General features: G+C 40.3%; 1 protein-coding gene across 3 annotated transcripts; it reads right to left on the reverse strand.

Annotated features, from left to right (window-relative positions):
- Positions 1-20,205: 20,205 nt before the first annotated feature.
- UPP2 (uridine phosphorylase 2) lies at positions 20,206-53,248 on the reverse strand. 3 transcript variants are annotated; one of them, XR_014300684.1, is made up of 3 exons: positions 51,781-52,034; positions 32,278-32,424; positions 20,206-20,424 (listed from the first exon to the last, which is right to left on the reverse strand). XR_014300684.1 is itself a non-coding variant. In XM_082691414.1 (3 exons), exons 1-3 carry the CDS (start codon positions 53,172-53,174, stop codon positions 20,291-20,293), a joined length of 294 nt encoding a protein of 97 aa, XP_082547540.1. In that variant the 5' UTR covers positions 53,175-53,248; the 3' UTR covers positions 20,206-20,290. The 3 variants fall into 3 exon arrangements, 2 of the variants coding, with proteins under 2 accessions (XP_082547540.1, XP_082547539.1); XM_082691414.1 differs by lacking the exon at positions 51,781-52,034 and adding an exon at positions 53,162-53,248; XM_082691413.1 differs by lacking the exon at positions 51,781-52,034 and adding an exon at positions 50,953-51,110.
- Positions 53,249-72,089: the final 18,841 nt, after the last annotated feature.

Raw genomic sequence — 72,089 nt, forward strand, 5'->3', positions numbered from 1 at the left:
TCAGCCTAGGTCATGATCTTGAGGTCCTTGAATTGAGCCCCAGGTTGGGCTCCCTGCTCAGTGGGGAGTATGTTTCTCCCTCTCCCTCTGTTCCTTCTAACCCCTCCCCCACCCATGCGTTCTCTTTCTTTCTCTCTCAAATAAACAAAATCTTAAAAAAAACAAAAACAAAAACAAAACCTTAAGCATTTATTTCTCACTATTTAAAAAAAATTGATTATTTAATCAGAATAGCAAGTTGGTGTTTTTGGAAGTTGCCATTATTACTGTTAGGAAGACTTCCTCCCCCACTTCATGCTCTTTTCCTCTCCATTGCAACTCCCTGCCATTTCCTAGGCGGGCTGCAGTTACTGGAATAACGTAAAAAAAGAGACGGTCCAGTCTGACCAGTGGAATATTTGGCTTCATGAGTATTCCAACATGATGGGAATAAATAATGTAGCAAACCCAGCTCATTAGAATAAACCTTCACTGAAAAGTCAATTGGCAAAATCCCTTATCTCTATCCACAATTTATTACAATGCCCTCCCAGTTCAGCCTTTTGCATCATCACATCTCCTAGTAAGAAGAGGAAAAGCAATCCTTAACAAGACTCAGGGCTGTGAGCAATGGCAACTCTCTTGAGAATGTCTCCCACGGTCACAGTGTCCCTTCATGTGCCCTCAATTTACTTGACACAAAACTTCAGATCACAAGCCATGAAAGCCCTACTTTCTTTTTTTTTTTTTTCTTTTTTTTAAAAAGATTTTATTTATTTGACAGACAGAGATCACAAGTAGGCAGAGAGGCAGGCAGAGATAGAGAGGAGGAAGCAGGCTCCCTGCTGAGCAGAGAGCCCGATGCGGGACTCGATCCCAGGACCCTGAGATCATGACCTGAGCCGAAGGCAGCGGCTTAACCCACTGAGCCACCCAGGTTCCCAAGCCCTACTTTCATGTCAGAGCACATCCCCTCTCTGTGGCAAGACATGGTGTGGTAATGTCTCTCTAGTGTTCCTTCCTAATCTGTAGGGATGTTTATTCTGCCTCTTAATCTGTTTTTTTTTTTTTTCATGTTAACACAAAGATCTGATTCTTTTCTTTGTTCATTTATATTTAAAATTTGTTTTCCGGGCGCCTGGGTGGCTCAGTGGGTTAAGCCACTGCCTTCGGCTCAGGTCATGATCTCAGGGTCCTGGGATCAAGTCCCGCATCGGGCTCTCTGCTCGGCGGGGAGCCTGCTTCCTCCTCTCTCTCTGCCTGCCTCTCCGTCTACTTGTGATCTCTCTCTGTCAAATAAATAAATAAAATCTTAAAAAAAAAATTTTAAAATTTGTTTTCCTTAACTTCTAGAAATAACTGTAGCTCCAGATATCCTTCTAACTTAACAGCTCTATAAGTTCTCTCCTTTGTTCTATTTGTGTCGCTTACTTTCTGGAGCTATGTCTTCCCCTACTTTTAACTGGACCTGCTAATTCCTTGGACTTTGCCGCTCCTGTGGTGCTCAATTTGCATTCTCCTTGCAACATTTCCCATAGTGATGGAACTTTGTCCTAGAAGTAAGTTTTGACTACTTAGTGTAGGACTTCATGGTTGCCCTTTCAGAGTTCACTGCAAGCTCTTTATGCTCATTCATTATTAGAGTATAAAACCCCTGCCAGTCTTCTGAAGTTTCCAGTGAGTACTTCTTGGCTCTTTGGGGTTCACCAGTCTGTCTGATGTCCCTTGCTTCCCTCTGTCCTGAGCAGGTGTTGGTACAAGTCAGTGGTTACTCCTTACCCACTCATATTTTGTAGCATAAGGGAATTCCTTCTCACCTTCTGTTGAAAGACTACTGTTTGGCTTTCTTGTGCTATTTTTTGTTTCTTTTTATAGGCTGCTTTGAGGAGATTAACAAATTATGCCACTTCTGCTGTCATCTTCCCAGAATCCCCCCAAACTGAATTCTTGATCCCAGTGACTTTTCTTGCACTAAACAAGCCCACCCCATCTCAGTAATGGCACCGCCATCCACCACAGATGCAAATGTGAAATCTGAGTGTCACTTGTGCTGCCCCCTCTTCCTCACTTGTAATATCTAATCTGTCAAGACCTCCTAACTTTCTGGCGGCTATAATGGAGCCATTCTTTCAATGGAAAATGTGTGCCATGCCTTGTGGCTACCCAGCTACACCATTCCTACATTTGGGAATTGTCTCCCATTATGTACCCATCTCCCAGAGTAGAAGCTAGCTACTCCATTTTCCCGGTTCTCATGGTATACAGTCAATGGCAATCCAGTGCACCTATTTGAGATTTCATTATGAGAGAGCTATGTGAGATCCCAAGAATCCATTTTCTGGCAAGGCTAGCTATGGAAGCTTTCAAGCTTTGGGGGGTAAAAGTTGCATCACTGGTAGTATCTAGCAGTCCGGGTAGGTGATGCCCGTAGAGGTGTGTGGGACTACCAGAGCAGCCATGGGTCTCCATGAAGCAGTTTCCTGGTAAGCGCTGAGCATCTTCTCAGTAGGATAACCTCAAACAGAGACTTTCTGGTCTTGCAGAAATACCTAGCACTCTTTAATAAATTGCTTTTCTATGTAAGCTAGCTGAAGTCGGTTTGCTACTGCGGTGGCAGGAATACACTGATCTTTCTTCTGTTCCTGTTATGCACCAAGCACACAGCCCAATGCTATCCACTGATGATGTGTCTTTGTAATCCGTCCTCTCAATTAACATCTCCCCTCTCTTCAGAAAGCAGGGAGAAGAAAACAGTTCAGCCTCTGTGTGTGTGTGTGTGTGTGTGTGTGTGTGTGTGACCTTAATTGCTGAGTACTGTTTTTCACAGAAGTGATTTTCACTCTAAGGATGGGCCAACTAGAAAATACTTTCTCCCTCCTCAAAGAGTTCAGCCCATTTCCCCATATCCAGAGTCCCATATGGCATTTAAAAAAAAAACACAAAGAGGCTGAAGCTTCCTATATCTGGCATATATTTGCTTATTTTTTTATGTAACCCGTATTTCCTTGGTTTTTCTTTTACCCTCATTTAAAACAGCTCTATCATCTCCTTAGTTGTGCTAGATTTTAAGTCCAGGACACAGAGGTAAAGTATAAAGTCATTTAGAAGGTAAAATACATTTTTAAGGACACTTGGGGAAATTAGAAACTTTTTAAGATCATGACTGTTTGGCTGCAGAATCTAAAATACAGAATTTTTCAGATCTCAGTCAAATCCCAGGAATGATGAAGTTTGACCTAAGGAGAGAAAAAGATCTGAGAATTCTGTTTCTGACATCTGATCAATTTGTTTTGAGAAAATGGTACATGCTTCCTGATGCATTTGATGAAGAGCACTTGCTAGATTACTGCTGAGAACCAGAGCCGTCCTGGGGGGAAAGTTCTCAGGAACTTAGACACTAAGCATTGAGGAAGAGTGAATATTGCACTTCGAGGCTCAGCGTGGGACTGGATTATAATAATAGAACCCACAAGCAGTATGCCCTCATGGGATGAAGTCTCGATCCTGAGAGAGGAATGTGGCATCAAATCTGTCCTGTTTTTGTCATGTTTTTAAAATCTCCAGAAAGACGTTTTCCAACCATAGCATTTCCTCTTTTTACACAAACGAGTGCCCGTGTTTCCTTTTCTATCTTCAATAGCATTTGAGTCTACATTTTCCACTGCTTCGCCTGATTCAGGTTTGTATTTAAGTATATGTTTTAATGTCACTGTAGGACTTACTAATTTACCAAGTGCCTTTTTTCCTCCTCGGAGAATGTATTATTTTGTATGTGGGAATATAAGTGTGCGGAAAGAGTAGTTGCATTATCTCCTTCTGTTTTGCACATTTTCCCAGACATGTCAGTATTACTTAGCACCACATATGCTTAAAGTTCCTAATATTTATAAATAATTTCAAAAACAATTTGCTTACATTGCTTTAGACATTTTATAAATATTGTATTAATCTGAAATGCTTACCTTCACAGTATATTTAAAACAAATGCTGCAAAAATTGTCCTGTTACTTTGAAATATTACAAACTAACTTGATTTGGGAAGATTATTAAAAGTAGTATTTATTTTTAAACTTACCAAATGAAATAAAGCGTTCCTTGAAAGCAAAAATAATTGACTTGCTAAAGGAAATCCAGCATAATGCAACATGAATTTGTGTCCATGTGGATTAGGGCTCTGCTATCTGGAAAGAAAAGATCTAGATAAAATAAAAAGAATATTTTTTCATCCATATTATTATATCAGTATAACATAGTTGTTTAAAACTGGCTTAAAGGACCAGCAGAAGCCTTGGAGCTTTTTTGTTTTTATGTTTCTAGACAACTTTCTTTTTTTCTCCATTTTCTCAATCCAAATCTATAGTTTAAACCAATTCAACAAGTATTTACTGATCTCATGGCATAAGATAAAATCTCTGCAACCATTAAAAATAATGAATGAGAATTGTGGTTGTGGCAGCACGGCTCTAAATAATCTGAAAACCATTGACTGATACACTATTTTTTTTAAAAAAGATTTATTTTTTTATTTTAGAGAGAGTGCATGTGAATGGGGAGAGGGGCAGAGGGAGAGAGAGAATCCTCAAGCAGACTCACTGATGAGCCCGGAGCCCACATGGGCTCAGACTGGGGCTCCATCCCAGGACCCCAATATCATGACCTGAGCCAAGACCAAGAGTCCAATGCTTAACCAAATGAGTTACCCAGGCCCCCTTGGGTATACTTTAAAAAAGTGATTGCGTGGTATGTGAATTATATATCAATAAAACTTTTTTTTGTTGTTCTGAGAGAGAGAGTGCACAAGTGGGAGAAAAGAGAGGAGACAGAGAGAGAAAATCTTGAGCAGGCTTCTCGCCTAGTACAGATCCGAATGATACAGGCTTGACTGCATGATCCTGAGATCATGACCTGAGCTGAAATCAAGAGTCGGATGCTTAACTGACTGAACCACCCAGGTGTCCCTTGATAAAACTGCCTTTTTTTTTTTTTTTTTTTTAATTTGAGAGAGAGAGAGAAGGAGAGCCTGGGTGGGGAGGAGGGGCAGAGGGAGAGGGACAAGCAGATTCCATGCTGAGCAGGGAGCCCAAGGCGGGGCTTGGTCCCAGGACCCTGAGATCATGACCTGAGCCAATGTCAGATTCTTAACCAACTGAACCACCCAGGTGCCCCTCCTCAATAAAACTGTTCCCCCCCCCCCTTAGAAAAAGAACAAGGAGAGTTACATGGCTTTATATGAAAAGAAAACCAAGATATATAGTATAGATGAGAGGTGGGGGCAACAAGAGAAAAACACCTATAGAATGATATTATTTTTGTAAAAAGAATTACTAACTTCAGAAAGATAGATAAGAAACCTTCAACCATTACTTTTGGACAGCTGGAATGGGAAGTTTGTGTGGAGTGGCAACCAGGAAGTCTTACTTTTCCCTTTATACTCTTCTATGCTGTGTTCGAGTTTGCCATGAATTTGTATTATTTTCACAACTTTATCCCTTTATTTTTATAATTTCAAAGGTGAATATTTTATTTGGTGCCACGTATCAGATGCTGAGCAATCTAATAATACCAGAACCCACATACACTGCCCAGTGATGGGACTGCCCTGCAGAGGTTTGTGGTGGAGAGGAGTCAGTAAATGATGATTGACTCAGTGACAAAAAGGACTGATGGATGGACAAGTGAATTGTAAGAGTTTTGTCATTTTATGGAGTAACCAACTAACAATTATCTTTTGCTGCTCTGAATAAGTATAAATATATAGAGTAGAAAGACACCGTTTAAAATAAATCCCTTCTTAAGTTGCCTGGGTGGCTTAGTTGGTTAAGCATCTGGCTCTTGATTTCAGCTCAGGGTCATGACCTCAGGGTTGGAGGGTTGGGCACAAATCAGTCTCCACGTTCAGTGTGGAGTCTGCTTAAGATTCATTCACTGCGCTCTCCTGCTGCCCCAACCCCTCTAAGATAAATAAATAAATCTTTTTAAAAAATAAGTAAAATGCATCTGTCCTTTTCCCAAAACATGCTCAGCGTATGACTGTGGAGATAGAACATTTCATGTATTTAAGAAAAAATACAAGTAAAAGGCGGTAGGTATGAGAGGACAACATAACAAGGCATTCTTGTCCTTCTTGCTGCCCTCATGGCTTGTGTTGTAACTCCTTAGCTTCTTAGGCCATCAGAACAGCTTGTGTCTTCTCCATTTCTTCCTATCTTATGCAGAGTGATGAGAAAGGACTAGGCAGTCAGGAAACTGAGAGGATAGACCAATATGAATGGGTGCAAAGGTTTGCACCAAGGGGTGAAGGGTTATGGTAAACACTGTGTGGCACAAAGGTAAGTCTGAAGTTAAAACATGAAATTGGGATAGCATTGCAGAGGACCTCTGTGGTTCACCATGACTCAAACTGCCCTCCTGGAGAAATGGGAAATCCCCTAATCTCCCTAATCCCCTAATCCCCTAATCTCAGGTATATATAAGGGCAGCTATATAAGTTAAAGTGCAGACACAGGAAAATAGATAGTAGAATATTATACAGCAAGATTATTGGGACCCAGAGCTCAAACATTGGGCATAGATGATTGTCTTAAGCGACATGGCTTGCTGAGTGGCTTTACAAGGTAGCAGAAGTTTTCTTCTGGGTGATAATGGGATCCTTCCAGTAGGAAAGAATGAATTTCTGGGTGCCCTTTTGTTCATATCTGGCAGATTTTCTTCCATCCCTGCAAGCTGCTGACCATTGTTACCTCTATGGCCTGTTCCTATGATAAAAAAAAAAAAAAAAAAAAAAAAAAAGGGATGCATCATTCAGATGTTTCCTTTGTGCACCTGTTAGGCTTGATAAAGCTGGAAAATAGTAGTTCCTGGCATGCGAGTTTCACTTCTGTCATTCTCCAACCTAACCCCTCTTCTCAGGCACAAGCACGTGGACCCTTGAGTAAAAGCCTAAGGTGTTCAAACTTTATCATGTAGACAGTACTACATAGTTAAGGTTTCCTGGGCATAGAAACAAAGACAGTGTTTCTGGAAGGCTAACATGAGAGTTGGTACAAGTTGGGTGAAAGTGGGGAGAACACTGGGGCTGGGGGGAGCCCTTTGCAATTACTTAGAATAAATCAGGTGTGAGGTGAAGTGAAAGTGGGGGAGAGTGGAGTCTGATCCTTATCAAATGATGGAGAAAAAAGAATTCTAAATTCCTTCCTTCCTTCCGTTCCCTTTTACAAAATTCTTTTAGACCATACCCAGTGAACCATGCCTCCTAGTAGCCCTTCCTTCCACACTGAATCTGGATGACCTTGTGACTTCTTTACCCAGTATTGTGGGCAGAAGTGAGGCTGTGCCAGCTCTGGACCTGAGGGTTAGGAAAGTCCTGGAAGCTTCTGCTTTTGTCTTCTTGGAAGAAACTTAACCATGGGAGAAGTCTGACCCCCCTGCTGGGAGATAGCCCCCACAGAGAGCCCAAATTCCTTCCAATAGTGAAGCATTTATGAAAATGTGAATCCTTCAGGAGGCTACTAATTTGAGCCATTGTTTCCAAGGTCTATTCTTAGAACTTTCTATTCAAGCACCAAATGATTTCCCAACTAGTGACAATTAAGTTTCACTTCCTTTTTATATTATCATTAGTTTTGCCATAACCATCAGCTTTTATTTTTACCTGCTACTCTTCTCCACATTTCTGGAAATGCCTACATATCATACAAACTTGTCGTGGGTGCAGCTTGTCATCTTAGCCAGTCCTGTGACTCCACCCACAGTGCTAGACTCTGAAGACCATCTTCTGCCATCTCATATTTGGCCTCACATAGACAGTTGCTGTTCTCTCTCTAAGCTTGGCTCCAAAATGAAAACAGGGAATTTCCTTAATTCCACACACTAATAGCTTTGATCAGCCTGTGGCAATTCATAAGATTTATTGAAGGCTTAAAGACTTAAAGGGGATTATGACCAGAGAAGTAAAGGACTAATATTTGAGATGTGATCCCTGGCCAACTCTTCCACAGGAGTCTGTCCCATTCTCCTTGGTGTGGCTTGCCAGGATGTAGTAGTGCCATGATGTCGTAGTGGCCTGCATCCAGGGGAGAACCCAAGTATCTCTTCTGCCTGCAGCCGGGCTCCAACTCTGTCAGGCCCCAAGGTATAAAATTATTCCCTTGAGACTACTTAGTTTTCCACAGTGAATGAAAAAAATGCACAGAAACAATGGAGAGAAAATGCTGGCATCACCTCCTTTGGAATACAGCTAGCTGATGGAGAGAAAGTGCCTGCAGAAATGGACCTTGGAGCTGGTGGGCTGCTTGTGTGGTGGGCATAAGAGCAGCACTGAATCTTAGCGATCCTGCCAGTTTCAGAGTAACTCCCATCTGGAGCAGGGTCATGAAGTTTCCTTATATATACCCTTTGCAAACAGTTAGGTATTCCCTCAACTCATCCTTTTACAGAGAGACACTCATTTCAATAGTCTGACTCTCTTGAAGGAGTCTCTATAATCTTCCTCATGGTGCACAGACTGAACTGATCACACTTTAGTTTTCTATTTTTAATGTGACCTGGTACTGTTTTTTAATCCCCCAAATTGATTTCTCAGTTATGTTTACCAGTGTCTTTGCTTACCATTACTTCTTGGATTCTGTACATTCTTCTGAGTTTTCCCCCCCCGCTGAACTAGATTCTTCAATTAGCTGTTCTTTCAGCAGGAATCTAAGTGTAGGATTTTTACTTTGTCCTCGTGCCTGAATAATATCCTATCTGGGTATAAAACTCCACATTTATGATATTTTTCCTCAGGACTCTGGAGTTATTATCTTCTAGATAATCTAGAATCTTTTAGAATTTATGGCTGCTCTTGAGATATGTGCTATTAATCTAATTGTTCATTTATAGTGAATCTGGCTCATTTTTTGCTTGCTTTTGATATTTTCTCTTAATTTTCTTACTTTCACTACAAAATTTCCATGTGTGATTTAACTTTACTTATACTGCACTTCTTTAATACTTATGTCTTTCACCAATTCTGGAAATTTCTGCCACTACGTTTTTAAATATTGTCTCTTTATTGTTCTTCCTGTTCTCTTCCTGCTTCTGTTAGAAATATGTTGGATCTTTTCATTTTATTTTCTATATTTCTTATTCTTGCTTTTATATTTCCCATCACTTTTTCTTTCTGGGCTATATTTTCAGATTTTTTTCAGTTTTATTTTACACTTATTCTTTCTTCAGTTGTGCTTAATCTGCTATTTAATTCATTTACTGAGTTTCTGTCAAAATTACAAGTTTTTTTCATGTTTGTAATTTTCAAATCTTGAAAGGTTTTGAAATTTGGCATTTCATTTGAAAATAAACTTTGCTCTTTGGTCTGGTGTAGTGATTAAGACCCTATATTCTGGTAAATGGATTGAAAGTGTACCATTACCACCCCCACTCCCTGCAAAATCCTGTATTAAAATCCTACCCCCAGTGTTGGTATTAGCATAAGGGGCTTCGGGGAGGTGATGAGGTCATGGAAGAAGAGCCCATAGGCATGCAATAAGTACCCTTGTAAAAGAGGCTCCAGGCAGTTCCCTTGTCCCTTCCACCATGTGAGGTTGCACTAAGAAGACTGCAATCCATGAACCGGGAAACCAACCTCAGCAGACATTGAATCCTGTCAGCACCTAGATCTTGGTCTTCCCAGCCTCCTGAACTGAATTGGAAGAACCAATTTCTGTTGTTTATAAACCCCCCAGTCTATGCTATTTTGTTATAGCAGCCTAAATGAACTAAGACATTTGTATAAATAATGCCTTGTACAAATTTCAACTCTGCCACTTTTTTTTTTTTGTGACCTAGAGGAAGTTGTTTAGCCTTTCTGTCCCAGTTTTCTCTTCTTTAAAATGGGAAAATACTAATACCTCATAATACAATGTTGCTGTGAGAATTAAATGAGCTAGTATATTTTAAAAAGATTTTATTTATTTATTTGAGAGGAAGAGAGAGAGAGACAGTGTGCAAGTGAGAGCTCAAGAACCGGGAGGGGAGAAGCAGGCTCCCCATTGAGCAGGGAGCCTAAAGCAGGGCTCTGGACTCTGGGATCATGACCTGAGCTGAAGACAGCCGCTTAACCAACTGAACAAGCCAGGTGCGCCCAAATGAGTTAATATTTGCAAAATATTTGCAAAATGAGTTAATATTCACAAAGCATTTAGAAAAGGGCCTAGCAAGTGGCCAGTACTGTACTATTATCATCAGCAGCACCAACATTATTCACAGTAGCTTATCTTTTTGCATTTCTCATTCCTGTGTTTTAATTACTCCTGTTACAGTTTTAATAATTTTAAAGATCTTTTCTTTAGTAGTCACTTTCTAAGTTCCATTCTAGTAACTCCCATTATCGGGTCTAATCTTTTTGTATCTTGTGTCCATTGCCTATACCTCACACAAAAATAGTTACTTGCTTATTCTTTGACTTCTTATCATGGGCTCATCTGCAGCAAGCTTGTCACACCCTTGCCACATAGGTGGGTCTGTGTTCCCCAGTGCGGGTTTTGTATTTACTCATGCTAAGGGGTATCTCTGTTTCTTAACCAAATTTCTGTTTATATTTTAAGTGAAGTTTCATGGAATATACCATAAGTTTAAATTCCAAGTCTGAATGAGTATCAAGCATGGAGTTTGGATTTCTTAGGGAAATACATGTTTATTGGATTTGAGGGTCTTAGGTTTTTGAGGTCTTAGTTCCAACACCTTGCCTCCCCCAAAATGAGGCCTCATGTCTAAATAAGTTTAAACCCAAGCCTCCAGGTTATCAGGTATCTATTCAGGTCACCACTCTGACTTTAAATTTTCTTTTTTAAAGCATATTTTAATTCCCTTCCAAAACTGTTTCATACAGCTTTTGTAGATGTTTCCAGTGCTTTGGAGATATGTTAGCTCTCTGTCTTACAGAACCCCAGTAGACTTCTTCCTTCACATAACATGATTTTACAACTGCCTTCCTTTCTTGCTAGTCTTCCTGACCTCTCAGTATTTCCTTTCATTTTTTTCTTATCAGATTCTCCCACTTCACATCAGTTTCTTTCCTTCTTTGGTAGCTTATTTTGATCCTACAGAGTCCCATATGTGCTATGTCAACCCGCAAAGATAAATAGCCCTATTAATTGGTCTTTTCCTTTCATTGAGACACCAAGACATTTATACCAAGAGCCATGCATATTGGGTTGATCCAGGAAATTTTCACTTTAAAATCAGACTTTAATCCTGTAGAAATATTCCCAGGTATCACTCAACGTCTCTCTATTGAGTATTTTAGATTTAATCATTCTTTATGATAGCTATTGATGTGTTTGTCATATTTTTTTCACTGCATTCGTGACTATGATGAACTGTGCTTTGAAAAATAGCCTTGGTTGGCTACACTGTCTTGAGGAAGAGTACCCAGACAGGCTAATGCAAAGATTCAGACCTCCTTGGCAGATATATTCCTACATTGAAGATAGGAACATTGGGCCAAGCAATCTTTCTACTGGTAGCCATTACTATGCGCATCTCCTTTGCTCTGACTCCTAACTCCCTATGTAACCTCTTAGAGACCACGACTCCTTCTGCAGAACAGAGACCTGTGTAGAAAGGACAGCCTGTAGGCATGATCCTATCAGATCACATAGTGTTAATTTTCTCCCTAAAACCTAGTAAATTAGAATTTGGCATCATTAAAAACCACAATATAGACCTCACTGAGCCCTTGCTTTTAAAAAACTGTAGAAAATATGCATGCCATAACATTTACCATTGTAACTTTTCTTGAGTATCTAATTTGGTCGCATTACATACATTCACATTATTGTGCAGCCATCACCATTGTCCATCTCCAGAACTTTATCATCATTCTCAAACGGAAACTGTACTTATTAAACAATAACCCCTTTGTCTTCTTTCCCTCAGCTCCTGGTAACAACTCATCTACTTTCTTTCTCTATTAATTTGACTACTCTAGGTATCTCAGATAAGAAGAATTATGCAGTATTTCTCTTTTTGTATCTGTCTTATTCCACTTAGCATGACGTTTTCAAGGTTTATCCATGTTATCCTATATGTCAGAATTTCACTGACCCTTTTTTTTTCAATATATTGAATTTTATACACTTTTGCTCGAATTCTCCTTTGCCTTTTAGCAAAAGAAATACTTGGGAAACACATCATCTTCACGTGAAAGGGAATTTCTATTCTGAAATATGTAAGCTGCTTAACTTATTAGGTGAAAATGTGAGGGCACTGACCTTCACAAGTAGGGGAGCTGACTAGTCTAACAAGAAAATGATGTCTTTGGCCGCCACAGCTTGTCTTTAATCCATCTCTGCCCTCCCCGCAACCTTGGGATATTGTGGAAGGTCGCGGTCAAGTCTTGGTCATCCACACCTGGACAAAGTTTCTTGTTACTGGTACTTATCTCTACCTTACTTCCCCTCCTCCCACTCACCTCTAACAGACTCCTCATTGGTTCTGCTCTGTGCCTTTCAGCCACTTCCCTTTGCCTATCAAGACCCCATCTCCTTAACCTGATTTGTAGGGTCCCACAGAATAGAACCCCATTTTATCTTTCCAGATTCAGCCAAACAGGACATGACTAGAATAGTGATGTCCTATTTTCCTTCTTTGTCTTTTTGTTTTCAATGAAAATGCCTTCCCCCAAGTGTCTTTCAAAATTACAGCCCTTAAATAAAGCTTGTCTCAAATATACACCTTGTCTAAGAAATCCTAGCTTCAAATCCTAGCTTCATATGATCATTCTCTCTGTGGACTCCCCCAAATGTTTTTATTTCTACCTTTCTTTTGGAGTCTATCAGATTATCTTTTAAATTATGACACATTTGTCTTAGTGCCTCAAACTTAACAAGCTACACATTGTTGAAGGAAGTTACTGTGTCTTGCTTTCCCACAACACCTATTACTCTGACTTACATGAAGTAGGTTCTTCTACCATTTGCTTGTTGACTTAGTGCAGATCTGTGGTATTGCAATCTTAAATCAATCATTGAACCAGCTGTATAACAGGAGATATCTTTTGAGTCACTGTGGAAGAAAGAGGAAGGCAGGACAATGAAGTGTGGGAAATGTATCTGAGTAGTGGATTGGTTTCCATTGCTGAGTATTTACCCAGAATAAGTAGAACATTGATAACATTTTGTTTGCCTCTTAGTTTTTGTTTGTTGCAATGTTGTGAGGACATGTAAATGCAAAGGACCTTAAACTCAGATGAAAAATAATGTGATATGAAAATGAAAAGAAGAACCTAGATCTTAAATAATTCATTCTTCTTATTCTAATAGGGCATGGAGCAAAATCACTTTACTCCAATGATTTCTGTAACTCCAAATGTCCAGTGTTTCATGATGATAATGATTAAGCTGCTGTAGAGAGAAACAGCTTTTCTAAGAAATTTTAGAAATTTAGAAAAAATAAACACAATCTTAAATTACTGCCTTTTGTAGCTAATTCTTGATTAATCATCTATAAAATATAATATTGGTTCTAGGTCCTTTGCTTGATGATTTTTAAATTACTTAATATTTACAATATTTAAATCAAGTTTAAAGTTTCAGGGGAAAGAAGTGGTTTAATGATGGGTTTTGTTCTCTTGTGAAAATTGTCATGCTCAGTGTTTAGAAAAACAAATTATAGATACCAATTTTGAATTGAGTGATACCTATTTGGGGGGAGTAAAAAAGCAAATTAGAAATGGGGAAACAGTTCAGGATTTAATAATGAAGCAGGTTGCAAATTACAAGTCTTTCAGTTATTCATTTTAGGAGACACTGGATGGCAGAGCCACTGGCTATTGTTTTAGGATTCTTTGAAGACAGAAATCCTGAAGGACTGAGGAAAGAAAAATTATAGAGTTCATTTATTTTTTAAAAGGGACAAAGAGAGGGGCACCTGGGTGGCTCAGTGGGTTAAGCCTCTGCCTCCGGCTCAGGTCATGATCCCAGGGTTCTGGGATCAAGACCAGCATCAGGCCCTCTGCTCAGCAGAGAGCCTGCTTCCTCCTCTCTCTCTGCCTGCCTCTCTGCCTGCTTGTGATCTGTCTGTCAAATAAATAAATAAAATCTTTTTAAAAAAGGGACAAAGAGAGACCCCAATAACTAAATATTAATTTACTTAGCTTTAATTCCGAAATGAAGATTATAGATCAAATCCTCAAAAAACCTACTTGTGGTATTGACTTCTCCAGGCGCCCAGGATCCTGTAGAGGAACAGTGTGGCTTTATGAAACTCAGTATGTGTCAGACAATTTTAATTTCCTTCCATGACAGGATGACGGGACATGTAGCTTGGAGGCAAGCAACAGAGGCCATTTATCTGTCTTTTACTCAAGCTTTCAATTCTTTCAACCACGTGATGCCCAGCAGTCCTCTAGGAAAATAAGTCAAGCACCATGTTTCTCAAGCTTCAAGCCCTGGAGAATTCCATGAGAACTTTTATGTGTAAAAATAAACATTCTTGTATTAGAAGATTATCTTTTTGAAAGTATTCTACCAGTTAAAAGAAAAATACTAACTTCTGTTTTGCAGTAAAAAAATTGTAATCGAGGGCGCCTGGGTGGCTCAGTGGGTTAGGCTGCTGCCTTCGGCTCAGGTCATGATCTCAGGGTCCTGGAATCGAGTCCCGCATCGGGCTCTCTGCTCAGCAGGGAGCCTGTTTCCCTTCCTCTCTCTCTGCCTGCCTCTCTGCTTACTTGTGATCTCTCTCTGTCAAATGAATAAATAAAATCTTTAAAAAAAAATGTAATCGAAAGATCTTCACATGGAATGGAGTTTCTTAAGTCAGTGCTTTTCAAAACGGTTTTGGGTCCCCAGATGTAATTTGGAGGCTGTATTACCAGGTCACAGCAGGAATCAGATGGTACAATTAAACTGAGGTACTGAGAGAGTTACTGAAAAGACTGTTTACAAAGGGGGAGGGGTCAGGATGGAGCAAACAACAAAGCATGGTGCAGCTGGGAACAGCTGTTACCAGCCCTGATCTGAGGGGGTAGGGAGAGAAATTACCAGAACCTGGAGAGGACAGCAATATGGCAAGGCCCACCAGTAGGAAGTCTGGACATTGGTAGGTAGGGGACACAAGTTATCCTGAGGCCTGAGGCTGGTGTCTGGACCCATGAAGTTTTATGCAGATTTGGGGATATATGTGTGACTGTGTCTCTTCCTGCAGAGCGGGCCCATAGATTTTATCAACAGTCTCCAAAATGAGTCCCAAATGTTAAGAGCGATATTTTTAAGTGATGGAAATAAAAATTCAAACTGACTTTGTTATATTCCTGAGCTTTATGGTTTATAGCACTTCTTAAGGATCTACAAGGTACAAAGCACAAAATAACATTCTACCAATAGATACAAATAAGCCAGGAGAAGTTTTTTGGTGTATTTTGGACCAAAGATTCAGTTTGACTAAGCAACTGTTAAGTGTGTCAGTTACTTAGTTTGTTGGTGCTTAGAAGTGAAATGTGGGACTAAAGAGCTGGTCATGGTTGTTCATGAGTTTACACAGCAAATTACACTGAATAATATACACATATTACTCTGAAAGGTTGGTTAAGAATATAATTTGGGCAAAATTAAGTTGACAGGCAGTTAGCTATATATTAACTTTTATCTGTCTATCTATCCTAATTATGGTGGCTTTGTTTGTTGGTTTTGTTTATTTTTGTATGTATATCATTATATACTACTACACACACACACACACTAGCACTGTGCTTGGTACATTGCAAGAGTGAATGAGTTATACATGTAAATTCATTACGTATATACATACATATATATATTATTATATACATACAAACTATATGTCTTAATCAGCTCAAGCTGACTAAATATTAAGTGGCTTAAGCAACAGAAAATTTCTTTCTCCCAATTCTGGAGGCTAGAGGTCCCAGATCAAAATTCTACCCTATTCCATATCTAGTGAGAAGATAGCCAGACAGAGTGAGCTCTTTGATGTCCCTTCTTATAAGTACCCTAATCCCATCCAGTCAGGGCCTTACCCCATGATCTCCTTTACCTTAATAATTTCTTACAGATCCCATCTCCAGATATAGCCACACTGGGATCAGAAGTTCAACATATACATTTTGGAGGGGATAAAAAATTCCTTTTTAAAAAAGATTTATTCTGCAGTAAGGACACTTAAAATTTACCAGAAGAGTAAACCTTAAGTATACAATATAGCATTGAGTATAATCACCATGCTGTGATCTCAGAATGTATTCCTCTTGTAACTAAAAGCTTGTAACCTTTAACCAATTTCACCAGCAACTCCCTAGTTCCTTGACCCCCAGATACTAGTAATTGCTATTCTATTCTGTGTCCAGGAGTTTGACTTTTTTTTTTCCATTTAACTATTTCACATGTAAGTATTACTATGCAGTATTGGTCTTTCTTTGGTTTATTTTACTTAGCATAATGCCCTTCAATTTCATCCCTGCTGTCACAAGTGGCAGGATTTCCTCCTTTTTATGACTGAATAATAGTCTATTGTATGCATATGCCACATTCTCTTTATTCATTCATTGATCAACACTTAGTGTCTTTTCCCTATCTTGACTATTGTAACTATGTGAGGTAGTGGGTGGTGTCAGTTCACTTGATTGTGGTAATCATTTCACGATGTATATGTACATCAAATTATCACATTGTACGCTTTAAATATATACAATTTTATTTGTCAATTATATCTCAGTTAAATATATATGTGAGTGTGTATATATACACACAATGAGAAATAAGAGTCAAGTGAAAGAGCTTGATCTTTATATAACTACTCCAGGGGACACTCCATCTAAAGACTTGTAGAAGGTGGGGTGCCTGGGTGGCTCAGTGGGTTGGGCCTCTGCCTTCAGCTGAGGTCATGATCTCAGGATCCTGGGATCAAGCTCTGCATCAGGCTCTCTGCTCGGCGGGGAGCCTGCTTCCCCCTCTCTCTCTGCCTGCCTCTCTGCCTACTTGTGATCTCTGTCAAATAAATAAAATCTTAAAAAAAATAAAGACTTGTAGAAGTCCACTTAGAGGAATACCCTGCCCTATTCACAGGCTACCCATTCTAATTCATTGGCTTTTGACCCTGGCAGCAAATCACCAGGGGAGGTTTTTTAAAATAGGGCTTCCCTGTCCCATTCCCAGAGATTCTTATTTAGTTGGCCTGAGGAAGGGCTCCAAATGGTGCTTCTTAAAGGCTTCCCTGGTGATCGTAATCTTCCCTAGTGTTGAGAATCACTTGGAGTAGATGCGTTGACCACCACTCACCCCACCTCCCACACCTGGGCCATCTGCTCCAGGGCCCACGCTTCTCACTGCACTACACTGTGACCTCTTAGAATCAGGACTAGTTGTTCTTCTCCTAATTATTAGTTCACATTTTATCTTAGAGACATTGTAAAATTTTCTCTTTATGAAGCAATGCTAGCCAGACCAAAGCCAATTTATGGCCTGCCATCTGCCAATGACTAGACTGTATGGAACGTGTCTATGCATCTCAGTATCAGCTCCAGGCTCTGTGCCAGTGAAGCCCCTTCCCTTCACGGTTCCCTTTCCTTCCTCATTTATTCTAATTTATACTATCTGGATGTGCTTTTATTATTCTTATAAACTGTTTCTAATTATTTTAGGGAAGAAGGAGGGATATGTATTTATAATGAATGAACGAACAAAGGAACAAACATATCAAAAAATGCACAGAAACCCCTATACATAGAATAACCAGAAGAGAGTTTTTGCAAGCCTATCTGTTTCTTGAAGAGTGTTCAAGGAAGGCAAGATGAAATGAGTGAGTGGAGAAGATGAAATTAGCAGTAAAGTGAAAGGCAGGCACAGGTGAGCAGACAGAAAATACCTACAGGGAGCTACTCCATGGCAGTCTTAGGGTAGAAGGGAGACACGGGCCCTTCAAATGAGGGCAAGCTGGGCAGTCATAAGCCAAGTTCATGAAAAAGGATGAATGTTCTCAACACAATATCGGACTGAAAACAAATTGGTATCTCCTAGGGTAACCCTAGTTCGAAAGGAACAAGAAGAGAAGTCATGATGGGGTGAGGGGGAATTAAGCGTAGAGACCTTCCTGAAGGTGGGTAATATCTGGGTTTGGTTGTGAAGCGGGGAAAGCCATATGCTCTAGGAGAAATCCAGGTTCTAGACATTGCCACAACTCTACACTAATGTACAGAGGCTCTTCCTCATCCAAAAAGTAAGATGGGAAGGGCAGTCGGGGGAGCCATGCTGACAAGGGACTGACTAAAGGAAGGATGAGTCTTGCAAAGATTTGGGGCATTTTGTGAGAGTTTATACAGGAAATGCTAACAAGAGGATTCATTCTTCATTTAATAAATATTTATTGAGCACTTAGTATGTGACAGGCTCTGTTTTAGGTTCTTCGGTTACATCAGTAAATAAAACAGGTACAGACTTTGCCCTCGCAAACCTTATAGTCTAGGCAGTAGACATTCATTAAATAATGACCCAAATCACAACATAATTGCAAGCTGTGGTGAGTACTTTGAGGAGGCTGTAGAGGCACTGTGGGAAGCTGTGGGCAAGGCTGGCTGGGAAGACTCTGGGTTGAGGACCAGGAAGGTGGTGGACATATTGGAGAAATATTTAGGAGAATCAATTAATAGGATTGGGCAATTGACTGGGAATCATTGAAGAGGTCACCCAGGTCCCTGGCTTGTTCTGCTGATACCATTTCCTGAGATGGGAAATAACTAGTGGGGAAAACACACATTCATACACAAACTTATGTACTTATGTAGGCAGGGGCACACACACACGCACACACACACACATGCACACACACACACTCCTAGTCAGGAGCTGAGATGATGAGTAACTGTAATTCTTCTCTCTCTTTCATAACTTCCTCTTCTCCCAATAAAAAGGAAAATAAAGGAGCTTTTCCATGACCTGACAGGTAAAAATTCAACCTGAAGGCTAATGGATTGCACTATGAAATATTCCATGTGGTCTACAAAGATACGAAGCAACGGGAAAACCTCACTAGGGGCTGTGGTGTTATTCTACGTTACTCTCAGCTCTGATCTTTCTACCTGATGATCTATTTTTGGGGCACCCTAGAAATCGCACTCCAAACATCTCTATTGCCAAAAGAAGTCCTCAAATTGATACACCTCTCAGGAGGGTTGTTTATTGTCACCGACTAAAAGAGAAAATCCTTTTCTGAGCAGGAGCAGGCTCCTGCAGACTCCAGCAGCCCAGACCATGTTGACCACCAACAGGGAACCCCGCCCTGTGCCTCCACTCTGTCACTCACGTGGCAGATAATTTTTATTATGGTTGGTGTTAAGCTTTATTTGAGTCATGGCCGTATAAATATCTGTCCACAACACTACACACTATACAAGTGGGTCAGCCATCCTGCACCCATTCCCCCATCCACACTTCCCAACTGCTCGGGTTTCAGAAACCCCTCCAGGGGGCAGCAGCTCCCATGAAGCACAGTCACATGAAAGCACAACTTTCTCATCCTGAACTCGTCTAAACTCAGTTGTTATTAATTCCTCACCCTATTTGGTTAATACTGAAATGAGATTTTTAAATATGGCTTCTTTGAAACATTTCCTCAAAAGACAAGAAAACTGCTAGAAGGCAATTTAGTCATTTGTGAGTTATGAAAAAAATCAGGATTATTCTTTGTTGTACCTAGGGTTTTCATCTGAATATAAATATATGGCCTAGAATTATTATACTCCATGATAAAATCAGAAATATAGGCAAACATAAGCCTCTAATCCTAGTCCATGTTGCACTGAAATCACACAGCGGGTAGAAAAGAAGAGTGGTCAAATTTCCTGAAGGGTGACTTTCTCATATAGACCTACATCACACAAGCACTTTCTTTGTGTAGCTATTCTAAATGTGCGTCATCAATTTCTGTCACTTGTCCAACACCTAGTAAGTACCTGACAATGTTCCAACATTTCTGGACTGGTTTCAGAAACAGAGTGTCTGGAAACTGTATCTACAAGTGGCTAATCTATTTTGATGTGAGCTTAATTAATGCTACATATGAAACTCCAAATGTTACAATCCAGGAGTTTTAAATTTTTAATTATTAGACTAACTTAGTTATTCTAAGATGAAATTTTAATTTAATATTAAGCATTAAATTCCTTTACAATAAATTCATTTTTCAAGAGAAAGGGGTTTTATAAAACCACTCTGTAATGCTTGTAGCACATGGATAAGAACTACATAAAAACATCACAAATAATATATGACTTCAGCACTACAATTCAAACTGCAAACTTGCAGGGAAGGATTGGGCTACACAGTTATGACACCTGGTTGTGAAATCCAAGCTGCTGTTTGATGAAGTTGGAGATTAGGGGCTGAGGCTGTTGCTCATGGGGTAAGCTGATCTGGTCACATTTAAGTCCGACAAGATGCGTCACATGGAGCGCAGGAGCTAGAAAAGCAGGTGACATCATTACTGAACAAATGGGTTTATCTTTGTGCAGAAACCAGACAAATATCCCGATCTCTCTAGCATATGTACTTTGTATTATCTCCCATTACATAGATGCAACTTCCTGAACCCTCTAGCTTTTCATATAGTTCATATTTCTGTGGACTCCATCAGACACTCCATCTAAGTTAGTTAACTGGGATAATCTTAAGCACTCTCCTTTTTAAGGCTCAGGAAAGCTTTGTGTTCAGCACAAGAATACAGAGAGATCTTTGCCATCCTAGACACACAAAGCTCCCAGCTTTCTATCCTATTGCCAATTCTTAAAGAAGGATCTTCTTGCTTGAGGGTATTACCGGAGAACGAGCTATTACTCCTGAGATGACATTTTACTCTGTGGTGCGATGTTTGAGTTTGCCTGCTTCAGCCCCTGCTGAAGAGTAAAGTAAATAGAGAAGAGATATGAAAGCAAACCTCAGGAAATACCAATAAATGTGATCCCTGACCCTTGTGAAATTTGAGAAGGAAAATATGAAATGAAATGCATAAACCTAAGAGCCAGCACCATGAGGGAGCAAATTTTTTTAGAATTTAGTTTCTAAAGAATAGGAATAAAAATTTTAAGATAGATATGAAACCAAGGGAGAAGTACAAACATCTTTTTCTTAAAAAAAAAAAAATTACAAAACAAAAGAAATCTCTCAGTTATGAAAAGTCACGATGAAGGTACATGAAGGTAGTGTCTTTGGTTTCTTCCACCAAGAAGAACCAGAGAGAAAAACTGGGTCCCCTACAAATTCTTTATTGTCCATTTCACATGAAATCTTTGATTTCAAGGACCATGGTTACACAGCTGAAATCAATGTTAACTACTTCAAATAGATAGCAATGTAGTAATTTCTATCTTCAGCTGTACCATTTTATTTTATTTATTTATTTTTTTAAAGTAAGCTCTACAACCAATGTGTGGCTTAAACTCACGACCCCAAGATCAAAAGTCACATGCTCATTGAATAAGCCAGTCAGGTGCCCCTCATCTGCAACATTTTAGATAGTTATACATTTTGGTATACATAGGATTAGATGTGCTTACATTAACAAGCTTCTAAGGCATGGAGATCAAGTTGGGTGTGGATGTGATATTTATTTTTTTGACCTCCACACTAATTCAGACTGCTTAATAAGACCTTAATTTGGGAAGGAAAAATGGACTGTAATGATATGAGATGCTATCCTTTTTGTTCGGTTCAGTTCTTGTCATATGCCGACTATTTACAATATCATTGAGTCCTTACAGCCATACTATGAGCTAGCTATTATTTTTATCCCCTTTGACAGATGATGAAATGAGGGCTTAAGGAGGTCAAAAAATGGCCCGGAATGACACAGTTAGTAAATAGCCAGTCAATTCCCAGCCTCCTGAAGAGCTGAGAAGAGTTCTCTGCCTTCCATCTACTGCTCCCCTGAGCAGGCACATGGTGAACCATTACCCGGACCTGCCCTGAACTCCTGGTCAACCTGATTCTCCTGTTCAGTGAAGTGAAAAGCAATGAAAATATTCAACTTGAACTGAGTCAAATATTTTATCACCTAGGACCCTGTGTATTCAAAACTCACTCACTTGTAAAGCAACTTGGTTGAACAGGTAAATAAGCAAAGGGACAGGCTAGAAACTTCCTCAGTTCTTTGAGTTAATGATCAGCAAGTCTGTGAAGCCTGACTTGGGTTGGCAGTAGCAGGGAAAAGCTGAAAGTCCTTCTCTAATCCTTCACCTGGCAAAAGGATAAAAGGAAACTCGTGCTCTGTACTTTTCACAGAGTGGAAGCTGGCTTAACTAAATGTCTTTTCTGGTGATTTCAAGGGGAATGCCAAAGATGGAAAAGAACAGGTCATAGCAACCCCATCGGTGTTTTCTCGACCCTGGAGGACCCATTAACAAGTAGCATATAATAATCTTGTCGCCTAAAATTACTATTTCCATGAGCAATTAAAAGGGACTAATTACCCAAAACAATTTGTCAAAATTAAGCCTGACAGCTTTGCTACCATAATCCTCAGATTGGGCAGGGAGAGTGGCTCCTATGGAGAGATACTTAGTGATCTAGCTGTCACCAAGGAAGTTGTCAACTAACTGACCTTAGGCTGCCATGGGATGGAACACACCAACATGAACAGGGAGCTTGATGTATCTCAGACCCACCAGGAATTCCTAGTGGTTCTGCATTCTTTGGGATCATTTATTGTCCCTTTGAGCATCTGATGAAATTTGTCGCTGGAACCTCGTCTCACAGAAATACACATACACACAAAATATTCATGTATCATTTCAGAGAATTCAGGGCCCCTGAAATCCACCATGCAAACCTTAGGAATCCACAGATCTCGATGGACCCCCCCACTTCAGCCCTCCCTCTCTGATTCAGATGGACTCCCAGCAAGGTATTTGCATAAACTGTAGGCAAAGACAGGAAGGCAAGGCACAAATTGCCCTGTGCACTGCAGAACCCAAATAAGGCTGGGCTTAAGAAAATGGTGAAGCAGCAAAGGTTAGCTTTGGTGTTTCCAGGATGGCCCCTATGACTGCTCCTCTTCCACTTATCCCCAGCTTTTTTCATGGTCCCCTACACTCCTCATCTTCACTGGGTATATGTGTGGAATATAAAACATAGAAATCTCAACAACCCAGAGCCTATGCATATCCTCTGTCTTCCCTGAATCTTCCATTTCAGGCTATTGGCTGCTAGTCAAAACCAAGTGGAGAAAATTTATGTTCAAAGGGGTGGATCCTAAGCTAAGGAGCATAGGAATAATTTGTTCTTCTAGACTGGTATTTCTTTGAATATGTCCCACTGGTCCCCTGGATCAGAACCGGAGCTTGTATTGTACGTGTTTAAGATTTTGTTTATATGAGAGAGAGAGAGAGAGAGAGAGAGCGAGAGAGCGGGAGTTGGGGCAGAGGGAGAGAGAGAGGCAGAGAATCTCAAGCAGACTTCAAGCTGATTGCAGAGCCGCATGTAGGGCTCAGTCTCACAACCCTGGGATCATGACCTGAGCCAAAACCAAGAGTCAGAGGCTTAACCAACTGAGTCACTGAGTCGTCCCCAGGGCTTGCTAATAATGCCGATTCTTAGGCTCTATCCTGGACATACGGAATGAGGGATGAGAGTGAGGGAGGGCAGTAAATCTACATAGAAAAGAAAACCTTACCTGTAAATTATTTTCACATTAGTATTTGAGAACCATTGCTTTAAAAACTTTAAACTTCATCCTGAATCAAATCAAGATACAACTACATACCTGAACCCCAGTGCTTTAGGTTCCCAAAGAAATGCTGATTTTAGACAGAACAAAGATTTAGCATGAACTCTATCAAGAATTGCCCCAGATCTTTTATAAAAGAATTATTGAAGACATTATCTATTATAATATAGGTGACAATTTCACTCAATATTAACATTCAGATGAACATTTGGATGAAGTCTCGAATGCTTTCTTTTATTAGATAATGAATGTTATGTAACTCAAAGTGTTTCCATTTTCAACTTGGCCTCCAGGAAACTCAGAACTTAATCTAAGTATTTAGCTTTAGTACTATACTCCCAGGTGCCTCTTTCATACTGAAAACTCCCCACTCACATATATATATATATTCTCTTTACCTTTGCTTAAATTATATTAAACTTTCTTCCTTTATTGAAAGCTGCTGCCAATGCCCATTCAAAAAAAAAGAAAAACAGAGAATACAAGTAATCTGTCAGTAGATAAATGTGTTACTCTTTTACACCTAAGGAATACTGGAGAGAGTGGAGATCAGGAGACAGGAAATCTCAGTTCTCATCCATCTATCTTTCTCTGCCTAGCTGGGTTTCCTTGGCAGGTTGCCTCATTTCACCCTTTGAGAGAGGGGCAAGTTGGATCTCAGAGGTCTCTCCCCGGTCCACACTCTCAGCTTATGCACTTCCCATTATCTTGTTGGTGTGAGGGGCATGCTGTCATCTCCAGAAGTCCAGCTGCAGCCTTTAGTCCTTGAGCATCTGCTGGATGCCGAACCCCCAACTGGAGGTGCATCAGGATTTACAGAGGACGGAACCTGACGTGCTGGGGGTGGGAGACTCCAGGAGGGGCACCCAGGAAACCTCACTGGGGTCACAGTGAGGGCCAAGAAGGTCACAAGCAATGCCAACCAGACAAAGGGTTGAGTCAGTGGCCCTAAATGATCCTCTAATATGTGAGTGTATTGGTAGGGTGGAAGGGAGGAGCTGGATAGAGGGTAGGAGAGGACAACTAGAATAAATGAAATAAAACTATAGAGGCTTACCTTGATTAAAAATATATAAAAACCAACAAAGAAAAAAGAATTTTTTAAAGTCTTGTTTTTGTAAAAGTAATAAATGAATTACCTACCATTTATGCCTGATTTCCCAGATATACTAATTTTCTTTGCAAAATAATGGTGATACATCCTACTGTATAAGTGTCAAATTAATGCTTTATTTGATTCCAACTCTAACCATCTTGGTATATGCTGAGCCCTTAGGGTTTGCTGGCTCAGGTGGAATGACTATCTGCTCACAACTTTTTTAAAATAAAGAAATCTGGGGACACCTGGGTGACTCAGTGGGTTAAGCCTCTGCCTTTGGCTCAGGTCATGATCTCAGGGTCCTGGGATCGAGCCCCACATCATGCTCTCTGCTCAGAGGGGAGCCTGCTTGTCCCTCCCTCTCTGCCTGCCTCTCTGCCTACTTGTGATCTCTCTCTCTCTGTCAAATAAATTAAAAAATCTTGAAAAAAAAAAAAAGAAATCTGCACTTTTATTGTTGTTGCTCTTCTGAACAGACTGTGAACCTTGTGTGTCCATGGGGAGCTGCTGGGATGACACAGCAGGGCATGGTGCAAAGAGGCCTCAAATCAGAGTTGGGCTCCAGTCCCAGCTCAACTATGTGTTAACTGGGGGACTTGAGGGTTAGTTATTGAACTTCTGCAAGCCACAGTTTGTCTCTTGGGAGAGTGAAGAGAGTGGCATTTAGTTTCTTCTTACCCTTGTGTAATAATATTTAAAAACCCTGATTTTTTTTTCTTTTCTATTTTGCAGTTAAGAAATGCTCTAACTTCAGATCGAATGTAATCTTTAATACTTGTTGTAATATCTTCTTTACCAGTGATCGCCATGCAGTTCCCAGAGCCCACTATCCTTCACTGCTGGAACCAGCAGAAGAATATAAAATTGAGTTAAAAATCAAGATTCTGCTCCCTTTCATTGAATTGTAATGCAGTAATATCATAAAGACTGACTATATCCCCAAAGTTACGAGTATCTGGTAACTTTTATTTCAAAATAAATAACACTGGATTCTTCTTTTACCAAAAACCAAAACCAAAACCAAACCAAACCAAAACAAAACAAAAAACCACAGTAAGTGCTGCAAATAACAGAAACAAAGACAAAGAAGAGGATTTAAGCAGAACTCAATCTTAGATAAATATTAGGTTTCACTTACTGCCATGCAAGCAATCATATGTCAAAAGGTAGCACTGTCTTTTAAAAATGGGTACAAACTGAACATACTTATCACAAGTTCACAGTTCAAAAGGATTATCATCTTTAATCAGAGTGTTAGGGTTTTAATTGGATTTTGCTTGGAGGGAGAGACATGCATATTATAGAATCATAGATGAATTCATTTATGCAGCATTGTACAGTGGGTTTATATTATTCTGAAGGTTTAGCCTTTCAGTGGGGAATAATTCTGTGAATGCCATCATTTCCCTTCACCCTAATCTTTGTTAAAGCAACACTGGATTTCCTCTGTTCTTTTTCAGGATAACAAGATCAGGATAACAGCAGTGACTTACAGGTGTTCGTGGCTACCTTTCAAGCAGTTTGTACACCTATCAGACATCAAAGGATCCAAGGGCTAGAGCTCCAGCAGCGGGAGGGGATGAATCTTACAGCAAAGGAAGGCTTAACTCGAAGGCTTTGCCTCTTCCTGTTTGGACAGTTCAGAGATCCTCTGGGGTCCATTAGCAATTCCAAGCCATCAGTTATGGTCAGGGAATGAAGGAACCAGATGAATTTGCCATAGTCATTTTTCATGGTAAATGAGAATTAATGTCCATTCCTTACATTCATTTGTTCATTCATGTAGCAAATACTTATTGAATGACCAGATGGCAGATATTATTCTAAATACTGGGGATATAGCCAGAAAACTACAAACAAGGTCCCATGTTCTCATGGCGCTTATATTTCTAATGGAGAGAGATGTTAAATATATACCTCTAACTCATTAAATATGTAAAATAGTATATAGGTTAATATATAGAGAAACCAGAGTATAATTTATAGTGGTAAATGTGATGCAGAGAAATGGAGTACAATGGGTTAGTGAGTTGAGTTGAGGTCATCATACAAGGAAGGCTTGCTGATGAAGTGAGATTTGTGGAGAGAGCTGATATGAATCATAAGATAAGAAGTGGTAATCCACTTGGACACAAGACCTTCTCCCCAGGGGATGAAGAAAGATCCAATTTTGCATCAATCCAAATTCCGCAAGTGACTCCTCTGAGTTAGAACAATGGCTTCTAGAAGACCCTTGTTTAAATAACAAGCTGTTTATGAGTTGAAACCATTAGCCATCACCACCTTTGTATGAAGTCAGAGTGGTTATCTAGTCATCTGGTGATATCCAAAGGACAGAAAAGGCCATTAGAGAAGGTGGTCTGGACAGACAGGGTGGAGGTGGCCATTATTAACAGTAGGAACAGAATGGTGGGGGCCTGGGGGAACAGGGGAATAGGCCTGAGAGGTCAGCTACAGCCTGTGGGCCCTGAGCCATTGCTACCAAGTGAAATGCATTGTCCAGTGGTACTTAACCACTGATGTCTTCTCCCTAAGTTCTTCCATGTTAAAGCAGCCTCTTGTGAAGGCTCTCTCAGTTCCCCACAGCAAGCTTTTTGAGCTCACACAGAGCTTTTCCAAGCTTCACTGCTGTGGGGGAAGGATGTTAAAAAGTGGTGATTAAAGATGGGGACATGGTGGCATTGTATGCATGGAGATTTGACCTGCTGGTCAATCTGCCGGGGGCACTGTAACAGGAATTCACCTTGAAAACAGTGGTGTCTGAGGGAGATAAGAGTCCCCATCACCACAGAGAAATTCAGACAGAAATACTCCCGAGAACTACAGGATGAGAGCTACAGATGCAACTCATAGTGTGAATGTTGGCAGTCCAGAAGAGGTCGGCTCAGGGCCAGAGCTGCAGCAGAGGCTCGGAAGCTAGGTGCTGTAAGGCTGGGACCAGCTACCTATGGGCCCAGAGCCAGGGAAAGGAAAGGTCTGCAGGGCTTCCAGAGCTACAGGAAGCAGGAAAGAAAAGAGTCTAGGAGAGCTCTTAGGAAGCTCTTAGGAAGCAGGGAGAGCAAGGTCACAAGGAATCGCAGCAAGGACGGAAAGTTCCCTCATAACCTCTCTCTGGGGTTTTGGCAACACCCTTAAAGAGAGATGAATCAGGTCCAGCATTTACAAGCCTAGATTCTTCCTGGCTGCCAGTCAGTGCCTCTTAGGAAAGAACTGATGGTCATCACCAAACTTACAACCAGGGCAGCACTGTTCAGAAGGAGGCAGTTTTTGTCTAACTAAACTGGTTATCGATTCTCCACTTGCATATTACGGGGAGCCGTGGTTCAAGTGACCACTTGTTATTTCTATAATAAAGAAATGCGAGGAGCCGTTTCCTAGGGCAGACATGTCTAAATCCAGGTGTTCCTACAGATGGTGTGCTGATTGGACCGTTGCTCAGGGCAAGGTCAAGCCGCCACCACCTGCAGCTCTCACTCTCACTAACTTGTGGGGGGAAAAGGGTGTTAATGATGACCTTCTAAAGAGGATAAGGATGCATTTGAATTCTTCATCCATATATTACAGGGATCTGCATGTTATGTGTATTCTGAGAGACATGGTGGTCCTACGAGTAATCTCTTCGTATGAGCTGTAACTTCTTTCTTAAAATGTATTTTTAGAAATGTTACTGCATATATTTGTTTGTAGTTTTATATATTATAATTGATCAACTATAAGGACAAATATTGGAATTAAAATTCTACCTGTGATTAAAAGACACATTAACATGTTATAATTGTTGACGTCTTCTTTGGAGGTTTCTTCTCTGGGAGACGGGACACTAGACTCTCCAGATGTACTGCCAGTTCCACTGGTAGCTCCTCCTTGGTCTTTGCTGGATCTCCCTTACCTCCCCTAACATTTCACATCTAATCGAAGACCTTTTCTCCTCTGTTTCTAGACGCATTTGCTTTGTTATCTCATCTGCTGTGTGGCTTTAAATGCCAAATTTATGCTGTCAACTTACATTTTACTTCTCCAGCCCGAACTTCTCATCTAAACTCCAGATTCACAAATCCACCTGTTTACTTAGCCTCCGTTTGATGTCTATTACTTCTAATTTTCTCCAGTCCAGTCATGTTAACTTCATCCTTCCAGTTGTTCAGGACCAAAACTTAGAAGTTGTTCTCAACTTTTGTATTTCTCTCAAAATCCATATCAAATTGCCAAAAATCTTGATGCATCTGTCTTCAAAATGTACCTTGAATCTGACTACTTCTCACTACCTCCATTACTATCACCCTGGGCCATCATCTCCCCCTGGACCACCATACTACCCTCTTACTCCCCTCCCTGCCTCTGACTGTGATGCCCCACCCCAGTAGGCTCTCCCCAACTCAGCAGCCAGTGGGCGCCTGTTAAAATGCAAATCAGATGTGGTCACTTCTTTATTCAGAACCTTATAGTGGCTTCAGAGTGAAATTCACAGTTCTCACTGTGACCGCACAGTCTGCACACCCCCACCTCCTCCCACTCTGCACTGCTCTCCCTCCTCCAGTCACACTGGTCTCCTTGTTCCTAAACACACTTTGCATGCTCCTGCCTGGGAGCCTTTGATTTGCATGTCCCAGGCTCTTCCCTAGATATCCATGTGCCATTTTCCTGAATAGTACCTTCTCCATGCACTCTTCCCTGACCATGTGATTTAAAATTGTGGTTTCTGATCCTACTCTGTTTTGTCTCTGTTCCGTTCCCCTATCCAAATTTTTGCCATAGCACTCTTCAGCATCTAACATATTACTGTTATTATATATCACTGTTTGCTGTTGTTTGTCTCCCTCACTAGACACCACGGGGCAGGGACTGTCTGTGTTGTCCTCTGCTAAATCCCCAGTGCCTGGGCACTCAGGCCACTAGGCTGATGGACAGAAGAAAGTCTTTCTTAGGGTTCCTGGGTAACTCAGTTGGTTGAGTGTCTGACTCTTGGCATTGGCTCAGATCATGATCTCAGGATCCAGGTCCCCAGCCCAGAGTTGGGCTCCACGCTCAGCTAGGAGTCTGCTTAGGGATTCTCTCTCTCTCCCTGTGCCCCTCTCTCTCTCTCACTCTCTAAAATAAATAAATAATTTTTTTAAATAAAAAAGAAAGTCCTTTCTTTAAGAAGGTAATAATTGAGATAAATCTTACCAACCAAAGATTTGACTTGAAAACTAGGTTTCTTAGTATTGTATCATGTACTCAGTAAGCACACCATAAAACACATTTGAGATGATGAGATATTTTATGTCCTATTTTTTGTTTAATTTGGAAAAAAAAAGACAATTGTCTGAAATGCAAAACCATCATTCTGAAAAAAATTGCTCCAACATTTTCTTGGATATCACTGTTAATATTTGGAGACTGCTTTCCACTAAAAACAGTATTTTAGATGATGTTATTCTGCTTTAGGTTTGAGACTTTCTTAATCAGTGTAATGAAGAATATTTTATTTAAAAAATAATATTTTATTCACTTTATAGCTTCTTTACAGCTTTATTCTCTGCCATCAATAAAATTTACAATTTTTAAAACCTAGAGGATAACTATGAAATTATTGAAAATCATAAAGAATAGTTATTTGATGAGTGCTCATGAAAATTGTATTTTACTTCATCAGGTTTTTTGTGGTGGTAGCCAAAGGTTGGTGCTTCTATTGGAATAATTTCACCAAAAATTAAAATGCATGACACACTCATGTTTGGTTTTCTGTTACTGTTCTCCACCAAGAGGCACCAGAGCTTCCTGGAGAAATGGCTCATTCCAGACTTGAGGCAAGGAAAGTGCACATCAGAATCCTGTTGTGTTTGAAAGCAAGAAAATTCTCAAGAGCTAAGAGGATTATGTCAAAAGGACAAAAGAGTGTGCTAGAAGGGGTTCTTCCTGGTCAAATTTGGAAGAGTTTGAGTATCAAAAACAATGACAGAAACCATTTACAACATATTGATTTGAACTAGATCCACAAAGCAGTAATAACTACTCCCCCACCCCCCACTGCCAGACAGAAAGAGAGAAAAGAGTATGAGAGAGAAAAACTTAAAGCAGAACGCCAGCTATTAAATGTAGGGGGAATGATTGCATTAAAGATCATCATCTTGCAGCCCATGCTAAAATCATTGGTAAAAGATGATTGGGTTACAAGGTGTTCATGCAGTTGCTAAATTGTCACTGCAGAGATTACTTGTTCCAAACAAAGAGAAAGGTTTAACTTTTCAGTGGAAAGCAATGGCAGTTACCCCCGTGAACCAAGTGATCTAATTTGAAATTACTAATACTGGGACATCTTCACATTACATCTCCCTGAGGTGGTGCAACTGGAAGTTTACATTGCCATAAAGTGTTCTTGCCAAAACGCTGAATCTAGTGAGGCCATGAGACGTCACTTCCACTTACAAGAAATGTGCAGTAAGATGAACAAGTGAAACTCTGATGAAACACATGGACAAATCTAGAACATGGTCTATTCAACAAGTTAACAGTCTTGACTCTTTAAGAAAATTCATTGTCATAGGAAGAAAAGGAAGAGTGGGGGACTATTCTAGACATAAAAAATACAGAGATCTAGTAACCAAGTAATATATGAAATTATCTTGATGTTGAGTAAGAAAAAAAAATCTATGAAAGATGTTTTAGGGAAACTAGGGAAATTTAAATATGTGTGGATAGTAAGTGATGTTATGAAGCTCTTTTTACTTCTCTTAGTTTTGTTTTGGTTTTTTTTTTGTTTTTTGGGTTTTTTGTTTGTTTGTTTGTTTGATAATGGGATTTTGGTTATTAGGAGAATATCTTTATTCTTAGGAAATGATGCTGAGGCACAAGAGCTAAGTGGCATAATGTTTGTAATTCATTTACAAATGAATCAGGAGAAAAGCAAACAGGTGTATGTGTACTTATATTTATACACACCTATTTACATACATATACATCTATAAATATTTAGAGAACATTCATAAATATGGCAAAATATTAAAAATTATTTAATCTTGGTGAAGTGTACATAGATATTTATTATTTTTAAATTTTTTCTGAATTATGAAAAGTTTTCAAAATAAAAAGTTGGAAAAAACAAAACTGCATGTAAATTAATTTTGAAAACATACAACTCCCACTGATGTTTTGTCCTTTGATGAACTATTTTACGAATATCTCAATTGTATCATGTCTTGATACATTTAATTGCAACAGAAAATAGCAGCCACTACCAGGATCAAGAAAGTGGAAGTTGCTGTGAGGTCCTGACTATATAACCTTCATGACTTTGGGCAATTCACTTTTGACCCTTGAGACTTGGTTTCCTCATCTGCATAATGAGAATAATGTCCTGCCTCCCATAAGATATTATGATGATATTATAAACAATTACAAGGCATGGTTCAACCCCAAGTAATATATAGTTGGATCCCTTTTTCTTCTCCTGTGAAGTGAAAATAACTTCATGTAAAGGAGAACTGGACCAGAGGCTTTCATGAATAGCTTACCTTTTAGACCACAAAATCTACACAGAGCAACAAACATTGCTGATTCCATTTCAGTATTTCTGACTCTGGCTTTATATGTTGCCTTCAAGCAATGTAACTTTTCTTCTCTGGAAAAGGACTCCAGTGCTCCGCCTGGTTGACCCCAGACTGAAAGAGAGTGGAGAATTCTTAGCAACCTGATGTCCTACCAACGTGGCAGCAGTATCACTAAGAAGCTTGCTGGGGACCCAAGTGCTCAATGGCTAACTCTAATGCTTGGGTCTGCACTCCTGGTAGGACACATCAAGCCATCTGAATTTCCCCCTCAAGGCACCTGAAGCATGGCCATGCCTGGCTTAAGAGTCCCTTGTAGTGGGGCGTCTGGGTGGCTCAGTGGGTTAAAGCCTCTGCCTTCGGCTCGGGTCATGGTCTCAGGGTCCTAGGATCGAGCCCCGAATCGGGCTCTCTGCTCAGTGGGGAGCCTGCGTCCTCCTCTCTCTCTGTCTGCCGCTCTGCCTACTTGTGATCTCTGTCTATCAAATAAATAAATAGAATCTTGAAAAAAAAAAAAAAAGAGTCCCTCATAGAGAGGAGTCTTCATAGTGTTGAACACTCCAGCTCTGGGAAAAGTAATCCTTGAGAGGCCACAGCAGCTAGCACTGTACTGGGACAGCAAGACCTGGAGGGCTGCCGGGAGATCTGCCCTTTGAGGAAAATCTCAGGTTGCTTCTGTGACTGGGGGATGGCTCAGGGACAGGTGCTGGTGGAGAAGAAGCGGCTTCAACCCTCTGGAAGCTATTAAGGATGAAGATGGTGGTTGAGACGTTGCAGTTCTCCATCCCCACGAGGACAGTGCTAGTCACATTCAAGCAATCAACTTGTCTCCCTTCTTCCCTGCTGCACATGTCTTGGGCTGCATGCCACCCTTTTGTGATTGCTTTTTTCCTTCTAGTCAGCTCTCAGGGTTCATTTATCACCTGTGTCAGCTATTGAAGCTAAAAGGAAGAAGCTTTCTTCTTCCTTCTGGAGAAGCCTGATGCTATTTTGCCTCCCCCACTGTGCCCGCGCAGCTCCCTCTTGAGTGAGGAGGGTTGAAGCAGGAAGGCTGATACACTGTCACCAACCATTATTTGCACAGTCCCCATTTTCGCTCCCTTTCCACTCTTTTTCTCCCTTTTCTCTTACACGCTCCTTCCACCCTGTCTGTCTGCTTCTCCTTGTTCCCTCCTCCTCAGTGCTGCCTGCCAACCCCTCTAACCCAGTGTCCTCTAAGTCAGTTCAAACTGCCATGTCCCAGAAGCCGATCAGGTAACATACATGAGGTCTGCCTGGTCTGAAGGGAAGAACAGCCTGGCCTGACCTTCAGCAAACTTAGCCTGGATGATAGCTGGGGCTGGCCAGGGCTGCCATGCTTATATTATTTTATATTTTTTATGTTATGTTATCTCAAGAAGCCAAAAATCTGGACTTTCTTGCGAAACCTCCAGAAATTTTCAACGTTGGCAAACTAATTCACATTTTAAAAAATGCTGTGCAGGCCAAAGAAAACATTGACTCCAACAGGCCACCATTTGCAAGCTGTGGCTAAAACCTATCGATGACCCTCCCAGTGAAGGTGCCCATGGCCTATGACAGAGTCTCAACCTTATCAGACCCAACATGCCTCCTATTCTATAACACATATGTACTGACACCCCTTTTACTAACCTGAAGTAACATTTGAAGATAATATAACCTGTTTCCATACATAATTTTTAAAAAATTCAATATAATACCCTAAGTCTGATCCAAGGGAAAAGAAAAGAAACATAATTTAAGATGAGATAACACCAAATTTGATGAACATACATGAACGCAACAATGCTACACGATTTCTAGAAGGCAGTTCAAGGAATGGTAACAATCCTGCTTAGGTTCTTTCTTCTACAATGAGCAGGGTCTGCCCTTGAGGGTGTTTTCTCTTGGCCCCTCCGCACCCCTTGTAGCAAGAGCTACTACTCGGCAAATCACCTGATTTAGGACCCCTCAGGGTTGAGAGATAAAAGTACCATTCTGAGACCACCCATCCCTTTAAACCTCCTCCCCAAATATTTCTCCCTGTTTCCTGGTCCCCACTCTTCCCTGGGTATGGTTGAATGTACCTCAAAATGGCAGAAACATAGAATCGGCATTTCCTCTTTTCCCAGAGTCACCAATTTAAATTAAAGGCATAAACAGAGATAAGATTTGGCTAACATTGCTAATTGTATTTTAGTATTTGATTTGTTCTTGGAGGATTAAACCCACTCTCAATAGAAATTCATTATGGATGTTTGTGTGCTGCTTATTATGTCCTTACATTCTTACACTCTAGTAAGTCAAAAAGGCTGTTTCAGTTCCTTTTGTAAATCCCCAACTATTTAATTTTCTAAAGCAGAGTTTTTAATGTAAAATATGGCTTTGAATAACAAAGAGTTGCTGAAAATTTTCTGTTGCTTTCCCAGTTTAAAAATTCTTGTCACCTTCATAAAAATCCTAGGTATATATCACGTGTCTGATAAGGACTGTAAAGGGGGGGGGGGGGGAGATTCACTTGCTAGAGCTGGGGAGTTCCTAGGGCAGTTCCTTGTCAAGTTTAGTACTTCAGGTGGTGATGTCGTCCAAGATTACCTATTTGAGCCAGGGCTCAAGGAAGGAATCTGCAGCGGCGTCTGTTATTACCCCAGACCCCAGGGCAGTATTGCAATGTGGGATTAAAAGAGTGGTTACAGAAAATGTCACTTAGAGTTTACTTTTGACATGTAGTATATAATCCATTCTGCCAACATTAATTAATGCTGGCTGCTAATGATTCTCCCTATTTTCATCTTTTAATTATTTTCTTTTGCAAATGCAATTAAATAAGAACATTCAGAACAGGTATTTACATTTGCTGTCTTTCCAGATTCACATTTACAACGTGATCAGGTTTAGATTTCAAGACAAACATGACTCTTGGACATGCAAATTAGTAGTGGCCTTCAGGCTCAAATTTGAGTAAATTAGGTCAGGAATAAAGTAAATGAGCCTGCCAGCAAGTAGCTTTCATAAAGTGATGGGACTACTTGATATTTAATCTTCTCTGCAACTCCTTGATTACTATAATTTCTTTGCATCTCTATCCTTTCTCCTTTCTGATTCTTGTCACATGGATCCTCCCCCACTCCAACCCCATGTAAATTAGGCCTCATGGCTGACCTTTCATTGCTGCAAAGCCTGGCTTGCTCAGGGAACTCAGGAACTCAAGTCTCAGGGACCCGAGAAACCATTTACTGCCAACTCCCATTCTCCCTGCCTACAATGCTGTCTTGTCCTCCCCCACACTCTTTCATCAAACCACCTCCAACTCATTCTTCAGGTATGCACATAAGTCAGTTTTTTCAAAACTGAATCATGGAGGGGGAAAAAATAAAAAGCAATATGGATAAGTTACATTAAATCTCCCCAGCCCAGTTTTTAATCTAGTTTTTGACCCATTCTGGTTTCTGTTTACAGCCTGGATAAGGGAACATATATTGATAGTGCCCTAGACTCTCTGTGTCTTAACATTTATTATACTTTGTAATTACTCACTGTTTGTCTATTGCTGGGATAACATACGAACTCTATGAAGGTAAGAGCAATGTCTGTTTACTCTTGTCCTGCAAACCTAGCATTATGCCTATTACATAATAGCTACTCAATAAAAATATGTTGAATGAGTGAATGCTTCCATAGAGATGCCATAGGGCAGAGATCTGTAAACTATAATCCATGAGCTAAATTCAGTCTGTCTTTATAAATAAAGTTTTATTGCAACATAGCCACATTCATTCATTTGTATATTATCTCTGGATGCTTACATACTACAACAGTAGAGTTGAGATGTTCCAACAGAAATCATATGATCTGCAAAGCCTAAAATATTTACTCTCTGACCCTTTACAGAAGAAGTTTATCAACCCCTGACTCAGAGAACAGCCATATCCTTCTGGGTTTTTATAAATTCCAATATTGATCAACATGAGATTGATTAAGAAGGTCCAGGGAGAGATCCATGATGAAAGAGACTTGGTGGGTCAGACACTTTTAAAATAAGTAAAAAATAAGTCAAATATGTGGCTCCTTGAATTATTCACTCTGTCCCAAGAACAGGAAAGTGATTGAGAAGGAATTTGAAAATGTGGGCATCAAAAGTGATATTATTCGCCTACCATCCTAGGATTTAGATATTTTAGAACATTAATATCTTGGTTAAAATCTCTCAGAGGTCAAAGTACCATTTAATCAGGTATTATATCCTCGATTTGTTGGCTCATCTAAGGAGTGGGAACATGAACAAAGGAATGAGTTTTTCCTCCTTCGTCTCTGAATGCAATGCTGCTTAAAACAAAACAAACATTCTCATCCTATCAATAAGCTAAGGCTCCTAACGAGGACAAAACTTCAAAATGAAGGTCTCCACAACAGCACAGTGGTTTCATTTCCCACCATTCATAGATTTTCATTGAGATACTGGGGCAGCCTGGATACATTGTGTTGCCACAAAATGAAAGAACTAGGATCCATGACTGTGAGCTGGATGGTCAGCAGAGTGCCTTGCACATGCTGGACCCTTGTTCATATCACGTGGCAGACACAGCATCAAGGGTGGTACACTGCATGGATATGGGCAATGAAGACAGATCCTTAGAACCCACAACCCCAAATTATAAGCAATCTTAATAACAATTTTATGCATTTCATCCCCAAATGCACTGTTATCTACCACCTATTATTTGGGGGTAACACTGGTGGAACAACAATCCAGAAGGATGCCTGATTTAACAATGGTGGCCAACATTCTCCCTCTCTTTCTGGATGGGCATCCACAGATGTTCTTTATGCCACCTGTAAGGGCCATGGCTGGACTTGACCCTATACAAAGTCAAGTGGTAGAAAGGGCATAATCCTTGTGAACATGTCTGTTTCTAGTGAAGCATCTCTCCACAACCAGTGATTCTGGCAATTGGACAAGTCACTTCTTTAATTCTTTGTCCAAGGTTTCCAAGGTCACACTTATTCCAGGACTGTGTTATTCTGAAAGCAGTCACAGCCCTTTTGACAACGCCCATGCAGTCCTGTCACACTGTCAACCAAACCTTCTTAGCTACAATGTCCTGTCTTTATTTGCATCTGGTGACATGGCAAAATCACCTCCTTCCAACGCCTGCTCCTGGAGAAAAGATCGAAAAAGAAAGGAGGTTTCCTCAGAACTTGGCGTCAACCCAGTGTGGAAGCAGAGGCACAGCACCTGACCAGAGGAAAAAGGTAGAGGGGAGGGGGCCCTGGCCAAACCTTAGGAAACATCACCTGGCCCTTCTCTAAAAACCCAGCCTGATCTCTTCTGGTGCATTGATGAGGAAAATAGCCACCAAGTAATAGGATGTTGTCGCTGACATGAGCTAAAACAGAGCTTTCCTAAGGGCTTCCGAAGTCTGCTTCCTTAGCTGACAAACGAGGCAAATCTTAGTGATTAATTTTTCCCTCCAAGCACTTATTTCTGTCCCTTATAAAATTCCTCAGCCTCAAAATTTACTCATACTTATACTCAAAACTTACACTAACCCTCATACATATTTGTCAACAATTCTTCCATTCTTCCCCTTAAGAATACCTAAGTCCATCTGGGCAATAGGCAGTGTGATCTCTCATGCCAGATTTCCACGGAGGAAAAAAGAGGAAGATAAAAAGGAAATAGTTCTTTAGAATTCTTTAATTTTTTTTTTAAAGTTTAAATTTCTTTAAATTTCCTCAAGCCCAGCCTCCTGACACTTTCTAGCCCATCTGGGTATCTGCTGGGCTCTGAGTATGTTGCTCTATTTTGGCAGCTACCCTGTAGGGAAAAATCACTTGGATTTAATAATAGAAATCAACCCATCTCACCTATTCTCCCTGATGTACCAATTCTGATAACGGTAACATCACAGCACCAGACATGGTGCAGTAATTTGATGAGTTTGTGAAGTGTAGGCATAATGGAAATGGAGGGAATGCCAGTGCCATGCGGTTGAGAGAAAAGAGAAAGTCATTATACATCTTGCAAACTGGTACATGCACAGGACATATTTTCTTCCTTCATTACAAGTTAACAGCCCTCAGATTAATTTACATAATCATTATGACTTTGCCAAAGCTGATGAAAACGTAAGTCAGCTCTGACGCCTACCTGACATGCTGATAGATGTGTCCATCTGCGAGGATCAGACAGAGACATCTCCCTGCCAGTTACACTGAGTTCAGCCCTCATTGTCAAGAGCAGAAGGTAGGGATGGCATGGTGTACGGGTGTGTCCGGGCATGGCCATTTCTCATCGCCCCACAGGGCTCTTTTCAGTGAGCCTTTGAAAAAGAGCTTTTTGCAAGATTGACTTGATTCTGAGGAAATATAAATTTGGCTGCCTTGTAATTAGTCCTCTTCCACTGTACTAAATGAAAGAGTAAATCCATTTCATTGCATTCATGGTGGCCTTGTTCATTCTCTGCTAACTCAGGGAGAACTCTGAAAGGTATGAGGGTAGAGGTATGGGTTACATTCACACCTCACCATTCAGAGCATAGCTGAGGTTGTGTTGCTGTACTCAGGACCATAACCCTATTTTCCTCAGCATTTGCTACAATAAAATCATTATCACCAGAATAGGTTAGAAGATTTAGTAACTCCTGGTAGTTATAATAGGTTCTAATAACTCTCCAGAAAGACCCTCTATGCTGGAATTTGTGGTAGCTGGAACTGAGTTTTGAATCAGTGGCTATTTCATTCTTACATAATATTTGAGGGTCAAATGTGTTCTTCAACATGTTCTCCTCTTGGGTACAAAGACTTTGCATTGGGCAAGCACCAGGGGCATCTTGGCAATTAAGTGATACCTGCTACTAATTCTCTCACTAAATCTGGAAACCCATTGTAACCATAACCACAATGTGCTCAGCTGAGTTCTCTCCCTTTCACCAACAAGAATATTAAACTAGGGAAAGTTTGAACCTCTGGCTTCCCCATTTTGGGTTTCCACTGAACATGTCCTGACTTCCAAAGGCACTGTAAGCCTCCTGGAGACATGAATCAAAGCTATATTAATTTGTAGGTCCAAGATTAACAAGTCTGGGCTTTGGCACTGGCTCTACCATTAATGAGTAGACTCTCTAAATCTCATTTTCCTCAACTATAAATTAAGAGAATGAACTATTATTTGATCTATTGGGTTCCTTCTAAATCAGATATTTGATAGGTTTATGATTATCACTTATTATGCAACATGATGATAAAATGACAAATGGGTTTACATATTCCTGCTAAAGTCTGTCTCTCTCCCTCCCTCTTTCTCTCTCTCTCTGCCACACACGAGCACGTGCACGCACACACACACACACACACACACACACACACATACACACACACCCCTTCAGTGGCTGCTGAAGAGAAAGAATTTTTAAAGAAGGAGTCCCAATTGGAAATCTCTGTCTGCCTAGTGAGGACTGCTCTTAATTGGCTGACCTCTGGACATGATATATATTTCAGGTCTTTTTCCTAGACAGGACAGCAGGATCCGTCTAGTGCTGTTTTTATTTCTGACTCTGAAGTTTTACTGCTTGTTTATGATAGTTTCATATTTATATAAATGTTACCTTTTTTGCATTTACCATTTACTGTGCAAAAAAGGACAAATGGTTGTAGTCCAAAAGTCAAGTGAAGATTAGTAAAACAAAATTTGCCAAAATTGGAGAATACTCAGCTTCCTTCTAATGTAGACATTCTACAATTGTTGAATGAACAATGACTAAATGAATGGGTTCCCCCATCTGAGCCTCACAAGCAGGTATGAGGCCTTCTTGGTCCAAATCAATTTAGCTGCCCAGCAGGCCTTCATCATCTTCCCTTCTAGGTACTATCTGGTGATTGACGGATGAGGGCTGTCCTCTGGGGTGGGAGCTGCAGGTAATTCAGCTCCATAGCAGTGTCGCACATGTGCAGTGGACTCCTGCCCTGTCCTCTGGCATGCCTGGCTGGGCCTCTTAGGAGGGCTGTAGTGTTCAGACACATGAGAGACAGAGACTGATTGTTTCGGAATACGGACCTGTGGCAGAGCGACAAAAAGACCATCTGGGTGCTCACGTGTAGACACTCTCCTTGTGGGGATGCTCCCCGAAGTCCAAGAGGGAAATGGTCTATGTGTTCCCTAAAATGGTAAATCAGTCCACTTTCATTTTGTCTTAGGACACCATGTGTGTCCAGAGCTGTTAACATAGTCCAGATCCAGGGAGCAGGTCACAAGAGCTTGAGGAAATGCATTAGCAGCTTTTCAGCAAGCTGATTATAGTGTTAAACAGCATGTTTTGACAATCCAGAAAATTGGCTCCTGTGTACGAAAAGCTCAACATTCCCAAAGCTGGATAAGGGGTAGAGGAGAGAAAATTGCTGGAGGCCTAATCAGTTCTAAACTAAAGAGAGGAAGTGTGCTTTGAGGGTCACCCCCCCCACTTGAATAGCTAAGTAGTAGCTAATAAACTAAATAAAGTGATGCTGAATGCCATGTTCTACCCCTAGAATTTTTTCCAACCATGAGTGCCACACCTGGGCACTTAGTTTAATGCAAAGCAGGTGAGGAGAAAGAACTCCTGCATGCAGAATTTCCCACCTTTTTCTGTTAGCTTGTAGTGACCGCCTAAAGGGCAACCATTGAGTACTTAGACCAATGGAGGACACAGGATGACTTTTGTGCATGCAATATTCGTCCTTCCTTTACGTCCTTTCTACTTTCCTCCACCAGCTCCTTGCACATGAACACTGCAAACTCTTTCACTGTGTTGGGGATCTCCCCAATGCAGATTCTTAATAAATGTAAACAAAACCTGCCTTATAACCAAGATAAGAACCAAGGGTCAGCTTTCAACTTTAATGTTTTAGTTTTATTTTTTCAATAATTTACTTAAGGGTATGTATAGACGCTATGGGTTATGTTCACGAGTTAGCTAATTTACATCATTGCCCTGTAAATACAGCAACCAGATGCCAAGCTTTATGTACTTAATTAGTAAAGGAAAAGATAATCACAAAATCAAAGTAGGTGTTGATTTAGTTCAAGTAGGTGTTTCCCGGTGTTGCTGTTTATAGTGAACATCAACCAGCCTCTTAAGTTGATACAGACAGCTCATTTGAGTGCTTTAGCAGGCCATATGCTTATCATGGCCATGGAATATAAGTAACAGGAGGAAAAAAAGAACTGTGAGTTTTAGATATGTCTTCTCATTCCATATTCCCAAACAGTAGTTTTCATTGTAAAATGTGCTACGTTAACTTAAAGCTTTAAAGAAATCACACCAAGACTTTCCAACTTCTCCTTCAGAAGAAATTTTCATGGAATAAGCCTTATCATGTAGACTGGAAATCTCGCCACGCTATTTCATCAATTCTAGCGATTTCTTTTTGTTTTTGTTTTGTTCCTATTTTAACATCTCTGACATTTTCACAGGTGTTGCAGTCAAGGGTGTCCAATCGAATAAAACATGGTGATAAAACTGTTTGGGAGTGTTATCAGCTTGTGCAAAAGCCTATCAGAGGTGCACCAGCCTTGGGGATGGTGAGCTGGAGACCAGAGAGAGGATAGCAGCCGCCTAACAGCATGGGCAGCCTGGTGAGCACCAGCAGTGACGTCAGAGACCCAAGGACATATAGCTCATAGAAGAGCATCAGAAGCAAAGCCATTTGGAAATCTAAGCTAAGCAGTGGGGTGCACAGAGTCTGAAGAAGGTCCAAGTCGGAGAGATAAGGCACCAAATGTAGTGTTTAAGGGCCTGCCCCACCCTATTGCTGATTAAGTGACTTGCTTAGTGTTACACACATAGTCTCTACGGGCCTCAGATCATTGTCTCCAAGATAGAAAAAATGCAGAACCATCCTTCGGAGGGCTTGGTAAGGACAAAATGAGATCAGATATGGCAGAGGACTTTGCACAAAGCCAGGTGACTTCTGAGTGTTCAACAAATGGCAACTACTATTTTTCCCATCATGTAGCAATTCCCTGGCCTTGCTTTTGAACTTGCTTATTGTTTCTGTATTTGCAGAACTTAGTACAAAAGAAGCTGTTCAAATCCAGTAAGGAAAGGCAGTTGGTGGTGCCTAAATGATGTGGGCAGCATTAGGCAGAGGATCAGGATTGCTGGTGAGCTTCCTCCCAGCGATGAAGAATACATGTCCAAGAAAGTACCCAACACTGAAGTTATAGACTAGGTGCCCTCATTCACAAATGATTTACTAAGACTATTGGGTGGTCTGAATGCATGATGCATTCTGTTTCCATTTAACAATAATTCCTGTTCCACACTCATTTTCAACTATAGGATGTAATTTTCCTTTTATCCAGGGTCTCTGCTTCTCTTCCACCCTCATTATTGTCTTTTCTGTGCCCTCTTTTGGGTTTCTCTGATGGGCCTAAGGGTGGTAATGAACTGCAATGAAAGTTAGTCATAAAAGCTGGGTAGCAAAGAGGGTAAGACTATGGTCTAAGGTGAGTTCTTAAGTTATTATTGATAATTCATAACATTTTTCCCTCTGTTGGTATGGGTAGTTAGGACTTGGCTCAACATCTAAGTACAAAGAGTTCATTTTTGTTGTTGTTGTTGTCTTACAAAATACAGTAGTTTGAAAATAACTTCACTGTGTAGTGCCAGCAAATGTAAATTACAACTATTCAGATTGACCATAAAACCAAAACAGATGTTAGAATAGCTTGTGGTTTGAATTCTTCTTTGAACTATAGATACTGCTGTAATCAACAGGAATTTGTGAATGTTGCTGGAGACACAAAGATAATATGTATAGACAGAAACATTTTCATTCTTGAGGACTTACTCCTAACTCAGACTTACTAAATATCACCTCTAGACACAATTTTCAGTCTGGCTGCTTTAATGAGAAGTAAAATATGGTAGAAGACCACCAACGTTGACCTTAAGTGGTACTCTCTATGATTTATATCCCACACAAAATTATCATTTCTCCTGGTTTTATCAAAGAAGATAGAAATGTATTGGGAAGGAATTCTTCTGAAGAATTATAAAAATATATTATGGACTTTAAAGTAATGACTGCCAGAACGAACTCACTTTTGAATATATCCCATGTCTTAAAGGGCTTAACTTTGCCATGTTGTCGAAGTTGCATTAATCTGGTCTGATTTCTAGTCCATTTGATAAAGACTGATTAGCTGAGCACCACAGCTATTTCCCTTCTTTCCAGGCACACAACTCAATTCAACTTCCCAGCCTCCTTTCCAGCTGGATGAAGCTATATGCTTGAAGTTTCAGCAACTAGAATGTGAACAATTTTTTGATGGGTCCCAGCCCATGGAAATCTCCAACTAATGCTCTTCTCCCCTCTGCTGGATGGGTGTTGACACCCAGAGAAACCTCATAAGCCACTCCTTGAAGGTGATAGAACAACAAGATCGATGAAAAGAGCCTGGGTCCCTGAATCACCAATTGGAGGAAAGTCACCAGGAACATTCACTTTGTAGTCAATGTGAGTAAGAAATAAACTCACATTGTGTTAAGCAACTAATATTTTTCAGCACCAGCTAGCAAACCCTTTTAAAAATCTAGTAATCAAGGAAATGAAGGAAATAAGAAGGACTATCAGAATCTTTAAGGCTTAAATTTTATACACCCAAAGTTCTCCTTTTCCTTTGTAGATAGTACTACTAATAATGGTTATCAACTCTCTGAAGACAAGGCTGAGTTTTCAGGTACTGATGGATTTTTTTGCTCTCTTCTTAGCTAGAATTGCTGCCCTGGGATTTGAGGGAGTCAAGAAATTGAACCTAGCATGCTCTCATTCAAAGATAAAAATGTGGCTGGAAGAAGACAAGTTTCAAGAAAATCTTCAAGGTGTATAAAACAGACTTTGCCAGCTGCCTCTAAAGAATCTTGCTATAGGTTTAACAGCGAGTTCTGATCATGTGGAACTACATTATCTGCTCCCTAATCCATGCACCACACAAAGACACAGACACACATATACAGAATTTTGCCTTCTATCCATGAAAATGGCCCAATCAATAAGAGTTGCTCTCTGGTGGAAACACATAGGTTCTAAACCAGAGCATGTATTTATTTATTTATCCAAAAGAGAATCTGCAGAAGAGGTCCATAACCAAATAGATGTGAGTTTATAAGGTTGGATAGCGGTTTTGACAGACAGGGCGAGAATAAGTGCAAATGGAAATCTATTGGGTAGAAAGGTAAAGGCCTGATTACTGGGATTGTAACAAGGATCAGGAAACTGTGTGTGTGTGTGTGTGTGTGTGTGTGTGTGTGTGTATGAGAGAGAGACAGACAGACAGACAGACAGGTGTGAGTGAGAGACAGAGAGAGCTGTAGTGTCATAATTTTCATGTCTAAGACAAAGCTTTCTATCCCAATGATTTCCCGGAAACTAACTTTCAGAATACCAAAGTGTAGTATTTTTTTCTTTCAAATAGAAAAAGCGCTGTTACTTTTTTCTTCAGAGAAACTTAAGGTTTAATCCCACTCTTTTCCTTAACCAGCTGTTTTATGCCTATTACAGATGCCCTTGGAGACATGGGAATCAATTTAGCACCAATGATTAATGAACATTGCAGATTTATTTCTTTTTCTACCTTCCCTCCCTTCTTCTTCCTTCATCTTCCTTTCTTCTCCTTCTTTCTCTTTCTCTAGCTAACCTCTACCTATTCTTCCCTCCCTTTATTCAATACTCCTCCCATTTAATGGACTATTCTCAGTTTCTATGATTCCGAGAGTGTACCTAGTATAGTAGGCGAGAAGCCTGGGAATGGGAGTTGGAGAAACTTGGTCCAAGTTCTAGCTTTGCCTCTATATGGTATAACTTATTTACCTCCTTGAAACTTTCAGAACAATTACCTTGTTTTATGAAGGAGATTAATATCTGCTAAATTCACCTACAAGAGTTAATGTGAAGATTTAGCAAAGCAGTGAATGTAAGAACTTTGACTTTTGCTCTTTCACTGCTAAAGAAGTGAATAAAAGTCAGGTGAGCACTGCACAGATAGTTCACAGATTCTCACACAATTCTCACATGTGTGAGCACAGCACAACCTATAGGTTTGTTGAAACCTGATGTTGCACTACACTTGAAACTAGTGTACACGCCAGTCAACAACAAATAAATAAAGACATAATAAATAAATAAATAAATAAATAATAGAAAAGAAAAAAAAATCATACAACTCATGGGACTATGAATAGGGGCAGACCTTTTGGAAAACAGAAGTTCTTTAAAAAGTTATTCCCTTGACCATTTCTGTGAATCATCATAAGCAGTATGAAAAATCTTTAGGCATAAAAATATCCACTTGTGCACTGTTTATAATAGAAAATACTTCAGCATAAAAGACAACAATAGACAAGAGAACCGATGGCACAGCCACTTGACATCCATACACAACGTGTTTCAAAGAAAATGTCATAATATGGAGAAATGTTAATGACATAAAGTTAAGTAAAAAAGGCAAAATACAAATTATATAATTCCAGCTACTTTAAAATCTATTTAAAATCTATTTATTAAAAAGGGTTGGAAGGGGGTGGGATTATGGACATGGGGGAGGGTATGTGCTTTGGTGAGTGCTGTGAAGTGTATAAACCTGGTGATTCACAGACCTGTACCCCTGGGGATTAAAATATATGTTTATAAAAAATAAAAAATTTAAAAAGAAAGGGTTGGAAGAAAAAATAAATTGATGGTGCCTGTGTTTTGATAGGAGGGTTTTTCTTAGGTGTATTTTTTTATTTTCTCCAATTTCAAATAATGAACATGAGTTGCTTTTATAATTAAAAAATATATATGATAAAATAAATATAGATTATAATTTTCCTAACAGTATTCCATAAACAATTTTCTCATATTTCTTATGAAATAACACATCTTAGTAATATGAAATATTGGATAATGGTTACTTTCAAGAAGTGGAATAAGATAGTATTGTTAGTTTTGTTGAGTTATTTTATGATTTAATGAGAACTAGTGAGGTTCAGCTATGAATGTAGATGTTAAACAGTGAACTGAATTGTAATGAATTCTGAATACTTAGCAGTATTGTCAATAAAATTGTATTTATCTCTAGGGACCAGAGCAGCCAAATAATCATGCTTGTATTCAATTTAGTTTAGGACACTTTGTGTTTTGTTGGGGTGGAAACAATTGTTCATGATGTGTACATTCTAAATGGTTTTAGAGTATGAACATAGCTTGGGTTCCTACTGGAATCTCTGACATTTTTCTAGCTGAAGGTATAAACTTTATATTAGAAAAATAAGAAACAATAGCAGAGGAAACTCAATTGTTTTTCTTGAAGTTAGAAATACTTTTACATCCCCAAGCATTGCTGGTAGGTTGCATTTTAATTGCATAGTCATTCTATTAAGTAATACTAATCATCCAACTTACAAGCAAGGCCAAGGCTTAGAGTAGTTGAGAAACTTCTGCAAGATTATACAACCAGTGGATTACAGAACACTTATTTCTTCAGTTTAGTTTGGCCCTCGTGGTCATTTTCTTTCCTTGCATGGGGACTGTGCAATATAAGCTACTGCATTGTGGAGTCAGACTGCCTGGGTTCTGGCGTAAGTTACTTTATCTTGGTTCTTTAGTTTCCTCATCAGTAAAATAGGTAGAGTGAAAATAATAACTTGCAAAATTGACCTAAAGCCTGAGATAATGTTTGTGACACACATGAGGTACAAGAAACAAAGACTAGTGAACTGTCATTATTATACCTCCCCAACATGGAAAATCTGAAAGATACCAGCTTTAGAGAGACCGACATGGAAAATAGTGTGTGGCAAAGTGTATTCATTAAACCCTTTCTTTTTCCTCTTGGGGGCATTGCTAGACCATATTTCCAAGTTCTTTGCAGTAAGTTGATGTCATCTGACTGAGTTCTGGCCAATGGAATGGGGTGGAAATGACACACCAACTCCTAGGTGTGGCTCCTAAAAGCCAGGATCTCACTCAATCCCTTGCCTTCTGGTCAAATGCAGGAGATGGGAGGCCGTGGATCTCAAATGCCTACAGAGTAGACACCTCCCTTTACTTTATCACTATTTTAGATTGAGTAAGAAGCCACAGATTTGATTGATTGATTGATTGATTGATTGATATATTTTTATTTTTACTTGAGAGAGAGACAGCCAGCGAGCAGCAGGAAGGGCAGAGGTAGTGAGAATCTCAAGCAAACTCCATGTTGAGCACAGAGCCCAATATGGGGCTCTATCCTATGGTCCAAAAGTTACAACCTGAGCCAAAAATCAAGAGTGAGATGCCTAACCAACTGAGCCACCCAGGTGTCCCTGAAGCCACTGATAATTTAAACAGCATTAGCCTACCTGACCAATAAGAGGTTTTTAATTTTGTCAACATACTTGGAAATGAACTTTGTCCCATTAGATTCAAGAGAGAAATAAATGAAATGGAGATGAGGTGGAAGCACAGAGCTGAATAGGAACCTGAGAGCCTGGGTTTGGTTATGGTAGAGGAAAAGAAAGAATGAATGGGCATATAGTTCTGGAGAAACCAGATTTAGAGCTTATCAAGAAAAGGAATGCTCAAGAAAAGCATGAAGAAGACACGAAGCTAGAGAGCTTGGAGAAGGGGGGAGTGAGACGTTAAAAAGCCTCATTTTAGCAAAACATGTGACAGTATAATACAAAATTATTGTAATAAGGTAAGTTAAACTGAAAAACAGAAGGTGAGAAAAGAAGGAGGAGACATTTAAATATAGAAACTGTTTGTCCAACAGCGTTCTTCCACCAGATTCCCTAGAGAGAATGTAGGAAAAACTGCTAAGGAGCCAAAGGAAGACAGACTTGCCAGAAAGAAAGGACTATAGCCAGAAGGCCCTGTAGCCATTTATGGTACCAGCCCATCACTCCATCACCCAATGTGATTCAGTGGTTACCGTTCATTCCCACTCATTCTGGGTGTGACATCCCAGCACATCCTAGGCATGTGGTGGCTCCCAGTCCTCTAGCTCCTTCCCCAATACATGAACATTGCATCTTGAATCAGCAGCCCAAGGTTCCCATGACAATCCTTCCATATGCTCCACTCTCCTGTCTCTCCATCTTAGCACACTTCTTTGCCTCCTTCTTGGCTTTCCATGGGGTCCTGTGTATGTCTATGTCTGATGTATGTGTGCATGTAATCTATGAGTCCTGCAGCCTCTTTCAGCTCTGTAGACCAGAGCTTCTCAAAGTTTGGCTGACATAAGAATCAATGGACACTTCATGGGCTCTCCGCCAGAAATTCTGATTCAATAGGTTGGGGATGTATGTGTCAGAATTTGCATTTCTGATAAGCCCCTCATTGGTGCCAATTTTGCTGGTCCAAACAACATGCCTTAAGGAGCACTTCCGCTGAGGACTCACTCCACCACCTGTGCTGAATCTATCTCCTTTCCTTCCAGGTGGCCACTGCCCAGCCCAGGCCTCCAGCAGAGCAGTGCTAGCTAGACCACCAACCTTCCCCTCTCTCAGCAAAACAATGCCAGCAATGTATGCAAGACTGTGAGATGACTGCTACTATAGGAATGACCTTAAAACAATCTAATCCATTTTTTAGAAAGCCCATCATCCACAGCCTTCGGTTATTTCAGTAATAATTATATACTATTTTAATTATTAGTGATAATGAGTTTTCTTCCCCACACCACAGTGGGTCAAGCCATCTTTGCCAAGAACCATCTGGGACTTTTTTGCTCTGCATTCTTCCCATTTCCCTGAAAATACCTCAAAAAATCTTAACAAAAACCTGGTGTCTTTATATATCTCCAGTGATCCTGAACCTAATTGCCCATTAAAATCACCAGGAAGCATTTCAAAAAAATACCGATTTTCAGGCCCCAATTAATTTAGACTCTGAAAGTACTTTTTAAATCTTCCCAGATGGTCTGATGTGCAGCCAAAGTTAGGAACCCCTGCTTTAGGCCTTTGTTCCTGAACCATCCTTTCCCTTCTCTTCCATTTTTCATGTATTGGAATCCTACTTGTTCTTCAACTTCATATTCAAATATCACCTCCTCCATGAAGGCTTTTCCAGGAATCTTTCCTTGCTGGTCAATCAATATGGATTCCCCACACTGAGCTTCTAGAGCATTGGTTTAGCATTTTACATGTTAATTTTCTGTTTCCCCAGAAAGACTGTGAATTCCCTCATGCAAGCTGTCTCATACATCTTTTTTTAATCCCTTAGGCTTAACAAATTCTATTTGTTGAATTAAATTTAACTGTTCAGGAAGTGGAACAGAAGTACTATTAACTTCCTCCTCAAAAACATTTAGGGTAACAGATTCTTAATTAGTGGATCATGGCTGGTTTCAAAAATAAAGCATTCCATGATGTTAGTATGCTCTCCTACTTCAGAACAAGCCTCAAAGCCTCCAGACAAAAGGACACCCCCTTTCTTCTCTTGGTGAAGGGTAAGAGGACATTGACTCATAGTCCCTTTTTAGACAAAGTGTGGTCAGTGGACCAGCAACAGCAGCCGCATTGCCTAGGAAGCATGTCAGAAACATAAAATCACAGTCCCTACCCCAGATATCCTGAATCAAAATCTGATTTTAACTAACTCTAACGCCATTCCTGTGCACATTAAAGTTTGAGGAAACACTGCCATCCACTTTCTTTTCCAACTTCTTTTACACTTTCTGTTTTACTCTACAAAACTGCTTTTGCTCTCTGAAGATTTGCCTTTGGGGAATCTGGAGATTTCCTCCATGGAATCTATAAATCATTATTCTATAAAAAAAAAAAAAAAGTGCCATTCATCTTCTCTAATGATTCTAAACTCCATCAACATTTCAGATCACCTAGTGCACTTAAAAGGTATTGATACCTAGTCTCTCACCCATAGAAATTCTGATTCAGTTGATCAAGGAGATATGGATCTTACTATTTTTAAAATCACTGATCTACTCCATACTTCCTCTTTCAAGAAGAAATTCTCAAGCTAGAACAACTACTAGTTTTATTCTTTAGTCTTCCTTGATGTCTTCCCCAATGCCTGATAATCCTTTGGTCAAGAAATTGGAGGGCACGTCCATGAAAGATGTAAATCCCATTGAGCTTATCAATAAGCATTTCTTTTTTTTTTTTTTTTAAAGATTTTACTTATTTATTTGTCAGGGAGAGAGAGGGAGAGAGAGCGAGCACAGGTAGACAGAGTGGCAGGCAGAGTCAGAGGGAGACTGGAGCAAGGAGCCCGATGTGGGACTTGATCCCAGGACGCTGGGATCATGACCTGAGCCGAAGGCAGCTGCTTAACCAACTGAGCCACCCAGGCGTCCTTCAATAAGCATTTCTAAGATGATCACTTTTCAATGACCAAAGGAAAAACCAGTTTGGTCATCACATCAAACTCAACCCAGTATGAATCTGACCATTGCAATACTTTGATCTTTCTGAAATAGATTTTTACTGAATAGAGTATCTTTTACTATTTTCTCCTCAAGCTTGCTTTGTATGTTTTCTTTTCCAAAAACACAGGTCAAAGATAGGATGAAGGATAAAGTCTTTCAGCAAACCACGAGAAGTTATGCAGAATGGTCAGTAGTATATATTGGTAACCAAAGGAAAGTGCTTGTTGAGAAGTCTTTCATTTTACCCTTACCTTCATCTTCATAGTTTTTCCTTACCCTCTCCTTGGCTTCCCTGAAGAAATGAACACATAAGAGGCTACCTCTGTTTAGGGTGGGTGAGCAGAGCATTTTCGGAAATGCTGACATGATAAAGGCTCTAAGCAATAGGTTTCCCACAACTCTCAGCAAATCAGAGGGAACTCACAAGAATTCCTTAAGCCTCATGAAGATTAATGCTCTATTATGTTCTGTGAACCTGGGGCAAGAATTGGAGCTAAATTTGCAGACAGCTTTGGCAGATTTATGTCTACCCCGAGATGAATAACATACACGGAATTTTAGAAGTGAATTCTGTGTAAAGTCCATCACAAAGCACATGAAATCACTTCATAATAGGCTGCAACACAGTTAAATCTCCCTTAGGCACTGGGAAGCTCCTTTAATTATTTCTTAGCTACAGCCCATGGTCCTGGAATTAAAGGCTGAATCCCAGACTGAACTTTGAGTTTGTTCACTCATGTAAGTTGGTTAACCTTTTGCATGTTTTTTGTGACTTTTCTTTTTTGGCCCCATTTTCTTTTCTTTTCTTTTTTTTTTTTTTTAATTGAAATCTAACTGATACATTCCTCCACTTTCTTAGATGAACCAAATGCCACCAAGAACCAAGAAATGAAAATGCCATTGGGAAGAAAACGTGCATTGTTTTAATTTTGTTTTGTATTATGAGCTGTGTTCTGACTGTATTGTTTCTAAACTTGAGAAACTTACATAACTGCAGAGGTCCATCTTATGAATATTTAATATAAAATCCAAAGAATATCCATCTCATCAGAACAAATAAAAAAATCAAAATTACTTACCCAACATATGTGTTCCTGTCAGATCTTGTGGATTTATTGGGAACAGGTAAATTTGAAGCCTTACTTTCTACTACATGGATAGTCATTCTTAAGTTGATGTCAAGAAAGAAAAATATTGTGATTTGCTCTTAAATTATATATCAAATCACAGTAGTTCAGCTCTAAGTTAGAATGATACCCTCCTTTAAAACCTATGCTTTCTTCTAAAATTGCCGGTCGAAATTTTTCCTGAGCATTCTAAAGTCCCTTATCAATTCAAAAATACCCTCCTCAAAATGGCCGTTTTTACTCCAACCCAGCTCTCAGAAGCACTTCCCCATGAAGATGGACTCTCTTTGAAGGTAGGGCATCTTGTCTTTTTGACCAGGCTGGTTAGTTTGTTAACTGTTGACCAGTGAACCTTTCTCTCACATCTGGCCTTGGTCCAGTGTGGGTCTGGTGTAGCACACTGACATTTATTTTGAGACAATTATACATGGATGTGAGTCCTCCATTGATTTCCATAACAATTCTGCTGGGTTATCTCAAAAAAGTGTGTCCCAAAAATGTCCCTCTTTATAAACATTTCATTTTCTTACCCCAACTCTACCTCTCACCAACTCAGTCTCATTCTTTGCGATCAGAAGTGAGGAAAACATCCAAAGTCTGGACCTCAGAACCCCTTCATCTGAACTTCGCTCATTCAAAATCATACAGAAGTTCTGATAATTAAATAAAATCTGTTTCCCATGGTTTCTTCATTTAGCTAAACCTAACCCAAAATCCAATTGTCAGAGGCCAATCCAGGTAGAAAAATGAACTGCAAAAAATCTTAAAAAAAAAAAAAAAAAAAAAAAAAGAACTGCAGTCCAATATTTTTAGAAAACAGAGTTTCTGTTAAGAAATCCATGAATTCCTAGTCTCCTGGGTGGCTCAATGGGTTAAACATTCGACTCTTGATTTCATCTCAGGCTTAGGGTCTGAGCTTAGGGTCGTGAGTTCGAGCCCTGCATCAGACTCCATACTGGGGGTGGAGTCTGCTTCTCTCCTTCCCTCTCCCTCTTCCCCTCCCCAACTTGTATGCTCTTTCTCTTAAAAAAAAAAAAAAATCCATGAATTCTCTACTTTGCTACTGCTTCTCACTTTATGCTTTTGGGATGGAAAATCTAAAAGACTTCAGAGGAACTTAATCTTGATCCTGTTTTGCCAACTCTCATGGCACTCAGCTAAAGTTCCATGCTGATAAGAGCTTCAAGAACATTAGTCTCACCATTTTCAAACAAACCAGAGCTCAAAATGTTCATAAGTGCCCAAACAACAAATACAAGACTTTGCATAATGTGAATGGATTTCTCTTGTAAGAATGTGCATGACAGTAAGTAATCAAGTGTCCATATCCTACCTGGGATCTCCATGTCGGAAGATGCTCCTCTTCGTGGTGATAGTAAGTCTGGACAAATTCCTCGAACTCCATGCTGGCCTCCTTAGGTCCATCTTTGCCCGGGAACAAAGCTTATAGAATGAGACAGAAAGAGACTAAGAACCATTGTAGCAGCCTAAATCTTTCTGCTGCTACCACCAAAGAGATGTTTGTAACTTTGCCCAAAGATTAAAAAATCCCTGAAGAAACTGATCTCAGTACAGGTAATGACAACTTGGAGGCAAAATAGCCCTGAATACTGTGTTGCATCTGTCACTTGGGACAGTAGTAGCTGCTTGTGGTTTACATGCATCTCTTAGGTCATGACCCACCTCCAACAGCTCCACCTGCTGTCCCTTTCCAACCACCACTGGCCGTTCGGAACCACGGCATGCCCACTTACCACCGTGAAGTCTCCACACTTCTACTTGGTATTCTGTGCTGCATGTCACCATTTATTTTTAGGGTATAATGAGGAGGACCACTGAATTCCAGTCTGGCATTTACCTCTGGCTCTGACAGGTGAAACTGTTAGCTAATTAGATAAGTGTTAGATAATTAATGACTCCTGTGAATTCATTAGACTAATGAACAAGTCTGTTTCCAGTGCAAATTCTGTCGACCAATGGTCTCTATCACGAACTGTACCAGCAAAGGCTGGCAAGGATTGATGGACCCCATACAACAAGTCCCTGGTACATTAAGGCAAGTGGTCATCATTTGGGTGAATTGCAGAATAGTTTTGTAGAATCTATGAGAGCAGAGTACTGATGAATGTCTTCTGGCTTGTCTTCAATTATCTACCCTAGATTTCAATCTTTTCAGACTCAAACCTACTCTTAAGGTAGGTTGATTTAGTATTTTTTTAAGCGTATTGCAAAAGGCCAGTCACCTTAATGGCAAAGAATTAAAAAGCTTTCATTTTTAGGAAGCATGTATACAGACCGCATGAGGCAAACAAAGGCCGTCCCTGGGTGTTGTACAAACAAAGGCCGTGAGCCAGGCAGCACTGGGTGACCCAGCCCGGCCTTAAGGTCAGCCCTGCCTCAGCTCTGCCAGATCCCTGCTTAGACAAAACCCTTTCCTTCCCACTGTCTTTCTCCACAGTGCCAACATTTTCATATTCTCACTTCTATGACCACACTGTCTCTGCACCTTTAATGCTGGAGAAAAGAAATCAGAGTCCTGGTGTACGACAGGATAACATCTGGGTCACTCTGCATTTGGCACGCTTTCTGCTTAACCTGTGGGATGCACCCGTGGGGACATAGAACCATACCCACTCCCCAAAACAGTGCTCCTCTCACTCTGGGGAGAGGCAGGGCTAGGAGGGTGGCTCTTAGAACCTTGCTGTAAGGGCTGGGCATCTGCCTCAAGCAGATTCTGAGAACACAAAGAGGGTGAGATGGATGGCGTCAGCCCTAAAGGCACTGACACTCAAGTGGGGGAGAGAGATGAGCCCTAAAGAACATGACAGGTGTTATGAAAACTCAGTGAGGCCCTGAGCCCAGTGGGGCAGGATGGCCTGGGGGGAGAATGCAGGGGCCTCTGGGAGGATGTGATGCATGAGCTGTGTCTCGAGGAAAGATGTAGTTCCCAAAAATATCACTGGGGGGTGGGCGTGAATGGGAGAGGCCTGTGCTCCTGGCCCAGGGAACAGCCTGTAAAATGCAGAGAGGTGATGGAGAAAGGGTTTCATTTAGGGAATGATGAGTAACAGTATGTGCTTTTACTTCCACACATGTGTGTGCCCCAGAACATCTCAGACAGGGCCATGGTGGCTTTCTGGTTTTAAAATTCTGGAATTTTTTAAAAAATCAAGAAAGGTCAAAATGGGGTTATCCTAGTCCTACTTTAAAAGTTTGCACTTAATGGGGGCACCTGGATGTCTCAGTTGGTGAAGATCTGTCTTCAGCTCAGGTCATGAGCCCAGGGTCCTGGGATCGAGCCCCGCATAGGGAACTGCTTCTCCCTCTCCTCCCTGCTCATGCTCTCTCTCACTATCTGTCTCTCCCTCTCAAATAAATAAGTCAAATATTTTTAAAAAAATTTACACTTACCAAATTGGCATTTTAACTCTTTTAATAAAGAATCACAGTTAAATTGTGCCACAAGAAAATGCAGGGCTTAGAAAAATATTTCTTAATTCATCCCACACTGTAAGTTTGATAGAACACAAATTTAAGAGTAGCAAATATCAAGTCTTGTTCTAGACCAAATACTCTCCCACCCTCAGGCCCGCTAGGCCAGGTCTGCCTTCCTGAGGCCAGGCTTGGGGCTCTTTGCCTTTCTCCCAAGACCAACACCTTCTGCCCTGGGCCCAGAGTCTCTGCTCTGAGAGCTCCTCTCCATGAGGCACCTACAGAAGGTCCTATAGTTCACCTAAGACTTGCAACAAGCACTCTTGCCCAGGAAACAATCACACAAGGGAAAACACACACACACCCTACAAGAGACAGGGGTGGCAATGCACAGTAAAGTTACCACCTCCATTCTTTCTTTTGTCCCCTCTTTCTGAAGCAGGTGTCTCATGGTGAGGATGGGGTAACTCTTTGGGGTAACCCCTCTTAGCTCCTCTCTCCCTAGTTCTCCCTATTCTGCTATGTGGCCCATGGTACATCAATGGCTTGAAAGAGCTCAACAGTGTCCTAAGTTATCCATTCTGATGCTAAGCAGTTTACTTTTTCATTTATTCATTGAACAAATATTTACTGAGCATGCACTGTGCTCCAGGAAGTGTAGGAAGTTCTGGAGATATGGGTATGACGAAGACAGCTCTTACTTCTCTGATTTATTCCACAAAATTATTGGCATTCCATAAACAGAAAAGATACCTCACTTCTCATGCTAACCTTCTACATGTCAAATCACACGTATTAAATGTATCTTTATCATTCTATTTTCATATTTTTTAGGTTCCAGTATAGTTAACACACACTGTTATATTCTATTCTTCATACCTGCTAACTAAAACTCATGGACTCTTAGGATCTTTCCTTTAAGTGTTTACTTTCCAATACATAGATTGTAGCTGCATCAAATCCTTTTTGGAAGCGGGGATGTATTTAAAAACATGTAGTTGTTTCTTTTATGGTATAAATATGTTGCAGCTTAACGTTTTTACACATATGTTCAAAGAAAATGTACCTTATTTTCTATTAGCCATCTGATCTTTCCCACTATGCCCACCACCCTGGAAGTTGGGGCAAGGGGTAGTGAATTTAAACTTGCCAGTCAAGAACATCTTCATGTCTTTGCTTTAGACAGTCTCATTTAGATGGCTCGTTCTCTTCCAAGTTCATGTTTTCCTCCCTCTGCCCACCTGTCCCATGTGAGATGACGCATACTGCTTGGGATGGGTGGGGAGGAGCTTACTTGGGTTCGTTCTTGACATAAGGAAGAAGAGGGCTCTGGGATCCATGTGGTTAGGTCCCCATCTTTTGGCTCCACTGGGAGGTGGCAGGTCAGGCACTGTCCACTGTGTTCTTGTGAGGAACCTGTAGCTACTTGTGTTGGTCTATGGGTTTCTGAATGGGGTGACTGAGATGTAGCTGGGCCCATCTGGCACTAATGGGACATGATGCTGGCACCCACCCCTGAAGTCTTTGGCCCATTTGTCTCTTTGTCTCCAGCCTCAATGACCCCTTCCTTCTCTTGTAGTCTCTTTGTTCAGTTGGCAGCCCACTAGTATCTGAGAACTTCTGTTCCCTTGTGAGAGCACTCTGCGTGCCAGACATAAGCTTTGGCCTTGTTTTGAGCTGTCTCTCCCAATTCTTCTCTGCCCACTATTGGCGCACTGCTGACCCACACCATGCTAGGCGGAGACTCTCCTACAGACTTGCTGCCTCTCCTAGGTTACGTGGAAGGAGGCACATTTCTGGCTCCAGTAATGTCAGGTTGACCTATGCCTAGTTGGGTAGTTATATGGCACTTTTGGTTTTGATGAATTTTATCCTCAGGGGTAGATGGTGACTAGGGACCCTGTCTCAACTTCTTGCCCTACTTCTCCCTGCTCCCAACCTCACGACCCTCATCACAGGGAGGTGAGGTCTTCTTTGTACCTTTTCTACCTGACCCAAGTGAAAAAACCATATATACTGAATTCTCCCTGGAATCTGGCAATCTCTGGGTTCAAGTTCACGGGACCTACCTTCCACTATGTTAATGAAAACAAGCATTTTTAAAAACATCTTATTGTTCCTCACACTGCCTCCCTAGGGACTCAGACTTCTGTTAAGAGTCTTAATTCCCTAAGTGATTTCCCATTCTCCAGCAGGTAGATAGGAATATGGATTATGAAAATGGCCACATACAGAGAAAGGAAAGAAGAGCTTGGCCATGTGTTTCAAAACTACTCTCTCCATGAACACTTTGAAGCAATAAGAATTGAAGCTCTAGCACAAAGGCCAGGAGTGCTCTGGAGTACTTCTCCCTCCACAGTTCTGTTAGAATTCTGCACTTGAACTATATGACACTCTTCTAGACAGAGGCACACAGAGGGGCAGTGGATGAAGCCTGTGCCATGAGCGGGGTCACTTGGAGGGGACTCTGTGGAGAGCCATGTAACAGCTGCTAGAAGTCATGTAGACGGATGTGTCTGAGGAGGCAAGGCTGTGAATGATCAACCCAAGGTATTTGGGTGCGTTCATGGGTGACGTACATTCTATACTGGGAGTCTTAATAGAGGTACATGATTAATCAGGTGTCACGGAAAAGGCACACAAACAGAGTGAACAATAAGTTTCGGGGGCTCACGTCAGTGGGCACGAGCTCCCCGCATGATATGGATTGAAGTCACCTGTATCGTTTCTGATTGGACCTTATTTACCCTTACTGATTGGATGTTATAGTGTGTGGTATGGTGATTGGTTGTTTTTCTATCCACTGTTTCCTATAACTTGGGGTTATGATCGGTGTTCAGGGTTCCCGGATCAAGATTGACAATAAAGAAGTTTGCCACTCAACCTCGTCTGCGGGTCGTTCTTGCGGGTCGAGAGCGACAGGACTCTAGTGGAGGCCGACCCATGCTGAGAGCGTGGAGAGGATGCCAGCATCCCCCAATTCTTGCAGAGGACTGAAGCCTCTGTGTTCAGTGCCATGGGATGCTAGAGTTACTCTGGTTGGGTTTTAAAAGTTCCGTAATTGTGTATAAGATTAAAAATACCCCCAAAATGACATATTTTCCAGGACCCACAGAGCACTGACATCTGGAATCTCTATAAAGTTGAAATTTGCTTTAAGAAAATAACTGCTCCTTGAAACACAATAGAGAGCCCAGAAATAAACCCATGACTGTATGGTCAATTAGTCTTTGACAAAGGAAGACAAGAATACGCAATGGGAAGAAGACAGTCTCTTCAACAAATGGTGTTGGCGAAACTGGATAGCTACATGTGAGTTGAAACTGGACTACTTTTTTTACACCATACACAAAAATAAACTCAAAATGGATCAGGATGTGAGACCTGAAAGCATAAAAATCCTAGAAGAGAGCATAGGCAGTAATTTCTCTGACATTGTCCATAACAACATATTTCTAGATATGTTTCCTGAGGCGAGGGAAACAAAAGCAAAAATAAACTATTGGGACTACATCAAAATAAAAGGGTTCTGCACAGCAAAGGAAACAATTAACAAAACTAGAAGACAACCTACTGAATGAGAGAAGATATTTGCAAATAATATGTTTGATAAAGAATTAGTATCCAAAATATATAAAGAACTGATATAACTTCAGCCCCTCCCACCAAATAATGCAATTAAAAATGGGCAGAAAGATGTGAACAGACATTTTTCTAAAGAAGACATCCAGATGGCCAAGAAACACATGAAAAGATGCTCAACATCACTCATCATCAGGGAAATGCAAATCAAAACCATAAGGAGATAGTACCTCACACCTGTCAGAATAGCTAAAATAAAAAAACTAAAGAAACCACAAACGTTGCAAGGATGTGGAGAAAAGGGAACCTTCTTGCACTGTTGGTGGGAATGCAAACTGGTGAAGCCACTCTGGAAAAAAGTATGGAGTGCCTCAAAAAATTAAAAATAGAATTATCCTATGATCCAATAATCACTTCACTGGGTATTTAGCCCCAAACAGAAAAACACTAATTTGAAGGAATACCTTCACCACCAAGTTTGCTTCAGTATCATTTACAATATCCAAATTAAGGAAGCAGCCCTAGTGTCCATCAACAGATGAATGGATAAGGAAGATGTGGTGTATATGCACTGGGATATTATTCAGCCATAAAAAAGAAGGAAATCTTGCCATTTTTACCAACATGGATGGATCTAGAGAGTGTAAAGCTATGTGAAATAAGTCAGTCAGAGAAAGACAAATACCATATGTTTTCACTGAAATGTAGAATTTATTTTTTTTTAATTTAATTTATTTATTTGACAGACAGAGATCACAAGTAGGCAGAGAGGCAGGCAGAGAGAGAGGGAGAAGCAGGCTCCCCGCTGAGCAAAGAGCCCGATGTAGGGCTCAATCCCTGGACCCTGAGATCATGACCTGAGTGGAAGGCAGAGGCTTTAACCCACTGAACCACCCAGGTTTCCTTGAAATGTAGAATTTAAGAAAGAAAACAAATGAACAAAGGGGACAAGAGAGAGAGAAATAAACAACAACAAGAGAGTTTTAACTATAGAGAACAAACTGAGGGTTACCAGAGGGGAGGGTTTCAGGTAAGGGATGGGTAAAATACATGGAAGGGATTAAGAGCACACTTATGGTGGTGAGCACTGAGTAATATGTGAAATTGTGGAATCACTATATTGTACACCTGAAATAAATATAACACTGTATGCTAATTACACTGGAATTAGAATTTTTTAAAAAATGTTTAAAGAAAATAACTCCTCTTGATTTACAAAATTTCACTGGTCTTTTTTTCCTTTCAGAATTATATTGCCTAATATTTAAAGTATAAAAACCCAGAAATCTCTCTTTGGATAATGATTTAGAATAATAAGTATATAATAAAGTAATAATAAAGGAACATATTTCAAGCTGTGAAGACATTTATTTATGGGGCTTTGTTGAAGTATGAGAAGGACTTGACTGTTGTCAATCATTCTAGATAGATAGGACCTGCTCAGCCTGTTCAGGCTGCTATAACAAAATACCACAGACTGACTGGCTTAAACAGCTTAAAGATTTATTTCTCACAGTTATAGGGTCTGGGAAGCCCAAGGTCAAGGTGCCACCAGATCAGGTGTCCAGCGAGAAACTGCTTCCTGGTTCACAGACCACTATCTTCTCCCTCTGTCCTCACATAGCAGAAAAGGAGTAAGAAAGCTCTCTGGGGTCTTTTTTATAAGAGCCCTAAACCCCTTCATGAGGGTTCCACCCTCATGAGCTAGTCACTCCTCAAAGCCCTCTACTTCCTAATACCATCAACTTGGAGGTTAGGATTTTAACATATGAACTTGGGGAAGACACATTATTTCGTAACATTCTGTTTTGAGGTGAATCTCTATAGGAGGTGTCATACGTACATCTCGGTGATTACTCAGCACTTACTCTATGCTAAGTTTGTTCCTGCTTGACGTTGTACAAGAGATATAACAGAATGTTCCTTGTGCTCAGATTCATTCTTCTGGCAAGCTCCAAATGAAAAGAAGTTAACTTACAACTGCCCTGGCTACTTTGGTGGAGTTTCTTAGTGGGAACATACTCCTGCAGTGTGACCAAAGCTTAAACTTCCTGTTCCCCAGTGGCGGACCTTAAATACTAACACTAGTGCCTCAGTTAGTCATTCGACCACACTGAGATGCCAGCGAAGGTCAGCAGAGACACTAAAGACTGAAACCACGTGGCTTCTGAATACACTTGACTTCAATCTTTTAAATGTTTCTGTTCTTAAGAATGTTTGAGTAAAGGAAATGTGAGGAAGACTATCAAACAAAAATTCAAGAAGAGCTATTTTATTGGGGATAAAGCATGATATTTTTAAATCAACAGCAGCCAGGAATAAAATTTAAAAGTTCTTCTCCAAATTCAAAATAATCATTCTCAACTCAGAATGGAAATCTGAAGACCAAGGGGAAAGTGATTGAGAGACCAGGAAGAAGGAGAAAGGCAGCAGTAGTTCAATAGTTGGGACGAGTTCAGCAGAACACCAGGCCAGACTGCGAGTTGTCTCAGTCAGTCCCCACATCAGCCCTCTGAAATGTGTGTTAGTACTTCCCCAACTTTCAGATGAGGAAACAGAAGTCCAGGGAGGTTAAATGAGGTGCCTGGAATCCTGCAATGAGTAATCCAAGGCTGGGATTCAGAGCTAGCTCTGCCCAGCTACAGAGCTATGAGGACTCTCTATTTCACCACTGTTTTTACATGTCAGAGTCCTTTAAAGAAAACAAGAGTCCAAGGAGAATAGCACCAACAAGAGAAGGAAACTTGACATGGGTCATAAAGATGAGGTAGGATTGGGATGGGGGGAGCATCTCTCTTCATCACGTTGTCTTGCTGGTGGTAAACACTGTAGACTTCACTGTTGGTAGGAAAGCATGGCCAAGCCACGGTGGGTGTGTGTTATGAGGATGCTGCTGAAGAACATATCTCCTTAAAATGACAGTTCAATAGTGATGCTGATTTTAAAATCATCTCGTTATGGGGCGCCTGAGTGGCTCAGTGGGTTAAGCCTCTGCCTTCAGCTCAGGTCATAATCTCAGGGTCCTGGGATTGAGCCCCACATCGGGCTCTCTGTTTAGCAGGGAGCCTGCTTCCCCCTCTCTCTCTGCCTATTTGTGATCTCACTCTCTGTCAAATAAATAAATAAAATCTTTTTAAAAAAATCATCTCATTGTCAAAATCAAAAATGACCTTGGGGCGCCTGGGTGGCTCAGTGGATTAAGCCGCTGCCTTCGGCTCAGGTCATGATCTCAGGGTCCTGGGATCGGGTCCCGCATCGAGCTCTCTGCTCAGCAGGGAGCTTGCTTCCCTCTCTCTCTCTCTCTCTGGCTGCCTCTCTGTCTACTTGTGATTTCTCTCTGTCAAATAAATAAATCTTTAAAAAAAAAAAAAAAATGACCTTAAAAATGGGCCTCAAGTCCACTTTATATCCCACTGTCATTATCTCAGGCTTACCGTTTCCCTAAGATTTTTCCCCCAGATTCGGTCCAAATTACCACCCTGCTTGTAGCCAGTTCTGTCTGCTCCTGAGTGGTTTCTATAAAGGGAATGAAAAGGCGTAGGGCTGAGAGGCTCTTCACTCCCCATGGCTTGCCCATCATGGAGATGCAAGGCCTTGGAGATTAAAGCCCCGTGTTTGTTTTTCAGCACCAGATGAAAATGTGCCACCTGGGGAATGTCTGGCTGGGTCAGATGGTAGAGCACGTAACCTCGATTTCAGAGTCGTGAGTTCAAGGCCCATATTGGGTATAGAGTTTATTTTAAGGAAAAAAAAATGTCCCACCTGGCAAAGGGAGTACACAAGGAAATCAGACTCTCAGTTGGAAAGAAGCTCTGTGAGTTTGACAGATGTTACCCTGAAATGAGAGAGGGAGTAATTTTTCTTGGAACTCAAGGAAGGTGCAGTCCTAACCTCTAACAAAATCCGAGGTTATTACTGCTGCTGCCCAAGAAGGCTCAAATGGGAAAATAATGCTAATACATTGTGAAGGTGATGAATTCCAGAAAGTCATGAAATTTCAAAGCTGACTGATTCTAATTTGGGTTTAGCCGAGTGACAGAGAACAGCGTGTTCTTTGGGTAGTCTCCTAACCTACTAAGTGCAATACATTAAGTTAAACTTACCGTTTTTCTAAAGTAGTCGAAAATCTCGAGTACATCATTATGGTCACATTCACGTTTCTATTAATGCCATCCTTAGGAATGTCATCACTTTTCTAAAGTGATTATTTTGAACACTTCACCTTGGCTCAGTGCTGCATTCTCTATTATGATGATTGTTGGTTTTTCTTTCAGTATTTTCTGTTAGTCAATATTCTTTGAATGTTTAATTATGAACTATTTTGAACATGTAAAAACGTGCAGCTAAAACAGATGCCTGTGTAGATTCCAGACACATTTACCAGTTGCTATTATTTTTCCATATTTAATACTTTTTTTTTTTTTTTAAATCCATCAAAGCAATTTCCTTCCTTACCTTTACGTTACTTCTGTTTTCTTTCCAGAGACAGTCACTCCCCTGAAGTTGGTGGACATCCTCCTATGGTACATTTTAAAACTTTTACTTATAAATGTGTACTTATAACTGCATGAGCAAGTTACATGTGTGTCTGTACCTTAAACCTGCATGTGTGTGTGTGTGTGAATACCTACAACCGCACTCCAATTAGATACGCGTTGGCCCATCTCAGTCTGTCTGAAAGTCTTAACTTGTTCACATAGTATCTCTTTGCTTCTCTGCTATGGACTGAGAAATTTCCTCAGGTCCCTCCCCACTGATTCTCTCTGTAGGTGTGCTTAAACCAGCTTTTTCACTCAATCGCCGACTACTGTAGCAACTTCTCCACTCCTGTCACCCGAATCCCTACCCTCTTCCATGGCTGTGCAGTCCCACGCCCTCTCACCACCACTGGAGTGACCTGTCCTGTCCATCGACTGGGCTTGGCTGTGTTGCTATTTTGATCGAGAAAATGAGGCAGTGTGCTAGTTGTTCCTGTGGCACTTCTATCATTGTCATAAGGACATGCACAGGCGAGTCTGCTGGAGGATGAGAAATCAGAGACCAGTCACCCCAGGAACCCCAGCTGAAGTCAGCCTTGAACAGCCAACAGTCAGCTGATACCTCAAAAGGGAGCAAACCAAGGATAGCAGAGTCACCTCCCCAGCCCCAGCTGACCCCAGGCTCGTGAGCAGGATATGGTTGTTGTGCCTCACTTGAGTCCTAGACCACGGCATATGGCCGCTGTGGATAACTCTTACACCATCCTCTGAGGTCTCTCTTCCCACGCCGGTTTTCTCATGTGTCGATGCTGTAATTCCAATTCTTCAACTTTGCCTATTCCTTTTAAATTGTGTCCTGTTGTTTCCATATATTTCTATTCCACCTTTTGTCTCCTTGACAATTTTAAGGAGAACTATTTTATAACTTCTTTCAGACTGTTTAATTCTTTCAAGTTCTTGGGGGTGCTGATTCTCCTGCTTCTTTGTGTCTGTTGATTTCTCTCACAACTGATTGTTCCCAAATCTTATACATAAGTTTTATTTTTGAGCCCATTTTCTGTGAGCGTCCAATATACATTGGTTTATGGAAGTGTCACTAGGCAGTGGTTTTGTATCTGCTCCTGCCGGGAACACCATGGGTATCCCTAGACTGGGACCTGGTGTATATAAATTTCTTACTCAAGGATTTCAGCACCATGTCACTGGCATAACTTGTCATTTTGCAACCACACATCATGCTTTGTTTCAGTTTCTCACTAAAAACTGTGTTTCTATCCACATTGGTGACAAAAAAATTCCTTTGCATTTTAAGATGGGGCATGGGCATATTTAATTCTTTTTTTACTGAAGGTACAGAATTTCCAAGGTCTCAGCTTCACGCTGGGGTTTCGGGTCCAAGGTCAGCCTCTGGCAGGCCAGGACCATGTGTGTGCATCCTGCAAAACCCCTGTCCCCTGGCATGAGGGTCTCTTCCAGGATTGATGCTCACTGTGCAAGGACAGCATCAGCTCATGAGTTGATGCTCTTCATTTCTATAGCTTAGCGTTAGCCCTTTCATTCCTTAAAGTTCACCCATTAACATTCATACTACACTCCTCTTGTTTAAGGGACCTGTCCATGTGACTCAGTTTCCCATGTTGCTTGCACATGCTCTGTTCAATAAGCAAAGATAATAGTATAAAAACTGGAGAATTTCTAAACTGGCTCAGTCCTCAGGTGAAAGAAAAACATGGCTCAGTACATACTATATAGTTCAGGGCACAGGATTTTCTTAAAATAAGTTTGATTTTTGTTAAGCACTAAAATAGCCCTCTCTCTGTTAAGCACTAAAGAATTGACTGGGTATGGTGCAAAAACAATGAATACTGTTAAGCTGAAAAGAAATTAAAAAAAAAAAAAAAGAGTACACTTACCTATTGCATGGAGCACTGAGTGTAGTGCATAAACAATGAATTTTGGGGGGGGGGGCGTCTGGGTGGCTCAGTGGGTTAAAGCCTCTGCCTTTGGCTCAGGTCATGATCCCAGGGTCCTAGGATCGAGCCCCACATCGGGCTCTCTGCTCAACGGGAAGCCTGCTTCCTCCTCTCTCTGCCTGCTTGTGATCTCCGTCTGTCAAATAAATAAATAAAATCTTAAAAAAATGAATTTTGGAACACTGAAAAGAAATAAAACAAAATAAAATGAAAAAAAAACAGAATAAAAAAAAAAAGAATTGACCTAAGCAGTTTTTGGACTTATATTCTTTTCCCAATATCAGCATTTCACAGAATTCTGCTATATTCTATGATTTACTTTATGAGAATGTATCTATTCCTTTATTTTCCTGGTAACACTTAATTCTTATGTCTCTAACTCATTGAAGGTGTAACAACACTGCAAATCAACATTTAAAATAGGACAAAAGCATGGCTCACTATTTTAATACTAAATTTTACTTGAAAAAATTTTAAATACATGCCTTTAAATGAATACTTTCAAAATGCTACAACATGGGGTTTCCTAACCAATAACCCACATTCATGACATTTGTAAACGTCTTCCCTCTCTTCAGGCTCTTGGAGAAAGAGCCTGGCTCTTTCTCCATTCTTGGGGTGAGAGAAGGGGTAAGGGAACAGGACCAGAGAGATGCTCCACCTGACTCAAGTTCCCTACTTCTACGCCCTAATCCCTTCTTCATTCACACACTAACGAGGACATAGTCTGGAAAACAAAATGTAGAGGCTGGGATTTTGGAGAAGGTGCCACAATTCTCTTTTAAAGCAGAAAAAAAAAAAAAGCATTTGCAAAGTTTGACAAGTTCCAACTTGAGTCAAGCTAGCTAGGAAAGAGAACTGTGGCTTTAATACACTTGAAGAGAGTAGAACACCAAGATTTATAAGAATAGACTGACAACATACCAGATGATGCATTGTCCTTTTGTATAATCAATGTGTGGATAAATGGAAAGTCATTATATTCAGAGAAAAGCCATATTCTTGGCTCTGGAAGCAGGAGGAAAAAGTAAGCACAATTCTATCACAGTATATGAATGTCATTTTGTTTCATAATGGTAGACTAACAAATTGCACCTACCAAGGCAATAGGGTGTACAGAAAAGATAATTCTTTTTATGTCAAGTGGATCCAAGTATTGTTGGGCAAGGTCATCATCTTTTCAGACTTCAGTTTGAAGGAAACAAACAATTGCCTGTAAAGCGGAAATAATAGTAATTACCACACAGGAGTGTTGAGAAGATAAAATGAGAGAATATGTATTAAATATCTGGTTTATAATAAACACATAATAAAGGATGGCAATTACTACCTTAATACTATCTATTATCTTATTATCTTATGGTGCCCTTTTTAAAAAACTGTGGGACATTTAAATAGAGAAATGTGAAATGATATGTGGTTCGTGGAATCTGAATCTCTTTGTCAAATAAGAATGCTGCAGAAAGGAGATTCTGGGACAGCCATGGGGCTAAGTAAGGCCAGATATGTTGATGTGGGTCTCTTGTACATAAGCAGGATTCTGGCCCCAAAGAATCAGACTTCAAATACAGATGGTAATGACACTGAATGACCCAGACATTTCAGAGCAAATAGTGCCTGACAGACAGGAAAGTGATTCCTGTGATACATTTGTCCCAATGCAGTTAATTTTACACTTACCCACCTTGATTCCGTGAAGGAGCAATGAATCAGCCAGCACGTAGCTCACCCCTCTCCAATGACTGTGACTCATTCTAACGCATTCGACCTTTCTTTGCTAGATGCACACTTATCATGTGAGGGCAGAAAGAGTTGCAAGTAAAGGAGAAAAAAAATGGAAAAGCCTTTTGGAAAAAAACAATTTTTCTTAAAATATGCATGGAATTCTGGGTATATATCCAAAGGAAGTACAATCAGGACCTGGAAGAGATATTTGCACGCCCATGTTCATGGCAGCACTATTCACAATAGCCAAGATATGGAAACAACCTCAGTGTTTGTCAACAGATGAATGCATGAGGAAAACGTGGTAGATATATACACTGGAACAATATTAAGCCTTAAAAATGAAGTAATCCTGCCACTTATGTCAACCTGGATGAACCTGAAGGACATTATACTGAGTGAGATAAGCCAGGCGCAGGAAGATAAATATGACAGGATCTCACCTACAAGTGGAATATAAAATAGACTCATAGATGCAGAGAGTAGAATGGTAGTTGCCAGGGGTAGGAGAGAGAGAGAAATTGGGAGAGGGTTGATCTGGTCAGGGGGTACAAAATCTTAATTATACCAAATGAATAAATTTTGAAGATTGATGTGCAGCAATGTCATTATAGTTAACAATACTATATTGTATAGATGACATTTGCTAAGAAGGTAAATCTTATGTGTCTTCACCACACATAAAAAAGGAGAGAACAGGGGTGCCTGGGTGGCTCAGGGGGTTAGGGCCTCTGCCTTCGGTTTGGGTCATGATCCCGGGGTCCTGGGATCAAGCCCCGCATTGGGCTCTCTGCTCAGTGGGGAGTCTTCTTCCTCCTCTCTCTCTGCCTTCCTCTCTGCCTACTTGTGATCTCTCTGTCAAATAAATAAATAAATAAATAAATAAATATTTTTAAAAAATAAAACTTAAAAAGAGAGAACAAAAAGAAGTGAGAATTCTGTGAGGCAATGAACGTGTTAATTAGTTTGATTATAATGATTTTCACAATGCATATTTCTTTTGGAACATCAGGTTGAACACCATGAATATATGCAATTTTTATTTGTCAGTTTTACCTCAGCAAAGCTAAAGGGTGAGGGGGAGAATGAAGCTTTATAACATATACCTGTACCAAAAAGCACCCTCTTTCTTGAAGACATGTTTAGTATCTTTAGTTTTATCTTACTGTAAAATCATACACCTATGTCATTATAAGTGAAATCATGCCCTTTTATAACCTTAAAAAAAATAAAGTAAAATATACATGAAAGAAATGAGCAAGCAGGAAAAATAATTGTGTGACATGAAATGGATTCAGCATGATTTAAGGGCTCTTTCAGCTGTCTGGTTTCCCTAAATGTGTCTAGGGATGACAAGTGATCCATGTGTATGATCTTGTTTCTTCACGACAAACCTGTAATGTAGATCTTTCCTTTTTAGAACAATGTTCATCCATTTGCCCTACTTCCCTCAAGTGGTGAATAGCCTCTGTGTCTCTGATACTAAATTCCATACTTTCCCCACCCCCTTCTACTTAAGAAGCATATCTTAGATCATTTTTCAAATTTTAAATTTGGCCATATGCAAATGGTTGCTTAATGAATATTTTTGGTGAATAATGTCACTGTGGCAGAGAAAAAGGAGCACCAGATTGTGAGTCAAGCTATTAGGGTTCTGGTCCCCAGTCCTTAATTAACTGGCTTTGTGATCATAAGGAAATCATGTAATTTTTCTTTTTCTCAGGGATCTTACATATTAAATGAGTTTGGAGCCTTCACTCAAGGCAAGAGACTAAAGCATAAATTGTAAGATATGTCTAATTCTAGGTAGAGATAGTAGAGATGTCTTACCTGGAATGGGTAAGGATGTCCTATTGGAGTGACACCAACATAAATAGGAGAGCTACTGAGACCTTCAGGGTAGTTCAGTTTGGGTCCACTCATGAAACAAAAACCACACAGTAATTTAAACAAGGGACAATTTACTACAAAGAATTGTTAAATCTAAGCATCAATGAGAGTAACAAGACATCATCTACTGAGAAATGAAGAGAACTCTAACAAATAAAGAAATAGTAGCTATAAGGATCAGGCATTACACTTAGGGATGAGATAGAGCACCCAAGAAAGAGCTCTTCCACCTAAGGCTAAGATTCAGATCCATGCCCTTGTTGGAGGGCATGACTGTGGCTCACAGATTGCCAGGAAAATCACCGTTGTGCCAAAGCAGTGGAACTTGCTGGAAATCTTCCCTCTAGGGTGTTAGAAAAAGCTGTTAACAGGGAGTTGTCTTGCCAGAAGTATTCTGCTACAAAATTGCCCGAAGGTTTTCAGGAGCCAGACAGTGGAGAAGTTACATGCACTACAGTAGACAGACGCTTAAGAAGTCACCCATGCTGGAGAAGCTGGGTGCTGGAGAAGCTCTACACACCTTGTAGGAACAGGACACTGGGGAAATCATCATGGTACAGAATCCAGATGGTTGAGAAAGCACTCTCAATGCAGAAGTGGGCACTGAAGAAGTCACTGCATTGGTACTAGCGTAGCTGCATGCAGTGCAGGAGTCCAATGCTGGAGGAGTCACCTGGGATGCAAGAGCCAAGTGCCAGAGAAGCCAGGCACCTGCAGAAGCCGGACATGGGCGAAGCTAACCACACAGAGAGAGCTCACAAGAATCAGGAAGTAAACTTCTTTCTCCTGCACTCTTTCTCCAGTATCACCCAGCAATATAGCTTAACCCTGTGCCACCTGAGAGAAGAAAACCATCTAAAGGCCCACCTTAGGGGCACCTGGGTGGCTCAGTCAATCAAGCATCCAGCTCTTGGTTTTGGCCTGGATGCTGATCTCAGGGTGGTGGATTGAGCCCTGCATCAGGCTCTGCACTCAGCAGGGAGTCTGCTTGAGATGCACTCCCTCTCCCTCTGTCTCTCCTCTTCTTCATGCTCTCTCTCTCACTGTCTCTAAAATAAACAAATGGGGGCACATGGGTGGCTCAGTGGGTTAAGCTGCTGCCTTCGGCTCAGGTTATGATCTCAGGGTCCTGGGATCGAGTCCCACATGGGGCTCTCTGCTCAGCAGGCAGCCTGCTTCCCTCTCTCTCTCTGCCTGCCTCTCAGTCGACTTGTGATTTCTGTCAAATAAATAAATAAAATCTTTTAAAAAAATAAAATAAAATAAAATAAACAAATGAATCTTTAAAAAAAATTTAAAAATAAAAGATAAAAGCCCATCTTCGTATTCACAGAGCAAGCAAAAAGGCACATTTCAACCTGAGATGCAATGACAACTTGCACAGGTGGACATCAAAAACAGTTTCCTAAAAGGAAAGATGTGGGTTGGAGCAATATGACTTCTTGTACCTTAATGATCCTTCATTCACTCCAGAGGCAGCCAGCCCAGGGCCTGCTCACCAAAACACAACAGGAAATAATTTAAAATTTTTGAATGTGAATGCTTTTTTTTTTTTTTTGGCTATTATAAGAGTTTATTTAACAAAAAAGTTCAATATGAAAATGCACACAACCTGATCTTTATATTGTAGTAAAACAGGTACTATGGAGAGGGGACATGTGGAAGCAGTTGATTCTTCTGATGAACACACCCATTGTTTATACTCTTTCTAAGGCTTCAAACATGATGATACTATTTCCTCATATTACCACCATTCCAATATTGTTCTGTTGCCCACTAGTTACCATCTCCACGAATGTGAATGCTTTAAGGAAGGCCTTCAGGCTTACCAAATTCTCAATAATTTGGGAATTAGTCTAACCTGCAGCAGGCAGTCTTCACCCAGTACATACCAGGTCCGCCTCTTCATTTACTAAGTGAGAAAACCACAGCTCAGAGAAATGAAATAATCTGCTTCCACTAGCTACTCTTCCCTCTGTTCCCATCTCTGTCATATTCAAACAAAAGGCCCAGGGGAATAACAAATAAACCTGTCTTAAATATTGATTTGTCACAAACATTTGCACTAGATTTGGGCTATTTGAGTTGCATAGATTTTGCTCATTTACATATAATCAGGAGATTGCTGGAAGAAATGTGTTCAGGTAATCCTTTATGGCAAGAAAATATTCTAGAGCAAATCAAGACTTGTTTTTTGGGTAGTTAACTACCTTGATTTTAAGTGTCCCTCATGTAAATTCTCATTCAAAGTCTCCGACAACCAGATCAGCACTTCATAATCTATGATTATTACTCAAAAACAATTCCATTGATTCCCCCTTTTTTCCTTTTTCCTGTGTTTTCAAGCTACCACCCTCATGTGATGAGGTTGTACAGATTCCTATCACTTCATCAGAATGGGAAATCTAAGCTATTTCCATTAAGTAACTAAGTGTTAGGCGATGTCCAAATCTTAAATAATTTCACACTCTCAGTAAAGTGAGAAAGAAAACCGTATTACAAAGTTCTCTTGGGATTGCAGATAATGATGATAGTAGAAATGCCTTTCTATTGCAGAATACTTAATGGTTGATGATATGCTTTTACATATATTATTTAATTTAAGATAAACCTTCAGATATTTTATTTGCCAGTACCTTTTTATTTTCTAAGAAAGAAGCTTAATTTAAGACATGCTGAAGATTAAAGATACTAGGTGAAACATAATTCAGAAAACATTCTAGTTAGTTCCAAATAAAAACTGAAGTAATATCCACAACCTAATTATTTTATTATAAAAGAAAGATAGAAGTTGATAATTATCGAAAGTTTAGGTAAATAAAGGAATTTCAGAAATTAATCTGGGTTGCAATATTTATAATCAAGTAAAGAATGACGGATGAAACATAAAATTTTGGAAACAGGACATGTGGGATTATACATCTTCTCTGATAGCATGGGTTATCATTTAACTTGTCAAATTTTTGTATTTTTAATCCATGATGTGAGTGGGATTCCATGTTCTTTTATAAATTTTGCTCCTCCAATAAAGAAAGATCTCTGAAGCCTTCTCTCCTTTGGCTTTTTCTATCTTCACCCCCAGAAGGGAAGCAGTTTTGCTCATTTTAAAATACCAAGGTCATACTATAAGGTATAATCTCAATTTTTTTTTATTCAAAATTAATCCAGGCACAAAAGAAAC

The sequence above is a fragment of the Mustela nivalis genome, assembly GCF_964662115.1.
Source record: "Mustela nivalis genome assembly, chromosome: 11".
NCBI classification, from domain to species: domain Eukaryota; kingdom Metazoa; phylum Chordata; class Mammalia; order Carnivora; family Mustelidae; genus Mustela; species Mustela nivalis.

Coding starts and splice junctions, on each gene's coding strand:
- UPP2 (XM_082691413.1), bottom strand. CDS start 51,067: ATGTCAGCATTTCCGAAAATGCTCTGCTCACCCACCCTAAACAGAGGT. Junction 32,425..50,952: donor GAAAAACTATGAAGATGAAG/GTAAGGGTAAAA, acceptor ACTCTCTTTCAG/TCTGGGGTCAACCAGGCGGA. Junction 20,425..32,277: donor TAGATTTTGTGGTCTAAAAG/GTAAGCTATTCA, acceptor CTGCTTTTCTAG/CTCCTGCGCTCCATGTGACG.